A 64,845-nucleotide genomic window follows, 5' to 3' on the forward strand; every position below is an offset into this window, starting at 1 on the left:
ACGTCAGGGTCATGTGTGTGTGGAGTTTGCATGTTCACCCTGTGTCTGCGTGGGTTTCCTCCAGGTGATCTGGTTTTCTCCAACAGTACAAAGACGTGCAGTCAGGATAACTGGAGATACTAGAAATTGTCCTGACTGTGCTGTGTGTGTGTGTGTGTGTGTGTGTGTGCCCCCTGAGATGTACTGGTGGCTTGTCAGGGTGTTTCCTGCCTTTCGCTCAATAAATTAGACCCACCACGACCCTGACCAGGATAAAGCAAACAATGAATGAATGAATGAATGAATGACACAGAATTAAAAGGTATGACAAACATTAATTTAATGTTAATATATTTTAAATGTAAAATAAAGTCTATCATTAAAGCTGAAGTACATGCTGTTTGCAAAAGAACATTATGTAACATGGCAAGCTTTTTCCATCTAGTCTAGACAATGCGACAAAGCTCAACAAACCGATCAAGAAGGCTGGCTCAGTCTTGGGCTGCTCACTGGACGGTTTCAAGTTGGTGGTTGAAAGGAGGTCATCAACAAACTCATAACCATACTTAACAACTCATCACACCCCCCCCATGATTAAGGAATAGTACAGGTGATGGTTTGTAGCAACGCTGTTAATATTTAATATTCACGTCAACAGACATTATCATAATACTTTATTATACTGTATTACATATTACATATATATTACTTCTTCTTCTTCTTTTTCCTCAGCCTTTGTTCCGTTATTCGATTACGGTGTCGGCATTTCCGGCTTCTTCCCGTTAGGAGTCGCCGGCGGGATTTGGCACAGTTTTTTTTACGCCGGGTGCCCTTCCTGACACGACCCTCCCTATTAATCCGGGCTTGGGACCGGCACTATGATGCACTGGTTTGTGCATCTAGGAGCTAGGTATCTATAGGACAATTCAGTGTTTCCAATTAGCCTGGTGGCATGTCTTTGGACTGTGGGAGGAAACTGGAGCACCCGGAGGAAACCCACGTGGACACGGGGAGAACATGCAAACTCCGCACAGAAAGGACCCAGACCGCCCCACCTGGGGATCGAACCCAGGACCTTCTTGCTGTGAGGCGAGTGCTACCCACTTAGCCACTGTGCCGCCCATATTACATATATATTACATATTATATATCTTTATTCTATTTATGCACATACAGACACAGTATTGTACAGTACATTGCCTACCTGTTAATTTTGTAAATGACACTTTTATAATAGCTATATTACACATTCACATTACATTATATATCACTTATCTGTCTACCCCCCCCCCCCCCCCCCCCGCTTCTGCAGACTCCCACACTTTTTCGAGGAAAGCTGTAGAATACCCCCCTGACATGCCCGCTGCTGTGTGATCTCACAGAGAGCAGAGAGCATACCGTCGTACTGTCCGTGAATCAACAATCAACAATCTCTCCTGCAGGAGCCTCAACCCAGTTCCACTTTGCCCTCCTTCAGACATAGCCAATCGTGTCATGTGTGGGTGCCCGACCGATTCATAGTATGACTGAGACTCGAACTCATGAGAATGTTAGACCGCTGCACCACTCGAGAATCCCTGCTTTTATTTAAATACCTAGAGAAACTAGAATACTGACTTAGAAGCAGGTTTATCATAGCCAAAGTGAAGTTTTAAACTACATTTCAGTGACCAAAATTATTTCATATAAATCAGTGTTATTGCAAAAGTTTGAACTTATAGTATAGTTCTATTCTCTCATACATGATATGGCCAAAATTATAGTGATAACTGTCCTCGTTGTTGACCTTGGAAACACCTAGGGGCAATTTAGTATCTCCAGTTAGCCTGACTGCATGTCTTTGGACTGTGGAAGGGAAACCCAGTGTGTAAATTGTAAAATTGCACATAACATTTTGAGTGTGTCTATGGGAATTTGATGTCATTCAGTCAAAAAAAAAAAGCATTTATGAGATCAGGCACTGATGCTGGATTATAGCACCCAGTTTGCCATGCATGTTCCAGTTCATTGTAAATGTGTTTTGTGGGGGTTGAGGTCGGGGGGTTTGGAGTGTGAGTTTCTCTACATCAAATTTGTTAAACCATGTCTCGCTTTGTGCTCGGGGTATGTTTACGCTGGAAAAGGAATGAGGCTTTCCAAAACTGTTTCCAAAATTAAAAGCATATCATTTATGTGTGATTTGATACACCAAGCAGAACACATAAACTCAGTAACAGGGTGGGGTGTCTACATACTTTTGGCCGGAGAGTGGAGTGTGCGTTAAAACACGGAAACTGTCTCTTGTAACACACCTCCCTCTTCTGGTCCATTTTAAACATTGCATTAGTGTTTAGGAAGCATCTCATGACCATCCGCCATTTCCCACAGAGGACTCATGTCCACGAGGTACTTTGGTTTCCTCATACTTTCCAAAACATGCAGTGGGTGGATTGACTGCTGCAAATTACACCTGAGTTGAAATAAATGAATGGGCCACAGTGTGTTTGGTCCTGCAATAGAACAGCCCTGTACAGTGTGTTTATTTAAAAGTTTTCTGCAGTGTTTATACAAGATGAATGGATGAATTGTACACACTGTAACTGACTACCATAGTGCCAACCATTGTGCCAAGTTTGGAGGAGGATAAATAATGATGTTGGGATGTTTGTAATTAAGATTTCTCAACCAGGGGGCATTGTAGGTTGTTCATAGATTGACAGAACAAGCAGTGTCTCATGAAACTGATTATTACATTTACATTTATAACATTTAGCAGACGCTTTTATCAAAGCAACTTACAGTATATTGTCTGAGCAATTGAGGATTAAGGGCCTTGCTCAAGGGCCCAACTGCCACAACCTGTTGGGCCCTTGAGCATGGGGTTTGAACCAGCGACCTTTCGAGTCCAGTACCATAACCGCCAAGCTACAACTGTCCACTTTATTTTGTAAGTGTATGACATTTCTTAACACAGGGAATTACATAATCATGCTAAGAGTACCCATTCCACCTTTTGCATTATTTTAAGTTGTAAGGGAATGGAAATACCCAGTGAGCACCTCCTGCAACGATACAGCAAAAATAAAAAATAAACTCCTCACAGACAGTGGACGATCAAACCTAGGTACTCAGAAGAAACCTGTGTTGCTGTGCGGTACCCGTTCTACCAGCTTTGTCATCGTGCTGCCTAAAAAGAATCATGTAACGTGGTAACTGATGTCAGCATGTGGCTGACTTCTATAAAGCTATTGTGGCTGAATGAAAGTGAATCCTGGATGTCATGTTCCAAAATCTAGTAGAAAGCTTTCCAGAACAGTGGAACATGTTACTTGGTTTCAGATGTGGTATTTTACAAGCATGTATGAATGTGATGCACACATGTCTAAATGTTTTGCTTAAGTATTTGAGCATTTTTCATGTGGTAATCAATCGAGAACCTTTACCAAACTTAGCTTGGCATTTTCTTTGCTTAGATTTCCCCTAGAACAATTTATTATAACCCGACCAGACTGAAGTTGGTGCTGGATTCCTTACCTATTTGAAGGTACTGAAAATGAAACATACACCCCATCCCTGTCCTCTCTTCCCAAACCAGGCAAACTACTTATTCTGATATACTACATATACGATCTGCACGCATATAATGTGTAAGGTTTACAGATTCATTTAACCAGAGCACTTCAGTGTGCTTGTGTAAACAAAAGATTCTTTGTACAATGCTCTTAACTAATCAACTTCTTTGTTTACAATACTTCCCACTTACAAATGTAAAATTGGTCTGGTTGATTTAGAGCAGTGGAAAATTCTGCACTATTCCTTTGACAAAATGGGCACAAATTACCACAGACATACTTCAAAGTAATGTGAGAAGCCTTCTCAGTAGAGTGGCTGTTGTTATTGCCGAAAATATCACAGAGGTCACAATATTTTAGTACAATTTGTTCTTGAAATGGAATGTCTAACAAGCTCATGGTCAGGTGTCCAAATACTTTTGGTCATATAGTGTATTTTACATATACTGTAGTGTAGCATCCACCAGGTTTTTGCTACTGTTAAAGTCAATTGGGGACTAACTGATAGAAGGTTTAAGAACCAATAATGTTGAATATAATGCATGAAAGTCCAAATAATCCTGTTTAGGTCGTGTATTTGACATTTGTGACGTTTATTAACTATTTCTTAATACCTCAGACATCTTTCGAAAACACGTGTTATTAGCTAACTAAATGTAGTAGCTTCGACTAGTAACATTAAGCAAACACTGGCTGAACGTCCCAAACCACATTATATCCACTACTTAGTGCACTAGTTAGAAATTCTAAAACGTTGACGATATCGTTAGAGAGCTTTTGATATTATATTTAGGATAATCCTGAAATTTAGTATTAATTTAGTGTCTGACATTTTAACCAAGGTGCTAAAAAGTTTATTTAGTGCACTTTAAAGTGATTAGGAAGTAGGGAGTACGGTGCTATATGGAACACATCTCAAATCGAACATCAGGTTAGCAATGATTGGATGGTTTACCCTGACGGACAGACTAACAAACCAATGAGAATGCTTAAACTTCTGTATGGGCGTGACAACATGGACGCTGCTTGCGTCTCAATCCGCATACATTAGCACTACAAAGCATACTAAAAGCGTACACTACGAATGCAAAGTGTATACACTATGAAGTAAAATGGAATGTGATTTGAAATGCAGCCGCAGATTTATCGCTGCCTTTGAAAGCATGAGGACGGATTAGAGTTAGAGCTAAAAGTAGATAAAAACAGACCAGACTGGTATTTCGATAAAGCTTAGAGTTTGAAGTTTGGATAGAATGCATGTTTAATGATTATAATTTGTGGTAAATAATTAAACATTTAGTGCAGTTCTGTTTGTTGGAGATTGGGTAGTGTTAGCTAGCTAGGTTGCTAATGTCAAACTGTCTGCACTTGCCGTGTGTGTGTGTGTGTGTGTGTGTGTGTGTGTGTGTGTTTACCTTTCCTCCATATTAATGTGATTATAAATAATCTGTTATTGCCAAGTAGTTGATTTGACTTTGTGGCATTACATGCATGGAAAAACATCTGATTTAGGGAAATTCCGCATCAAAGAGTAAAGAAGTGAAATTCCTTGGTGGTCCATCTCCACAAGGTAGGACCAGCCATGTTCAAATCCGTCCAGCGTGCTCCCATGTGCACCATCGGTGCCAGTGCTGCCCGCCTGCAGGGCATGAGTGCTTACAGACAGGCCAGCGGTGCAGGACGTGTCCAGTCTGGGACTGCTGCATGGCTGGAGTCGCTCTTCACACGCCTCCACAAATCGATCCGAAGCTCCAGCGAGAAGAAGCCTGGAGGTCTGCTGTCCATCCTGGCTGACCACTGCGGTTTTGTGACCGGACAGAGGCTGAGACGGGCGTTTCAGATCGCAGAGCTGTACTCGAACCTGTACTCGGAGAGGAGCCGCTGGACCCTGGTGGGGAACATCTGGCGCAGGCTGCAGAGCAAACACGCCCCGGCTGGAAAACTCCTGGCCGCCCTGGTTGGGGTTTTCATGTGGGATGATGAGAGGATCAGAGATGATGAAATGAGGAGGTCAGCAGCTTAATTTTTTATTTTTTTATTTATTAGGATTTTAACATCATGTTTTACACTTTGGTCACATTCATGACAGGGTCAGTAGTTACTGCATATACAAGATTCATCAGTTCACAAGTGCAATGTCAAACAAAGTCATGAGTTTTTTGTATCATCAATTTTGTATCCCCAATTCACCTCACTTGTACGTTTTTGGACTGTGGGAGAAAACCGGAGCTCCCAGAGGAAACCCACACAGACTTGGGGAGAACATGCAAACTCCACACAGGGAATCGAACCCAGGACCTTCTTACTGTGAGGCCACCGTGCTACCCACCGAGCTACAGTGCCGCCTGCTCATCAGCTTAAGTGTTAGACTGGTTTTGTTTGTTTTGCTTTATCAAGATGCTTTAATTTAATTTATTTCCTTCATGTCTCTTCATTTTCATATTTTGCTCGGCTTTGGTTTTTATTCTTTCAGTCTGGCAATCCTTTTTTTGATCTAGTACTACTTTTTCTGTGTATGTTTTCCATTCTCTCCCGTTACCCTTCCTTTCCTTCCACCTTTCTTATTTCCTTTTCCTCTTCTTTTTCATTTTCTTGCTATTTTTTACCCTCTATTTCTTTTAACCCCGTTTATTATCCATATTTTCCCACTCTGTTGTTCATTATTTTCTCTTTTTATTCAGTCTTGTGCTATTCCACCTATCTCATGTGTTTCTCTTCTAGTTTTTTCTCTCTCTCTTATTTTTCCTACCTTGTTTTCTTTGTTTTCCTTCCTTCCTTTATTTTATTTCATTTCATTCCTTCTGGTACATTTTCTTTTTCTTTCTGTTTTTGCTCTATATTCAGCATTTCTTCCGCCCTTCTTTTTAACTTCCCATTTTCTCATTTTCTTTACTTCCCTTTTGTTTGCACTCGGGTGGAGCATCTGTAAAGTAGCCAGCTACTGCTGAGATTTGTGGATCCAGGGTTCGATTCTCAGCGGTGCTATCAGCCGGTCGGGGTCTGCATGGACATGATTGGCTGATGTTTGTGAGTAGGGGGAGATGGCTGAAACAGCCTAACTATTGGGAAGTGCACTTGTCCGTGCGCTATCGGTGCAGGTCCCAAGCCAAAATAGGAATAGGAAGGTTGCGCCAGGAAGGGCATCCGACATGAATACTGTACCAAGTGACCTGTAGTATCTGTTGTTAGTAGCTCTGTGTTACTGCATCTTTACCTTTTCCATCAGAGCAAGTCTTATATATGATGTGTGTGTGTGTTTGTGTGTGTGTAGGTGTGCATGGGAGTTACAGGCTCTGGAGGCGGTGAAGCCTCCACACAAAGGAAAGACCACCACACAGGCCGAGACCGGCTGGCAAGTGGTGATGGAGAAGAAGACGTTCAAAGTTTGGAGGAGACCTATCGAGGGGAGTCATCTCTTCGAGTACAGAGGTCAGTGTCCGCAGGGTGCATGTGTGATCAGTGTCCCGTACAGAGACACACTGTCTGTTGTCCTAAAACAATGTCAGTTTTTGGTTTGTGGTCATTTATGCAAGGTATTTAAGGTTTGCAGTCACTCATGACGTACGTATAATTAGTTTTATGGCTTGTATGATTCTCTGGTGCTATTTGATGGTTGTGCATGGAATTGGGGGGTGTAAACAAGGCATGTTTGAGTACTGCTGGCATTTATGCGAGTTAAACAGTAATTTAAGATACATAACACAATAATAATGAATGCTACTTGATTTTATTCTTCTGTAAAGGTGATTTCTGACTTTGTTATATTTTTTTTAATAAGAAGTTTTAAGGATTAAGGAAGCGAAAGACGTGTACATGTGTGTCGGAGTGGCTGAAATACAGAACGTTTAAGCAGTTTATCTCTTTCCCTTCCTCAGTGTTCGGTTCCTACACTGACGTCTCTCCCAGACAGTTCTTCAACGTGCAGGTGAGTTGCTCCCGACGTTCACATGTCGTGTAGATAACAGTAACCGTGTGTCAGTAGGTAAATCGTCTAATTTGCATACCATTATGTTGGTCCTGGTCACGGTAACCCTGTGTGTTATCCTCTGCTCCAGCTCGACACCGAGTACAGGAAGAAATGGGACGCCCTGGTCATTAAACTGGAGGTGGTGGACCGGGACCAGAGCACAGGGTCCGAGGTCATTCACTGGGCCACACATTTCCCAGTAAGTCCAGAATGCTGAACTCCTGCTGTAGGTTGTGACTTGTGAAGCGTATATACAGTAACTTTGACCTCAACATTTATGACAAAAACCCTGTAAAGTCATAAATGACATAAGTGGTGGTGTGTCTGTGCTGAGTTCTTTCTAGTATGATCTACTGTGGCGACCTCTAAATAAGGGAGTATACATATACACCGGTCAGCCATAACATACAGAAGCACTTGGTAGTTCTACAATTACTGACTGTAGTCCATCTGTTTCTCTGCATGCTTTGTTACCCCCTTTCACCCTGTTCTTCAATGGTCAGGACCCCCACAGGACCACCACAGAGCAGGTATTATTTAGGTGGTGGATCATTCTCAGCACTGCAGTGACACTGACATGGTGGTGGTGTGTTAGTGTGTGTTGTGCTGGTATGAGTGGATCAGACACAGCAGCGCTGCTGTAGTTTTTAAACACCGTGTCCACTCACTGTCCACTCTATTAGACACTCCTACCTAGTCGGTCCACCTTGTAGATGTAAAGTCAGAGACGATCGCTCATCTATTGCTGCTGTTTGAGTCGGTCATCTTCTAGACCTTCATCAGTGGTCACAGGACGCTGCCCACGGGGCGCTGTCGGCTGGATATTTTTGGTTGGTGGACTATTCACAGTCCAGCAGTGACAGTGAGGTGTTTAAAAACTCCAGCAGCGCTGCTGTGTCTGATCCACTCATACCAGCACAACACACACTAACACACCACCACCATGTCAGTGTCACTGCAGTGCTGAGAATCATCCACCAGAGGGCTAACAAAGCATGCAAAGAAACAGATGGACTACAGTCAGTAATTGTAGAACTACAAAGTGCTTCTATATGGTAAGTGGAGCTGATAACATGGACAGTGAGTGTAGAATCAAGGAGGTGGTTTTAATGTTATAGCTGATCAGTGGACACACACACACACACATTTAGATGTTTCGAACACACCCGTTCCTGTCAGATGTATACAGTCAGTTCTGAAAATATATGCCATAAAATATGTGCTAACAGTTTGGGGAAGGCCATTTCCCTTTCCTCCAGTTTTCTGCTGAAAACCACTGGGATGAATTAGAACGATAATGGCATGGTGAGCGAGGCCTTCTTGTTTAACACAGGTGTGGGCATAAATTCTCACATATACACTCCAAAATGCCACCATATATATGCTGTGTGTTTGGAACAGGGTGTTCAACAAGCTCATTGTAAAGTGTCCAGATACTTTTGGCTATATAATATAGTTTAATGGCTCTGTAAGTGTCTTGGTTAGCAGTAAATCATCGACTCTAAATAAATAGACGCTCCTAAACCTTCTTCTTCTGTGCTGTACAGTATCCGATGTACTCCAGAGATTACGTGTACGTGCGGCGCTACGACGTGGATGTGGAGAGCAACCTGATGGTCCTGGTGTCCAGGTGAAGCTCCTACACGCTGCACCGTGTACACCGTGTGTTTTTTACACCGTGTGTTTGTAATATAGTGACTGTCATAACAATCATTCTTCTTTTATTGTTGTTTACGGCAGAGCTGTGCAGCATCCCGGAGTTCCAACCTCACAGGAGTTTGTTAGAGTTCACTCGTATTGCTCCAGGATGGTCATACGTCCACACAAGTCCTTCGATGAGGTACGATGTGTGCTTCATCTGCTTCATCTGTCTGGTCATGGAAAATTCTCCAAATTCTCGTTTCTGATTGGCTGCCAGGTTTTTAAGCGATCTTTTATTATAGAACAGCTGACTGACAGCACTGACGCATAGCATATCATGTAGAAAAATTGCTCAATACATTTAAAGCCCTTTTAAGTCTCTCTTGATAACATTTATTTACAATCAGTATCTTATTCTTCTGTCATAAAGCTTTTCAATTTTTTGCTTTTATACTTTTTTTCTTTTATTCTCTTTCTGTGGGTTATTATTATTATTATTGTTTTTTTATCTGCTGTACTTCTACTGTAAAGTCACCTTGATATTGTAAAAGGTGCTCTATAAATAAAACTAATAATATAAAATAATTAAATAACATTAAAAATAAATATTTATATAATAAAAAATAATATAAAATATTAAATAATGTTAAAAATATTATTATATTATGATTACTATTTATATTATGCTTACTGTTATTATTATTAATCATTTATATCAACATTACTATTGTTATTATTACTTATTAAAAATATTATGATTATTATTATTTTTATTTATTATTAACATTATTAATTATTAACATTATTATTACTATAATATAATAAAAAAGATCTAAAAATATTATTATTAAATAATGTTAAAATATGATATTATATTATGATTACTATTTATATATTATATTATGTTTACCATTATTGTTATTATTATTATTCATAACGATTTATTATCAACATTACTATTATTATTCTTATTATTAACATTATTAATTATTAGTCATTTTTAATTATTAACAATATTATTACTATAATATAAGGTGGCTAGGTGGGTAGCACTGTCGCCTCACAGCAAGAAGGTCCTGGGTTCGATCCCCAGGTGGGGCGGTCCGGGTCCTTTCTGTTTGGAGTTTGCATGTTCTCCCCGCGTCTGCGTGGGTTTCCTCCGGGTGCTTCGGTTTCCTCCCACAGTCCAAAGTCATGCAAGTGAGATGAATTGGAGACACTAAATTGACTAAATGACTGTGTACGATATAAACTTGTGAGCTGATGAATCTTGTGTAACGAATAACTACCGTTCCTGTCATGAATGTAACCAAAGTGTAAAACATGACGTTAAAATCCTAATAAACAAACAAACAAAATATAATATTATAATCGAAAAATATTAAATATTGTTAAAAATATTATTATATTATGTTCTTTATCAAGATATTTTATGTTTACTATTATTAATAGTTATAACTATTTATTATCAACATTACTATATTATTATTTATTAAAACAATATTATTATGATTACTGTTATTCCTATCAATTATTAACATTATTATTAGTCATTTGTAATTATTAACAATATTATTACTATTATTCTTACTTTTTATTTATTAATTTTTATTATAATTCTTAATTATTGTTATTATTATTAGTAGTAGTATTAATTATATGCAACAATATTATGTTGTAGATTAATATGTTTATTTTTGTACTGTTTTTATATTAATTTCATGTTCTGATCTGATTGTTGTGTTTTTCCAGAACGGGTTTGATTACCTGCTGACGTACAGCGACGATCCTCAGACGGTTTTTCCTCGTTATTGTGTGAGCTGGATGGTTTCCAGTGGTGAGATCTCGTCTTCCTTCTGTTCCAGACCTTCATTATTACACATTAAAGTTCTAATTACTACTCGGAAGTATCGGGACGCCCTGTTTATTTCATTTCCTTTCCCGTCTTCGTTCTCAGGGATGCCTGATTTCCTGGAGAAGCTGCACACCGCCGCTCTCAGAGCAAAGAACCACGAGGTGGGCATCCACGACTACGTCGGCATGACCAAGCCCAAGCAGCAGGCCTCTCCGGAGCGGCTGGAGGAGGGCGCGCGCGCCCCCGGATCGTCCCATATTTATGCCTGAATAAAAACCAGCTGGCCAGATTCTGTTAACCGTGAGCTCCACACATGAGGTCACGATGACGGCTCGGACTAAACCTGAAAAGACCTGAACCCGTTCAGACAGTGAAAGGGCGTGGCAGGAGCTGCTTCTGCTGCCCGAGTGATGCCAGTGTGCGCTCACTGTATGATATTTCGGACTGATGTTTATCAGACGTTAAGATCTGGGACTTGTACTTGGTACTGATGGCATTATTTGTGTTGTATGAACTCTGCCCGTGTTTGTTGGCGTGTGGGACTTGAACCCATGCCAGGCTTTTCTCAGAGCGTAGAAGATTATAACTGGTTATGTGCAGCGGTCAGTAGAATGGAAATGAGGTGGGAACTGAAACGCTCTGGGTGGGAGTCTGTAAACGCCGTTGTTTAGTCTCATTACAGGTCGAGACGTTTTGCTAAAGCAGTTATGAGTTTATTTACTTGATTTGGTTGTTTTGGTACATTTTCCCTCCATTTCCCCAGTTTATCTCCCAGTTTAGTCATATCCAATTCCTGTGCATTGTCAATTGTGACTTTGATCTGACCCAGAAGAGGCGGATCACCACATGCCCCCTTCCGACACGTGTCCGATCTGCGGCCGCTTCTTATCACCTGTCAGTGTTGGGTTCCCACGGAGAGACGTATAGCGTACAGAGAGCTGTGCTAATCATGTGACCCCAGTCCCAGTCTTCCCATATCGCAGCGGCATTGGTAAGAGACCCTACACGACCGTCCCTCCTTCATACTGCGGCCAGCTCGGCGGCTCTGCTGAGATTCCAACTCATCCTGGCGCCCCGAACGTTTATTAATCTTAGCTTGAGGTTCCTCTACCAGAGTAAAACTCGACATCAGCTTCTCCTGAGCCGAGCTGCCCTGCTGCCACTGCGCTTCCTCTCTTGTGGTCGAGCTGTGAAGCGTCTGTTGGTGGTTTTTCTCACTTCTCTGTTATAAGCTGCGTAAACTCCATACGCAAAGTGGCCAAAAAGTATTTGGACACCCGACCATGAGCTTCACAGCATCGTGTATCAGAACCACGGGCATTAATATGAACGCGGTTGTCCTTTCAGGAAAGGCTCGGCACAATATTTTGTACTGTGTCTTCAGAATTTTGAGCTGGCTGTAAATCGGTGTTCCAATTCAACCCGAAGATCTTCTGCTTTGTCATGTTTGGCATATTTGCTATGTAATGGACTTCATAAGGAATCTGTAAGCAGTGGGTGTGGCTGAAACAACTGAACTCCATAATAATGAAGGGTGTCCACATACTTTTTGCCCATTAAGTGTATTTGTTGCATGGTGTATTGATACGAAGGTCTGTATGAATGGAGTATTCCTCAGAGATGAGAACATGAATGGGCGTGGCTTTATTGAACCCGTTACCGCAGGGTGCCTTTATAGTGAGAAACCTCCCATATTTAGGGGTCGCTGCAGCCAAATCTGGTCCTCGTATCCTATATTCCTATCTCTATCCGGGCCTGGGACCTGCACTGAGAGCACACTGACGAGCGCACCACCCGATGTCCTGGCTGTTCCGCCAACCCCTCAAATTCCTGAACCCTGGACCGCTGTACCACATGAGCGTCTGCTAAATACCCAACATAGCTGTGACTAATTGTGACATTTGAAAGAGATTTGTTGGACATGAGATCAGTGTGACATTTCAGAGAAACAATTGTAGAATTTAAGTGGTTTTAATTCTACAGTATATTAGAATTAATATTTTGGAGATAGGGGGTGGCACAAACAGCCTAGTTATTGTGAGGTGCACTTGTCAGTGCGCTCTTAGTGCAGGTCCTAGGCCCGGAAAGAAATAAGAGGGTTGTGCTGGGATGTAAAAACATTCAGACTTGAAGCACCCAAAAATAAATAAATAAATAAACAGGTGGTCTGTCAGTAAACAAAGGGAGTTTTAAGGACTTTAAGGAGCCTTAATTAAATAAAACCAGAAATACATGCAAAAAAACTTAAGGTGGCACCCGGGGTGGCCGATAGCACCCAGACCAGACTTCTATCTTTGCTTCAGCCCAATTAGAACTGGATAGAAGTGCAGTTATTTCATTTTATGGTTTCATTCTACCAAATTAATCATTAAACACAATTTAATTCAGTTTGTTCATGATCCTTTTAAAAGATATTTGTAGGATGTGATCGTAAAGTGTGACATTTCAGGAAAAAAACCAATTATATTTTGGAAATAGGGGGTGGCAGGAACAGCCTAGTTATTGGGAGGTGCACTTGTCAGTGCACTCTAAATGCAGGTCCCAGGCCTGAATAGAAATAAGAGGGTTGCGCCAGGATGTAAGAACAATGCCAAGTCTGAAGCGGTCATAAATAAATAAATACGCAGGTAGAGTTTTAAGGCCGCTTTAAAGAGCCTTAAGTAAATAAAACCAGAAATACATGCAAAAAATTTTTTAAGGTGGCACCCGGGGTGGCCGATAGCTCCCAGACCAGACTTTTATCTCTGCCTCAACTGGATAGTGCAGTTATTTCATTTAATGGTTTCATTCTACCACATTAATTATTAAACACAATTATTATTTAATTCAGTTTGTTAGAATTTAGTGAAGCAGAATGTGTGTGTGAATGTTTGCATGTAAAAAAAAAAATCTACATTTTGTTCCTTTTGTTTTTTCTTAGTGTCATAAGAGTGAAAAAACTTTTAAATAAGTGAATGTTTAAAGATTAAATTGTTTGAAGATGAATAAAATAATATGGATTTATGTAGATAGTTTGAGGAAATGTCCGGCCGTCTGAGCACGCTTCTGACTTCAGCATGACTGACTCTAAATGCTCGACTTTTGAATGCAACACTTGAATTATCTGGTGGTTTTTATTATTCCTGATGTGAATCTGATGGATGTGAGAAATATTTGCATTTTTTAATGATGATGTGAGAGGAAACGTTAAAACAAATCACCCGAATGTTGTTTTTATTCTTTCATTAAACAAATAACTGCAATCATTTCTGTTACTGTTTTTTTTATTAGTGGGATGCATTGGTACCCTGTTCTGCATGTACAGTCATGTGAAAAAATTAGGACACCCCATAAAAAAACCTTTGTTCAAAATCTTCTTGTACATATTTGACAAAGTTAGGACACCCTACACCCTAATACAGTAGCTGCTCTCCCCCCCCCCCCCCCCCCCCCCCTTTGGTTGAAATAATCTCAGTTAGGCATTTCCAATAACCATCTACCAGTCTCTGACATTGTGTGAGAGTTTTTCCCACTTCTCAATGCAGAATTTCTTCAGCTGTGTGAGGTTTGAGGGGTTTCTTGCATGCACAGCCCGTTTCAAATCATCCCACAGCATCTCGATCCGGACTTTGACTTGGCCATTTCAGAACTCTCCATTTCTTACTTCAACAATCAAGAGCAAACCAAACTAATGTCTGAGGTTTAAATAAAACTCCAACGACGTCTTCTAACGATGGTCTAATTACTGCAGCTGATGTGGTGCACCTGATTCTTATTCAAGACATTTTAAGTAATAATAAATGTGGGGGTGTCCTAACTTTTTCCTCACAATGAATTCCATTTTTGTCCCCAGGCGGGGCGGTCCGGGTTCTTTCTGTGTGGAGTTTGCATGTTCTTCCCGTGTCTGTGTTGGTTTCCTCCGGGAGCTCCGATTTCCTCCCACAGTCCAAAAACATGGCCAGGTTAATTGGAAACACTGACTGTTGCCCTACAGCAAGAAGGTTTGATTCCCAGCTGGAGCGGTCTGGGTCCTTTCTGTGTGAAGTTTGCATGTTCTCCCCGTGTCTGTGGGGGTTTCCTCCGAGAGCTCCAGTTTCCTTCCACAATCTAAGCAATTGGGGGTTAAGGGACTTGCTCAAGGGCTCAACCTGGCAGTGGTGGGGCTTGAACCAGCGACCTTTTGATTGCCAGTCCAGTGCCTTAACCTACAATTGCAAGTCCAAAGTCCAGTCTGAGGGTTTGAGAATTAAGGTCGGGCTGCTTGGCTCGAAAGGGCCTTGCTCACGGATGGGTAGCACTGTTGCCTCACAGCAAGAAGGTCCTGGGTTCGATTGCCAGGTGGTGCTCAAGGGCCTAACAGAGGCAACCTGGCAGTCCTGGCAGTGGTGAGGCTTGAACCAGCAACCTTTTGATTTCAGTGCCTTAACCACTAGGCTGCAAGTGCAAAGTCCAGTCTGAGGGTTTGAGGGTTTAATGGTTAAGGCCTTAAGGGCCCAAAAGAGGCAACCTGGCATTGGTGAGGCTTGAACCAGCGACCTTTTGATTGCTAGTCCAGTGCCTAAACCACTAGGCTACAAATGCAAGTCCAAAGACATGCAGTCAGGACAACCGGAGCTACTAAAAATTTCCCTTAGATGTGTGTGTGGGCATGTGGTAAGGTGTGAATGTGTTCATGTGTACATGTGTATATTGTTTGTGAGATGGACTGAGATGGACTGGCGTCCTGTCCAGGCTGCCTTGCGCCCATTGAGAGCTGGGAAAGGCTCCAGCACCCATGTGACCCTGAGCTTAAGCAGTTTAGAAAGTGTGTGTGTGTGTCCTATGATGGACTGGCGACCTGTCCAGGGTATTTCCTAGTTTCCACCCAATGAATCGGACCCGGTGCACCTCGATCAGGATAAAGCGGTGCTAAAACAGACAGTGAATTAATAAATGAGTGTACAAGGGACAGCAGGACCTGTAGGGTAACGAGGAAGGAAAGAAGACGCCTCTGTTCTCTCTGTTCTCCTGCAGACTGAGGCCTGGGGTAAAACCTACAATATAATTTTTTCCGTGTTCATTGTTATCTGAACCGGTAGGCTGTGCCAGGCAGAACGATGACGTGGTGTTTTCCGTTTACAGACCTGGGTGTGGCTCTCGATATGTGACGAAGTTGCCACTTGAGAGAGGCGCTTGAGCCGAGTTTATGAGCTACTGTATGACCTCTGCTGGCTGACGGATGAAGTGAAATACGTCCAATTGCGGTAATATCACGATCGGGATGTGGTCTGACTACCTGACCCTGTTCTACCCTCCAAAACGTCAGAGTAAATCCTTCGCTGGAAATGACGGCTTAATTTTATTTGTCAGTTCATCAGCAAATAAACCTGGTGGTTGTGCCAGGCATGACAATATTGGCACTTTGTTTGGCTTGTCGGTGATGTGCATTCACATTTCGAGCCAAGCAGCCTGACCTGTCATGTTTAAAGGAGGAGGAGAGGTACATCAACTGCATACAGATACAGATACATCTAACCCTAAATACTGATCCGTATTAAACAGGGTGGCTGAGTACGCAGGTCAGGACCCATCCTGGCCGATTCTGCTGATTTTTATCCACTATAAAATCCTGTCACATCTTCTGTTGGGATCTTTATTTTGTCTTATTAAGACGAATCATTTACACAAACCCGGGTTATAAATACAGCGTTTAATTTTGTAGGGCTGTCCGACGCCGCTGCCTACCTTCGTTTATTGAAAACGTGGCATCATATTTGGTCAGCAGGTTGAATCAGCGAACTGATTTACGTCTTTTTGCCGTTTCGGGAGTGGATCCTAGTGTGTATTTTATTTATAAATACATTTTTATTTAGTCAGTATTTAAATCTAGTATAATAAACTAGCCGCGGCTTCACCGCCTCTTCTTTATTTGTGGATGGACTTTGCCAAGGTTTGTCAAGGTTCCCACCCTGAAAGTGAGGTTTATAACACACTAACCTCTACTGAGACCCACTGAAGCTAAATATTTTATGTATTTATTCTTCTTTATTGTGTATTTATTCTTCTTTCTTGATATAAAACAACCACAATAGGATAGATTCAACCACAATAGGATTTTATTCTTTATTTCTTTATTTCTAAAGATACGCTTTGTTATTTTGGTCGTTGAAGAAATGATGCAGTCAGGACGCAGAACGTTCTCATCTCTCGTTCATTATTTCTACTTGGTAAGGGAACAGAACCTCCGTAACACACAGGACTCGACAAGAGTGTAATTTATTCTACACGAAATGAACCCAGACGTCCAAATTGTATGTATATCTATTTTACACCTCTAACCGTACTGCAATCCTGTTTTTAAAACCACATAATGATCAAGAACTTGCTGTTTGTGGAGATGTTGTGCCATTTAAACAGTATAAATACAGAAAAATTAGTTTTCCTGTCCAATTTACACATAAAAAATAAAGAACAAGCTCAGCTTCATGTCATTCTTTATTTCTGAAGATGTTTTAAAGGACCAAATCCTGGCTGAAGTCTCCAGGAATACAGAAAGACCAAAAACGCTCTCATCTTCACAATGCGGTACGAGATGTTTCACTTTTACCTCTCGTTCATTTAAAACCTGTACAATTCTCATTCTTGTCATTCTTTATTTCTGAGAATGATAACAGACGTGGTTTGCGTGCAGACGAGTTGACCCGAGAATTTGGCGTCATACACGATGGATGATGGATGAAGAAGAGTGCGCTTGCAGGTCTCCAAAGTGCTTGGCACAACCATGGACCTGGAGGAACTGCATGGTTAGATCAAGCACAATGGTGACCTGAGCAGAGATCCGGAGGAAGGCTGGCGGAGGAGTCGTCTTCATCCTGTGGATCAATCCAAAAAATTCAAAAAATAAAATGTAATCAAATGTAGTTAATGCCGTATGTACGGCCATGAGGATGAGGATGGATAAATGAATCCAGACGATGAAGATGTTGGATATCCACATGATATTTAAGAGATGGATGAAAGGCTAAAAAAGTGAAAACTAAATAAAATGCTTCGTTTTTCTTTCGCTCAAGCTTTGACCAAATGGAGAAAATTTGGACAAAAAACGCGCGGCAGCTTAGCATCTTGAGGTCTTGAGATGATCGCCGAGATCCGCGGTGGTCTTGGCTGGCGATGGACCGGTGGAGCTCCGTCTCAGTTGGTGGGGGACGACGAAAATGTCCAAGACGCCGCGCGACTCTGGACTCATCTGCAAAGAAAAAGATTAGTCATAGGTCATGGTCTGACTGCGACGAGGCGTGGGCGCCGCCCTTTCTGCGCCAAAACTGCGCCAAACCCCGCCCACTTCTAAAACCTGGCACCTCCATCATCCTTAAGACGGTTGTGAATCAGCTAATTTTTTTAATACGGTAAAAATATTTAAGCGAAACACTGCAGGAAAAGGTGATTTGTACTGTTTAGCCGATTTATTTGTGTCAGATTAACGAGCGCTCGCTGTATCTTCTAGAGAAGTCGATGGAAATGAAGTTTGCCAGAGTAATTGTGGTTTCGTTAAGCAACCTCGCCTCGCTGCACTTCCACTAAAACGACTCTCCTGAGCTCTGATTTACTTACAGACTAAAGACGGAGGGGAACGACCAAATGAAAACAAGTCAATTACCGTCGAATAAAACTTGATTTTTCAATCTGATCTCTGGTGCCATCCCAAAGAGACGGTCACTCTGAAAGGGTGGCGCATCTGTACGCCGCCTAGCCCGTCTCCAGTCTGGCCATCCGTCTGGCGCTAATCTCGTTACCCTGATACTTGTCACGTCCCTGGAGACTTTTTAGTCTGAATGAGAAGGATGGGAGCGCTAATCTAGACCACTTAGCGTGATGAAAAAGAAACAAGACAAACATACTGACTGGAATGATGGATTGAGAAATGGACGGGACAGAAGGTCTCATCTCAATGAGAAAGTACAGATTTCGCTGCCATTGATGGAACGGCAGAATCGGCCAAGACTTATTATAAACCTTTCGGAAAACCAGATTTAAGATTGACGCCCAGATGGTACTTTGATTTGTACCCTCCAATAATGCCTCGCCAACTATAACCCATTTCACAAGTGTCTAAGAACCTTTGTTAACCTTGTAAAGATTTTAGGAAGATCCTTCAGAAACCCTTGTATATATGAAAACCACTCTGGAGATGGAGAGCATCTTTACATCTTTTAGAAGGACATTAAATACCAGAACACCCAACACACTGATACATCATATCGGCTGGAAGTTGGAAGTTAGAGGTGTGTGAGTACAAGTGGTGCTACCACAGATTTAGAACATTTTAGACCTCTTATAGATGGGTTTGGTCCATCTGTAGCTGTCTAGATGTTCTAGACGTTCTACGCTGCACCTCAAAATCGCTTTCCAAGGTGATTCCACAAGACACCTTGGAGAACCAAACTAAATAACCTTCCTACCCACTTGATATCTGACTAGACTTTTCTCCTGTAGGGTTCTTTACTGTTCTGCAGGGATTATTAGGGGACAAATCAAAGAACCATCTAGACGTCAACCTAAACCCTACCTAAACCCTTGAGGGATCCAGCTCTCTGTTCTCCACCTTGTCTCACTCACCTTTCCCGCTGTCTTATAAACCGTCTTCTTGGTCCCTCGAAATGTTCCTCCACTTGATGCCGTGCTGTGAAAATAGAATCAAAACCAATAAGCCTTCGTGACTTTTATGTATTCATACCTTTGACGGTGTCCACCAAGTCGGACAACTTGAAGACGGTTTTCAGCTGGGTTCTTCACGGTAAAGACGAGGCCGCTCAGAGTCGGGTGTCTTGACCGGACTGCCAAGCCCGACTGAAGACCAAGTGCCCGGGGTGTCTCTGTTCCAAGATCCCTCCATTACCCGCCCCTCCTACCGGCACGAGGCGGGGTCTTTCGTACTCCTCTAGGATAGGTGGACCGCCAAAAAGATCCTGAACAGGGCGGGGCAAAAAAAAAAAAAAAAAGCAGGCCACCCACAAAGGGGGTAAAAACGAGGTAAAGGGGTCCATTCCGCAATTCATAAATATTAATACAGAGTCGTTCCTCTTTGAAGGAGGGGGGCTGGATCCTTAATTTTGTTAGAGGGGGAAATGCTTTATTCACTTAATGGATTTTATTAGTGCCTGGACTTCGACTCTTTTCATTAGCTAAAGTGCCGCTATAATTTACAGAAGAAAGTGCAGCGGGGGGAGGATGGGTGGGGATGGACGAGTGCTGCATTCTGTAGACTGTGGTGTGGTGCGTCTTTCGTGGACACGCCACGCTGCCACACGCGCCAGCGCCCATACATATATGTTCTGCGTCCGTTTGGTCCCGGACGAACCCGATAACCCCGTCTGATAAATGGGACACTGATGGTATTGTTAGCTTTTTATTTGCTGATCAGATGCATCAGATTTGTGTCAGTGCAGCACATCTCAGCAACCCGGGTCGACTCTGAATCTGATCAGTGCATTAAAGTACAGTAACAGATCCAGGACGTTATGCGTTTGACTGACACCATTAAAGAACGGACGCTTTTACACTTTTTGATTGAACGAAGCAGCAAATGAAGCATTTTAACCGAGTGACCTCAGGGTTTGAGTCCTGCGGATGGTGGGAGTGGTGTTTGACAAATCCACCAGCATGCAGAGATCATTACGAGCCCGATTTGCTGGGGAAACTCCAGCATATCCAGTTCAACACCAGAACATAAAAAGTTCAGGACAATTAGACAGACTAACAAGGACGGGTGACGAATTAAACCTCGAACCACCAGAATGTTAGGTGGCTCTTTAGTCATAGATTTGAGTCCTGAAGGGTGAGTCAAGATGCGCCAAAAGTATTTGGACACCTGACCATGAGCTTGTCGGACGTCCCATTCCAAAAAACATTTGCTCACAAACATTTGAGTCACCGCTGTTGTGGAGTGATTTTTTTCAGCTAGAACAACAGTCGCTTTTCTGAGAAGGTCTGTTGGAATTTTTGCCCATTCAGTAGATCAAAAGAGCATTTGTATGGGTGGGTGCTAATATTGGCTGATCAGGAAAGCCTCAGTTGATGTTCTGATTCATTCCAGAGCTGTTAATTGGTGCTGAAGTCAGGGCTCTGTACAGGACACTGGGGTTTCAATGATTTATTACACCTGTTAGTAACTGTTGTGGCTGAAACACGTAAACTCAGTAATTAGAAGGGGTGTCCCAATACTTTCGTACATATAGTCTATATCTAAGGGGGGGTTGGTAGATACATAGATAGATAAATAAACAGATAGATAAACAAGCTGATAAATAGACAGACAGATAGATTTACAGACAAACAGATACATTGATTGACAGGCAGAGAGACAGATAGATAGATAGATAGATAGATAGATAGATAGATAGATAGATAGATAGATAGATAGATAGATAGATAGATAGATAGATAGATAGATAGATAGACAGACAGACAGACGGACGTAGCAAGTGAGGTTGAATAAATGAATGACTATGTAAATCAGGGGTCCTCAAACTTTTTAACCGAAGGGCCAGATTACTGTTCTTCAGTGTTTCGGGGGGCCGGACCGCGGGTGAAATAGTAAACACACCCAAAAAAGCTATTTACTATGTATACTGGATGTATTGTCTGGGCTTTGTATAATTGTAGTTCATAATGATAATGCAGAAATTTTATTTATTTTAATAATTTCCATTATCCTTCCTCATACAGTGTTTCCTTAAAAAATCAGTGTGAACTGTGAGCCTGCTTTTGCCTGACGACAGTAAGCGTCAGGTTCCATATTTGTTACTGCCAGTCATAATAGCTAATAAATGTTGATCAGTGAGTCTGGATCTGGTTGGAGATTTAAGGTGTTTCAACTTCGAAAAAGTCTGCACACAGATGTAGATGCTGCCGAAAACGGTAGTTACTTTGAGTGCATGTTTTATTGAGATGGTGGAGCAATGGAAAGAGAAGCATAAAAATTAAACAATGTGCTTGAGTTTTGATTTTGGATGCATAAATGCGTTGATCTCCGGGAGCAGGTCGTTAAAACATTTCAAAACTCGCCCCGACTCAGCCAGCGGATCTCAGTAAAGCACATCTTCAGCTCAGACAAGAATTCCTGAAACTGCCTGTAGTTAAGAGCATTAGCTTTAATGAAATTAACACAGGACACGAGGATTTTCATAACGAAATCCCACTTAACTGCTTTGCAACACAGTTCAGTGGCTGCGGTCACTCTCTCTCTTGTCTCCAATCACTCCCCTCATGCTTGGAGCGCCACCCGTTGGATCGCTGCCATATAATCTATTGAGACTCCGGGTGGCCAATTTTTGTTTCCTCTGTTATTTTTCCCCCCGTTATAATACTGTGAGTTCGAAGATGAACAGCGGCCAGACAACATGTATTGCTGCTGTGGTTAAAGGGGCCGGTCAAATTAAAGCATCGGGCCGTATACGGCCCGCGGGCCGTAGTTTGATGACCCCTGATGTAAATGAATGAATGAGATTCAGGTGTGGACTGTACGCAGCTACAGCGCAGTGCAGGAATATAAAAGCAAATGTCGTGACGTGGACGATCTCAGCTTCCTACATTAAAAAGTACAATGGTAGGAACGACGAAGCATTCCTCTGACAGAACGCCAGCCATTAAAGCTTTTAGCTGATGAACTCTGGAGGTGACTAGCTGAGGAACGTCGAATATCATTCATCTCTGTACGGAGCGGATAATAAAGCCCATCTGTGCCTTTGTGCTGGTGTCGATCGTTTACTCCACGTTTCATTCACTAAGTGATCTGGTTATCCAGAATGACTTACTGCAGGACCAGGGGGAGGGTCGGGGAGGAGCTGGGGAGGGGCGGCGGTCTCTTAGCCGAACGTTCCCTGCACCACTGAGAAGAACATTTAAAAGCAGCTGCTGATGCTGCTGCTCATTGAATTGGGTTTGTAGATTAATTAAATTAAAATGTACATTTTGTGTTGTACTTATTATGAACGCTGTAGCCTGTTCTGGGCCATGGGTACGGCGCCACTCAAACAGCTGGCATGAGGCAGGAACACTGTGAGCTCCGGACTGAACGAATTTCCAGTCCAGTCATTGCCAGTAAAGAAGGCATGGAATCGGTACTGGTCAGTTTCATTGAGGGTGGCGTTACACGTGTACATGTGGGTCCCAGTGATGGAGGGCATCCTCTGTACCCATCAGCCTCAATCAGAGAGGTGTTAGCTTAGTGAATGAGATGTAGCCCCTGTACCAGTCAGTTCCAGTAAAGAATGTGCATTTCAAGTATCTCCCAGTCCAAATGATGGAGGCATATGCTCGGTCCTTGTCCATCCCAGTAAAGCAGGCATGTCATCCAGCCTGCCAGTATATAGGACGTGCACCGTTGATACAAGTCCCAGAATGCATTGCAACAGTGAGCATGCCAAGACATGCACACCCAGCTAAACCTTCCCCCAATCTACTGCACATTTATCCAAGGATTGAAGTCAACAACACTCATGCAACCTACCTAAATACACCGACCAGGCATAACATTATGAGCACTGACAGGTGAAGTGAATAACACTGATTATCTTTTCATCACGGCACCTGTTAGTGGGGGGGGGATATATTAGGCAGCGAGTGAATATTTTATCCTCAAAGTTGATGTTAGAAGCAGGAAAAATGGGCGAGCGTGAGGATCTGAGGGCCAAATTGTGACGGCTAGACAACCGGGTCAGAGCATCTCCAAAACTGCAGCTCTTGTGGGGTGTGTCCCGGTCTGCAGTGGTCAGTATCTATCAAGAGTGGTCCAAGGAAGGAACAGTGGTAAACAGTGGCCAAGGCTCATTGATGCGCATGTGGTCCGATCCAACAGACGAGCTGCTGTAGCTCAAACTGCTGAAGAGATTAATGCTGGTTCTGATTGAAAGGTGTCAGAATACACAGAGCAGCACAGTTTGTTGTGTACTGGGCAGCAAAAGGGGGACCAACACAATATTAGGTAGGTTGGTCATAATGTTATGCCTGATCGGTGTGTATTTTCCTTTTGCACTTTACCCAATATCCTGTTTAATAAATGTTGACCCTGTTTGGCCTTCGACACAGTCCGGTTTTTAATTTTTTTGGGTTTGTTTCCACTGCACCGACCGGTCAGTCCCAGTAAATGAGATGTGGCCTCTGAAATGGTTTATCGTCTTTATAGACGAGTTCAAAAGTACCTGTCATTCCAAGTGAAGGTGGTGTTTTCTTCGTACCAGTCCATCCCAGTTAAGGTGTTGACTCTATACCTGTCAGTCCTAGTGAATGAGGTGTGGCCTCTGTACCTGTTCACCCCAGTAAAGGAGTCCACAAATCAGAAGCTTTTTTTCTATATAAAGCTCTAATCGCCTGCACAATTTACTGGTCTGTATTCATTAATACGCCATCAAAACTACCCTGCCACGCCCAGCATAGATATCACAAGACATCTAAAAGAGTCCTGTGGTATCTGGAACCAGGAAATCCAAAACAGATCATTCTACATCGCATGCACACGTGCCCGAGCGTCCGTGTAATCCTGGAGAAGACTGGACTTGGACCAGTTGAGTATATACCATTATAGCTAAGCCTAGTTGTGATACCTGCATACCTATTGTAAGTGCTTTAGATGGTGGACAGGTGTTAATGTGGGCATTTTCACTGGCATGTGACTACGCAGTCCCGTACGTAGAAGGGTTTGATGCCACAACCTTGCCGCTCAACAGCCTGTTTGTGGTTTGTTCCTCCTTGGACCACTGACGATGTGTACTCACCCGCTGCTGTTTCAGATATACTTCAATACAGTTGTATGGCCACAATGATCTGTTCCTTATTATTTTGTTTATTAGGATTTTAACGTCATGTTTTACACTTTTGGTTACATCCACGACGACAAAAACGGTAGTTACTCATTACACAAGTTTAATATCAAACACAGTCCTGGACAATTTAGTGTCTCCAATTCACCACACTTGCACGTCTTTGGACTGTGGGAGGAAACCGGAGCTCCCGGAGGAAACCCACACAGACACGGGGAGAACATGCAAACTCCACACAGGAAGGACCCGGACCGCCCCACCTAGGGATCGAACCCAGGATCTTCTTGCTGTGAGGTGACGGTGCTACCCACTTAGCCACCGTGCCGCCCTGTGGTATTTGGTACCAGGAAGTCCAAAGTGGATCCTCTTACTTCCTCTTATCCTGGTGCCATTTGTTTCGAGGGTAAATGATGTACACGTGTCCGGCCGTCCACATAATCCTGGAGAAGACAGGACTCGTTGGACCAGTTGACCCTATACTGTTATACTCGACTCCAGTTTCGATGCCTGTTGGTTTGTTTGATTCATAATGCCATGTCAGCTGCTATAGCTATTATCATGGCTAAATAACAGGTCCCATCTTTAACCCTTTGATGCACAAGCTAAGCAAACCCCTTCTAATGCACAACATGGGTGGAAAATGACCCATATTCATCCATTCAAGAATATTTTCATATGCACATTAGTCAGTTATTCATGTACAGTATTTGCTGTCTTAGCTAATAAAAGCTATCTATACTAGAATATGTAAACAGCTAGCAAGCAAATAGTATTGGACATATTCAAGATTCAAGAGCCTAATCTTTGGTCGTCTTTCAAAAGATCAGTAAATATGTTTTTGACTACAAACACTTACAAATGTCAGTAGTTCCTGTCAAATTCCATAGTAAGGGTCATTTCTGACTCCTGTTGTGCATTAGGAAATTAAAAAAGTAAAAAATATAAAACTGAAATAAGGATTTGTGATGATCAAAAACAAGTTAATTGAGGAATTCATGGAAGCTTGAATGACGAAATTAATTTATTGCAAAGATATAGAAAATAAAAACTCAGTCGGGTCACTTTTGACCCAGGTTGTGCATCAAAGGGTTAAAAAGTCAAAGTGGGGGTCAATATGTTTCTCAATAGGAATATTCATAAAACGATTAGATGGATCAGTGTGTTGTGTAACTGAGGGTTTGGAGTTTAATTGATTTTTTAAATATCTTATATGACGTTTTTAAGTCCTAAAGCTTCAAAAAAATTAAGAGGTGGAGATTTCTTAGTAGTCTGATGCCTGTTGAAAATGCTTTCAATGATGGACAGGCGTCAATGATGACGTTTTCACTAGCCTGTGACTACACAGACACGAACGTAGAAGGGTTCGATGCACTGTGCTGTGGTAGATTCGCCTCATTACCAGGATTTACATGATCTGCAGTTTGAGCCACAGTAGATCCTCTGTTGGTCCGTACCAGACACCATAACCTTGCTGCCTAACAGCCTGTCTGTGGTTTATGGTTTGTTCCTCCTTGGATCACTGACTGCATACTCCCCCCTCTGCTACTTCAGAGATGCTTCAATTCACTCGTGTGGCTATAATAATCTGGTCCTTATAACATTAAAGTCAGGTCTTTATGCTGATCAGATCTTCCTCATTCAACACGTGAACAACGAGGAACCTTTATCAACCAAACTTGTACTATTTATTTATTAGGATTTTAACGTCATGTTCTACACACTTTGGTTACTGTGGGAGAAAACCGGTGCATGAACATGCAAACTCCACACAGAAAGGACCCGGAGCGCTCCACCAGGGAATCAAACCCAGGACCTTCTTGCTGTGAGGTCCTGCCCAATATGTAATAGATCCCTCACCCTTACATGCATTTCAGAAGTTTGGGGTGGTTCTAATGTTTTGGCTCATCCGTGTATATGCCTTCACACACATATAAACCTGAGTGACTCCCATTCTTAATCCATAGGGTTTAATATGCTGTCAGCCACCCTCTGCAGCTATAACAGCTTTAACTCTTCTGGTAAGGTTTCCACAAGGTTTAGGAGTGTGTTTATGGGTATTTTTGACCGTTCTTCCAGAAGCGCATTTGTGAGGTCGGACACTGATGTTGGACGAGAAGGCCCGGCTCACAGTCTCCGCTCTAATTCATCCCAAAGGTGTTCTATCGGGTTGAGGTCGGTCAAGTTCTTCCACACCAAACTGGCTCAAACACGTCTTCATGGACTTTGTGCACTGGTGCGCAGTCATGTTGGAACAGGAAGGGGCCATCCCCAAACTGTTTCCACAAAGTTGGGAGCATGAAATTGTCCAAAATCTCTTGGTATGCTGAAGCATTAAGAGTTCCTGAGAAACAACCCCACACCATAATCCCCCCCTCCACCACACTTTACACTTGGAACACCTGAATTCGATTACTTGAATGAGTGAGTGAATACTATAGACCAGTGAAGTCGTGTGGTCATTTTGTAGGCCACGCCGTGTTGTTATGCCCATATTTGGTAACCCGGGTCTAAGAGAAAATTTTGAATGGGAAATATGAATGGAGATTTCGCAAATTGCCTCTCTCGCATCCTGTAGTCATAAAATTTTTTTCAAAGCTGTTAGGTTTTGTCTTATGGAGATTCTTCTGTCTATTATCACTGGATCCTCTGAATTATGAAGTCGTAAAAATATGAATATTGCTACATATAAGCTAATGCGCACTTAATTGACATCACTAAACTGGAAGCCTGTTAATGTTTTCTTTTTTTTTTTCTTGTATAAGACTCTTAAATAACCACACGAAGCAGCGCGATTCACCGGCGTAACTGTGCCGTGATATTCACAAGTTTTGGTTGATATTTTTAGTAGCTAGCTACATTAAAGTAGAAAGCGAGGACGGTCGGGTGTTACGCCTTTGGTTGTACTCAACAAAAGCGGGCCGCTCGTTCCGGCAATTCGATTGGTGTAGTTTAGTGACGTCTAATTAATGCGCAGTAGCGTTAGCTTTCGTTTAGCATTATTAGTATTACGACCCTTTAACAACCTCGTAATTCAGAGGATCCAGTGATGTACAGGAGAAAAATGTACACAGGACGAAACGTACAGGGTTCTGAACATGTTTATTTAGCACAGGATGCGTTAGAGCCGATTTTTTTAAATCTGACTTAGACCCGGGTCTCCAAATATGGGCATAACGAGGACTACAGAATGACGCACGACTTCAGTGGTCTATTGGCGATATAGTGTATCTTTTATACACTTTACTTTACACACAATGTAAAACACTTCAACCAGCAGCACCATTAAAATCAGTAAGCATCAGACATGACATGCATCATTTCAGGTTTTATTCAGACTTTATTTAAACCTATAGATACAGTTGGGTCCTTTTATTTAACAACATTCAACCAATTTGGCTGCAGCGTATTCACGTCATAAAGGAGAAACGCAACATTAACACTTCTTATATATTCTGTTCGTGTCCAAAGCAAGTAAAGAACAGAGTGAGAGACGACCGATGACGCTGCCTCGCTCCCCGGACGAGGTTGAAGTCGTGATTATCGTCTTTTGGGTTTTTTCGTAGACGTCTCGGGACTCGCCGTATCATGCAAACGATCACAGAGTCTTTTTACTTCTTGACCAGCTGAATGACGTCCTCGTCCTCCATCACGTGATCCTTGCCCACCTTCTGTGGGTTGTGTTTGACCGAGGAGCCCCACACCAGCGCACTGCAGAGAAGGATTGAGAGGTCAGGGTCAACATTACTGAACCTGTGATTAATGAGCGGTGTGTCCTGAGCCAGTCCCGAAGATCTACACGCTGGCCGTGAGGTTCACGGAGGTTAATTATAAAGCTCAGTTCAGAACAGGACTGCATGATGAGGATGAGGATGGAACTGGAACCCTGAATCATTCAGCTTAATACTAAAACCTCGGTTACAGTGGAAGACCCCTTATTATAAATATTTTCAAGTCTTGTCCATTGATTTGTATGTATTTCCGATCAATTTCCCTCCCAGTCGAGTCGTATCCAATTACCAGATCGTATTTCTCTTCCTCTGCTGCTGCAGACCTCCACTAAAAGCCGAAAAGTGCCGCGACAAACACACGCCCTCTCCGAGACGGGTGCAGTAGCCGACCCGCACCAAGTGGGTTCGTATGGAGATCCGTATCGCGCACAGAGAGTTATGCACCAATCTCCATTATACTTTGAGGACTTCATTGGGACCTCACTTAGACCAGGCCAATCATTATCCGGTTAGAAGTCTGGCCTGCCGATAGCGTGTTTTACCGCTGTGCCAACCAAGCGCCACAAACTGACATTTTTCAATTAATTTTCAGTAAAACAATTGAATATTAAAATGTATACAGCAGTTAGTTCTGACCTTACGATCTGATTGGCTGAGAAACGCTCTAATCGTGCTATCTGTAACAGCATGGCCTTTTCACACCAAGACTGTATCACTCCACCAACACCAAATAATATGCCAAATAGCGACACCATTTATGCACACAAACGTAGTTGTTTTAAAGTTTGAGCTTAAACAAAATGAGAAATCGATAATATTTGACTTTATCAATCTATAATGATAAATAATAAAGGACTATCAATCCATAATGACTCTCTGGTGCAAGAGGAGGACACAGAGCCTATAGTACCCACGAAAGACAATAAACCTTGCAAAAGGTACTATTTAATTTATTTAATTTGCAAGTTTGAACATGGTTCTGTTTATTTGAATAGCACACAATGTTTGTCATAGTTTTTGTTCTGTGTTAGATGTCTTACTACTTCTTATTTCTTATATTCTTATATTTTCATATATTGTTTGAGATTCTTCTATATTATTTTTGCATTACATTACTTTTAATCTTTTATTCTTTCCTGTACTACATCGTCATGTCGCCGTATGACTCTTGTGATTGTAAATTGTTGCTGTAACACTGCAATTTCCCTTTGGGGATCAAATTAATCAATTAATCAATCATTTAATTTAAGATCTTCTGCCTGATCGGCTAGTGTCCGAGTAAAAGTGACCTAAGACACGTATAATTTTGAATCAGCCATCATCATGAAAACTGTTCTGTGAATGGCAGAACTGGTTAGAAACAACCGAATACAAACAGATTAACATCCACTAATAATGCTGGAATAATAATAATGCTACTCACTACTTGAACTCCTTGATGAGGTTTTTATGGATCTTTAGGCAGAAGTCTTCGACTGCTGTTCGGTCGTCGGGAAGAACCACGGGGGACGTGTAGTCGGGAAGTTGCCCCTTCGGCTTAGTGTAGCTGGGAAAGAAGCAAAAAGATTGTTTAACTTCTGAACAGACATGTAGGGGTAAGTGATAGGTTATTAACAATTTAAGGATGTACAGGAGAGCCCGGCCATTAGTTCGTATATACCCTTACATTTCTATTTTTTAATATATGTGTGTAAACACACATCTTTATATTCCTGAAAGCTGCTGTAACGTTGCAAATTTCCCCCTGTGGGATAATAAAAGGTTCTCTTATTTGTCAAAAGGGTTTGCACATTAAATCACTGATGGAAGTACTGAGATGTAACGCATCATTCCTTGAAGAGATTTGAACCTTTCCCATTAGGTATAACTCTAAACCAGGGGCCTGGTCTTATCTGATCGGGAGATTTTTGAACAACTTACATGCGGACGAGCTGCAGGTAGTCCCAGATCTTCTCCAGAAGGTCGTCAAAGTTCCAGCGGTGGTGAGCGGAGATGGGCACACAGTGAGGGACCTTGTAGATGATGTCCAGCTCTTCAATGGAGATCTGGTCGATTTTGTTCAGGACGTAAATGCAGGGGATGTAAACTCTGCAGGACAGAAAGAGAGATAGAAAGAGAGACGTCAGGGCCCTCTAGTGGTAGGGAAAGTGCTAAGCACTGCAGCTGAAGGAACTGTTTTCTCTATCTTCACCGGATCATCTCTCATCTATGTATTTATTTATTATATTTTATTAGGATTTAACGTCATGTTTTACACTTTGGTCACATTCATGACAGGACAGGTAGTTACTGCTTACACAAGATTCATCAGTTCAAGTTTAATATCAAACACAGTCATGGACAATTTTGTATCTCCAATTCACCTCACTGCACGTGTTTGGACTGTGATAAGAAACCCACACAGACACGAGGAGAACATGCAAACTCCACACAGAAAGGACACAGGACCTTCTTGCTGTGAGGCGACAGTGCTACCCACCGAGCCAACCTTACGTCTCATAAAAACTAATTATTCCAGCAGATGTTATTTCTGGATCTTGAACTGATTCCGTTTAAGCTTTTTAGAACCTTGGTGCTACTCTGAGCACCGGGCAGCTTTTGCACCAGATTTATTGGAACCAATGATGCGTCCATCATCAATAGAGGGCGCTGCAACAATGCACAACAGAGGTGTGTAGATTAGCAGTAAGCATTTGTGCTGCTGTTACAGATGTTTCTAAACCAAAAACAAGCACAAATCAACTACCGGTGATTATAAAATGTCCTTTTATTTTCTAAAGCTTGACACACTCATAAATGTTGTCATGATTTGTGCTGAAAAACCTTCTACTCTTTGGTTCCAGGTGGGAACTGGTTCGGAACTTATTTATTTTTCGTAAAATGGTTCAAAATTAGGGCCACAAACTGGAACGTTCCACAGTGGTTCCATTGTTAACGCTGCACGCAATTCAAACCACATCATGTAAGAAGGTCGACGGGAACATTAAAATAACAGATTTAAAAACAGGGCAGTTGGGCAGGTGAGTTTACCTGTTCCCCTCCACCACGTCTATAAGGTCGTCCGCTGTGCTGTCACTCCTCAGGGTGATATCAGCGTTGTGGATCTTATATTCGGCCAGGATGCTCTTCACTGTTTCACCATCCAGTTCGCTCTGTGCGCACTGAGACAAAAGGAAATCAATTTTAAGTTCCTCCGAGGTCTAAATGTTAAGTGAACACCAGCTTTAACATATCCGGGACCGTGACGTTCACAAGGGGCCACATTTAACAAACTAACCACTAGTCATGACACGAAGCAAAACTGCTTTTGCGCTGACTGTACCACTGTTTCCTATGTATTGAGGCTACGCTGCTTTGACACCCTGTTTTCACCTCTTGCCACTGCGCTTAAAGTTGAATCTGACTGAGCTTTGATCAGTTTGCCACTGACCTCTTCAAAGCACCACTGATAAGACAAACAGCAAAAGAAAAACTGATTTTACAAAAACCCTGAATTTGATGTGGTGTTTTATTCCACTTTAAATCAGAACCACGGCACTGTGAGGAAATACGGCACGGCGACCAGTGAGCTGTGAAACGCTGACAGCCGATTTGCATTTATATAGCAATCCTACATTCCCTAATCCTGGATTCGCTTGTCGAGGCGTCGTAGCTCTTAAATACGATTTAATTCACCCTTAAATTTACGGAACAACAGTTTAATGTAGCTGCTTTATTCTTTTGCTGGTTTTTATCTTCTCATGTTTCCAAATGACGACGTTCCTGTTTTACACTGAAATACATTTAATACGAAAGTGCATCTGTATAAACCGTCAGTACTGTCAGTTATGATTAATACTGTCAGTCAATATCAATAGTCAGTCATGATCAAATATAAAGTCAGTCATTATTAATACTGTCAGTCAAAATCAAAACAGTCAGTCATGATTAATACAATATAAATACTGCCAATCAATATCAATACTGTCAATGTTAAGTCAGCCAGTCTTCATAAATACTGTCAGTCATGATCAATACAGTCAGCCAATATAAATACTGCCATTCAATATAAATACTGCCAATCAATATCAATAGTCAGTCATGATCAATACAGTCAGTCCTTATTAATACTGTCAGTCATGATCAATACAGTCAGCCAATATAAATACTGCCAATCAATATCAATAGTCAGTCATGATCAATACTGTCAGTCAATATCAATACTGTCAGTCATGATCAATACAGTCAGCCAATATAAATACTGCCATTCAATATAAATACTGCCAATCAATATCAATAGTCAGTCATGATCAATACAGTCAGTCCTTATTAATACTGTCAGTCATGATCAATACAGTCAGCCAATATAAATACTGCCAATCAATATAAATACTGCCAATCAATATCAATAGTCAGTCATGATCAATACAGTCAGCCAATATAAATACTGCCATTCAATATAAATACTGCCAATCAATATAAATACTGCCAATCAATATCAATAGTCAGTCATGATCAATACTGTCAGTCAATATAAATACTGCCAATCAATATAAATACAGTCAGTCATGATCAATACTGTCGGTCCTTATTAATACCGTCAGTCAAAATCAATAGTCAGTCAATATCAATACTGTCAGTCAATATAAATACTGCCAATCCATATCAATAGTCAGTCATGATCAATACAGTCAGCCAGTATAAATACTGCCAATCCATATCAATAGTCAGTCATGATCAATACAGTCAGCCAGTATAAATACTGCCAATCAATATCAATAGTCAGTCATGATCAATACAGTCAGCTAGTATAAATACTGCCAATCAATATCAATAGTCAGTCATGATCAATACAGTCAGCCAGTATAAATACTGCCAATCAATATCAATAGTCAGTCATGATCAATACAGTCAGCTAGTATAAATACTGCCAATCAATATCAATAGTCAGTCATGATCAATACAGTCAGCCAATATAAATACTGCCAATCAATATCAATAGTCAGTCATGATCAATACAGTCAGCCAATATAAATACTGCCAATCAATATCAATAGTCAGTCATGATCAATACTGTCGGTCCTTATTAATACCGTCAGTCAAAATCAATAGTCAGCCAATATCAATACTGTCAGTTGGTCATAATAAATACTGTCAGTCAGTCAATGTAAATACTGCCAATCCATATCAATACAGTCAGTCATGATCAATACAGTCAGCCAATATAAATACTGCCAATCCATATCAATACAGTCAGTCATGATCAATACAGTCAGCCAATATAAATACTGCCAATCCATATCAATACAGTCAGTCATGATCAATACAGTCAGCCAATATAAATACTGCCAATCAATATAAATACTGCCAATCCATATCAATACAGTCAGTCATGATCAATACAGTCAGTCAATATAAATACTGCCAATCCATATCAATACAGTCAGTCATGATCAATACAGTCAGCCAATATAAATACTGCCAATCAATATAAATACTGCCAATCCATATCAATACAGTCAGTCATGATCAATACAGTCAGCCAATATAAATACTGCCAATCCATATCAATACAGTCAGTCATGATCAATACAGTCAGCCAATATAAATACTGCCAATCAATATAAATACTGCCAATCCATATCAATACAGTCAGTCATGATCAATACAGTCAGCCAATATAAATACTGCCAATCCATATCAATACAGTCAGTCATGATCAATACAGTCAGCCAATATAAATACTGCCAATCAATATAAATACTGCCAATCCATATCAATACAGTCAGTCATGATCAATACAGTCAGCCAATATAAATACTGCCAATCAATATAAATACTGCCAATCCATATCAATACAGTCAGTCATGATCAATACAGTCAGTCAATATAAATACTGCCAATCCATATCAATACAGTCAGTCATGATCAATACAGTCAGTCAATATAAATACTGCCAATCCATATCAATACAGTCAGTCATGATCAATACAGTCAGCCAATATAAATACTGCCAATCAATATAAATACTGCCAATCCATATCAATACAGTCAGTCATGATCAATACAGTCAGTCAATATAAATACTGTCAGTCATGATCAATACAGTCAGTCATGATCAATACAGTCAGTCAATATAAATACTGCCAATCCATATCAATACAGTCAGTCATGATCAATACAGTCAGCCAATATAAATACTGCCAATCAATATCAATACTGTCAGTCATGATCAATACAGTCAGTCAATATAAATACTGCCAATCAATATAAATACTGCCAATCCATATCAATACAGTCAGTCATGATCAATACAGTCAGTCAATATAAATACTGCCAATCCATATCAATACAGTCAGTCATGATCAATACAGTCAGTCAATATAAATACTGTCAGTCATGATCAATACAGTCAGTCATGATCAATACAGTCAGTCATGATCAATACAGTCAGTCAATATAAATACTGTCAGTCAATATCAATACAGTCAGTCATGATCAATACAGTCAGCCAATATAAATACTGCCAATCAATATCAATACTGTCAGTCATGATCAATACAGTCAGTCAATATAAATACTGCCAATCAATATAAATACTGCCAATCCATATCAATACAGTCAGTCATGATCAATACAGTCAGTCAATATAAATACTGCCAATCAATATCAATAGTCAGTCATGATCAATACAGTCAGTCATGATCAATACAGTCAGTCATGATCAATACAGTCAGTCATGATCAATACAGTCAGTCAATATAAATACTGCCAATCAATATCAATAGTCAGTCATGATCAATACAGTCAGTCATGATCAATACAGTCAGTCATGATCAATACAGTCAGTCATGATCAATACAGTCAGTCAATATAAATACTGCCAATCAATATCAATACAGTCAGTCATGATCAATACAGTCAGTCAATATAAATACTGCCAATCAATATCAATACAGTCAGTCATGATCAATACAGTCAGTCAATATAAATACTGCCAATCAATATCAATAGTCAGTCATGATCAATACAGTCAGTCATGATCAATACAGTCAGTCATGATCAATACAGTCAGTCAATATAAATACTGCCAATCCATATCAATAGTCAGTCATGATCAATAGTCAGTCAATATAAATACTGCCAATCAATATCAATACAGTCAGTCATGATCAATACAGTCAGTCAATATAAATACTGCCAATCAATATCAATAGTCAGTCATGATCAATACAGTCAGTCATGATCAATACAGTCAGTCAATATAAATACTGCCAATCAATATCAATACAGTCAGTCATGATCAATACAGTCAGTCAATATAAATACTGCCAATCAATATCAATACAGTCAGTCATGATCAATACAGTCAGTCAATATAAATACTGCCAATCAATATCAATAGTCAGTCATGATCAATACAGTCAGTCATGATCAATACAGTCAGTCATGATCAATACAGTCAGTCAATATAAATACTGCCAATCAATATCAATACAGTCAGTCATGATCAATACAGTCAGTCAATATAAATACTGCCAATCAATATCAATAGTCAGTCATGATCAATACAGTCAGTCATGATCAATACAGTCAGTCATGATCAATACAGTCAGTCAATATAAATACTGCCAATCAATATCAATAGTCAGTCATGATCAATACAGTCAGTCATGATCAATACAGTCAGTCATGATCAATACAGTCACTAGTGTTTATTTTTCAAGCTTGGTTCTCAGTGGCACAGCCACATAAATCATGTGAAAGGCTTGAATGCTGCAGTGAGTGACAATAAGCACCTAGCATGGTGGTGTATAAAGCTAAACAAGGGTAAACTGGGGTAACACCCTGTGGGGGGGGGGGGGGGGGGGGGCACCTACTGTAGTTGTAAAGTTGATGCCTCCCTTGTCCTTCTTCTTGAACCCGATGTTGGGCGGCTTTTTGTTAAGCCGGATGCCGAAGCCCTCCAGCTCGTGCTCGATCAGCTTCTTGTGGCCCAAAGGTTTCAGCACGTCCAGTACGATCAGGATCAGGTTGCAGGTACGAGCCACTAACACACACAGCAAAAGCCACGAGGTGCACGTAAACACAAAGGCCTTGGTGTGTGTGTGTGTGTGTGTGTGTGTGTGTGTGTGTGTGTGTGTGTGTGTGTGTGTCAAGTAAAATCGGCTCTCTTTACCTGCTATAACCTGTCGCCCTCGACCTTTACCGTCCTTAGCGCCCTCAATGATACCTGGAAGATCCAGGAGCTGAAACACACACAGCATCAGAGTCAATGTCAAGATATTATGATTGTTATCCAAAGGCATAGTTTACATTTATTTGTATAGAAAATGCATGTTATGATTTACTACAGCTTTACTATAAGCTGGGCTAAAAACTATTAAAAAGTACATGGAACAGTTGTCTCAAGATCGGGGGGAAATCCCAAAGTAATCTCAATGGTCAAATATGGTCTTCTCATCCATTCTTGGGTGCCCATTTGAGTTTTGGGTTGTTATCCTGCTGGAAGACTCCAAAATGACCTGATCATTGCATTTTCATCAACCGCTTTATCCTGGTTAGCGTCACTGCGAGCCTGGTATACCCCGTTGCTGGGCTTCGGCCACCCCTCCCCTTCTTCTCAGTCTTAGCCGATCATGTCTGTGTAGACACCCGGCTGGCTGATAGCACCACTGGGATTCAAAACCGGATCTCAGCGATGGTGGTCGAGCTCCAAAACATTATTGAGCGTCATCCATGTTTCACAATAAGTATGGTGGAAAAATGCGACAACAACGACCCCGTACTGTTGCACATCTTAAGACGTGTTTGCATGAAGAACAGGACAAAATAAAAGCTGAAACACTAAATCACTTGAAAAAGTCAAAGTAAATATAAGGAACTCTGTGTTTTTTTTATCATTTGCATTTTCCATGCTGTCCCAACTTTTTCTAATTTGGGGTTGTATTTTGACATGCCTTTGGTCTCTTAGGTATTTCGCCAGACTTCCATGCCAACATAAGTAGCAAACATGTGCCGACAATAGAGTTTCATAACAATAATTATCAGTTGTCCCTTTATCTTTCAGTTTCTCTGTAGAATTCAGATAAAATACCTTCTAAAGGTAAATAAATAAAGTTTTACTACAAAAAGAGAAAAGTTTGAACCTGGATTTTGGCTCCTTTGTAACGGATGACCCCCGGCACTGTAGTCAGCGTGGTAAACTCGTAGGCAGCCACTTCGGAGTACACTCCAGCCAGGTTACTCAGCAGAGTCGACTTGCCCACAGATGGGAAACCCACGAAGCCAATACGTGCGTCTCCTGTCTTCGCGACATCAAAGCCTAAAACAGAGGGTATGTTTTGGTTTTAGTTCTGTTGGACTGTTTTAATCACTTCATCAGAAGACAAGCACTGCCTTTCTTGTCTCACCTTCTCCAGGGCCTCCACCGCCACCTCCTTTAGGAGTGATGAGCTCTCTCCGGAGTTTTGCAAGTCGAGCCTTCAGCAGCCCCAAATGATGCGCTGTGGCCTTGTTCCTCTGAGTACGAGCCATCTGAAGTACAGAACAAATTCACAACCTTAATGTTATTGTTATAACATTTTATTATATTGACACATCTGCCCTCCATCCAATCTATCAATTAAAAGCAACAACCATATTATCATTAATAGGAAGTTATTAGTTAGTTACTTTGGTAGATCATTCTCAAATCAGTAATGATACTAAAGACTATTGTACGAGTGTGGTCCTGGTACAAATGGCACAAGTGAACGTTATTCGTCTCATGGATTTTGCTGCTGGTTGGAGATATCTGGTTGCTGGATGATTCTCAAGACAGCTGTGAGACTACCTACGAACACAGCTGTACCTAATACAATCATACCAGTACCACCAGCACCACCATAATACACCTTATATTATATACCTATTATATTATATACCTATAGCTGTGCTATAAATGGTCAACCATCCAATCCATCCACATTATAGCAGAAACATACATAGCAGAAGTATTACAGTCAGTAATGGAACCAATTCAGTTGATGAAGCAAATAAAATAGCAAATGAGTGCATAAAATACAATACACTACACACAACAACTAATTATTGTTGTGCACTTGTATATAAGATCTGAAATGTATTATGTAGTGCCAACTAAGCAAGTTTGAAGTAGGCCATATTGCAAGAAAATGTATTACATACGTAAATAAACCATAGTGCATCTTGTTCTACTGTCATGCCAATGAATTTATATTGGTTATTGAGTCAAATAAGGGAATACATAAATAAAATAAACGTCGTAACTTCGATTAAGGTACTTTTTAAAATCCTGACTATCTAGGGCCGACATCCAAATAGCTTCAGTACAGTAATGAAGTACACTACACTAGACACAGCAGTCATTATTATGTACACTACGTAGGAAGCCTATGTAGGACTACTGGAGCAATTTTAAACACACGCACAGTCCAACCGCTAGCTAAGATACCATGCGAAATTCACAAACCTCGTTCTCAATTTCGGCGATTTTAGCCAGTAAACTCATTGTCCCGGTGTTGTCTGTTGGGCAGATGTGTTTCAAAAAATTAAACGATTTAAAAATACAGAACTGCCGTTTCTGTTTTTAGATTTGTATAGCTGTTAGCTCAGAGCTAAAGTGGCGCACACAACGCTGTCATGCCACTGCGCGAGCGACTCATCGCGAGAACGTGGGCGCGCGCTTGAATCGCGAGCCGCTTGTCGCCGCCTGCTGCTGAGGAGAAACCGTTACAACTCGGGTATGTTTCTTTTAAAGCTACAAATGTGGTTAAAAATGACACAAATTCGACAAAAACTGTCATTAAAGAACGATTAGTCATTAATAAACTTTTATTACGTTTATTTAGTCAGTTTTTATTCGAATTTATGCGATTAAAAATTCTCCTCAGAACATAACGGTCGAGAAGAAGGCGAAGAACACCTTTTTATAATGGTATCACTCCGCCAATTTTATTTTCCTAATGTTAGGACATTTACGCGGGCATAATATTAATTAGTTTATTCATTCATTGTCACTAAGCGGTTCTTCCTGCTCAGGGTGGCGGTGGGTCCGGTGCTGCCAGTACCACTGGCCACAAGGCCACAAGGTAGAACAGGACACCAGTTTATCACAGGGCACCTCACACCCAACATAAAAATTGGGACTATTTTACATGTGTACTGTTTTGGGGACACTTTTGGGTACCTTCCATGGGGTTTAAATGATTTTAAAAATTAAATAATTACTAATCTATAATACTAATAATTAATCTATACTAATAATTACTCCCGCTGTTTTATTTTTTTGTATATTCCATATTTATTAATCTAACAATGTATATTTATATATGTATTTTCTTTTATTGTTGTATTCTGCTGTACAGCACTTTTAAAGCACCTTTAAATGTGCTTTATAAATAAATTGAATTAAATTGAATTAATCTGTATTATTTAGAGAGTGAATAACAATGTAAAAACATTGCAATAAAACAATAAGTACCAAATTGTACAGAGATACTGCAATGATCATGGTTATCGTACATTGTTATCATCATTAACAGCTTTTAAAAATGCTCTTATTGGGTTTTTCACACAAAAAATCATTACCAGCCCACATTTAGCTTTGAAGAACATGGGATTCAGCTTGCAGGCACATTATAGACAGTATTCGGCGAATCCTTTTAAATTTGAGGCGTCTTTCGACAGGTTTTATCTGCTCTGTGTCCCTTTTTGGCATCGTTTAAGGTAAAACAAAAAAAAATCTTACAACAAATGCTCATTAAAAATCAGAAATGGATAGAAAGTCGCCACTGAGGTATCGATATGGCCGGATAATTGATAGCATTGATATAGCTGATAGGATGGACTGGCTAATTAAACAAATACCATACTGATTTACTATTCAGGGGTCAGCAGATAGTGTTAGTGCTGAACAGCTCCAGGGTCCCAGGTTTAATCCTGGAATACTGCATTTGAAAGCCAGTAGATAGACTTTCTTCTCTATATTGCTCCTGAGTGATTGAGTTGTCCAGGGTGTCTTCCAGTGTTGCATTCTATGCTCACAAGAGGCTTAATTAAGATGAATGAGTTCATTATATTATCATTAACTCTACATACCACAGCAATGCAGTAACACCACTGACACTTTGTATTTGTTAAATATTTTCTTTTTATTGTTCATAATCATTTTGCATACAGTATCGGTATAACCACTCAAATGTTGGTGAATTGCTGGATCTCCTATGTTGGCTATGTTTTCACTCTGTCAGGCTAGGCGACACGCTGGTCCGTCCAGCTTCAGGCCATCTGATGAGTTGAGGCAACCAAAAAATATCACAGTCCGTGACATGCGAGCGACCGGCACCAGACCACCGTGGTATTAGATACAGGAGTCTCCAAACGAATCAAAACACACAGAGCTCGTAGGTCGTTGCGCTGCACTGACTCGGTCTTTGGATGACACTTCTAACTGGTTTGTGCAGATTACACCTAGTCTTAGACTAAAATGGTACACGGTGAATTAGTCTAGGATTAGAGATTATCTGTACGATAAATGCCCCTTTATCCATCTGTCCATCTGGCCACAGTAGCTATGTCTACATGCAGTTTACTAATCAGTTAAAGTTGCCCAATTTTTTAAAATATCCGTAATGTGTGTTTGTTCTGAAACCAATAGCTAATTGATTAACATGGTGATTCACATAAAAACTGTTTACCAACAGAAGAATGTGAGAGGCGCAGATTCTTTTAACCATCAAGAAACTTTGGTCTAACATCTCCCCCTGGTAAACCTTGACTTTACTGAGTGGAAAATGATTGGCTTTTAGATTTTATGAGACAAATCATCCAGGTTTTTGTTTTCCAGGCCACTAAACCACTCAGACAGATTCTAGAAAGAATTGAATCATAAACCTTATAACAAATCTTGATGAACTGATGATTTTATTAAAAATAAGAAGTCACTTAGTGGTTAGGGTAAATGGTTCAAGCCCTGCCACTGCTAAGTTACCACTTTTGTGCCCTTACCCCCAACTGCTTGGATTGTATTCAGTCACAGCTGTAAGTCGCTTTGGATCAAAGCATGTGCCGAATGCTGTAGATGTAAATTAAAGCCAAACTGACTCTTATAGGACTAGAACATTGTTTCAGTTTCAGACTTATGAACTAATTCTGACCTACTCAGCTTTGTAAATCCACTTCAAATGTTGGTCCTACTTGTAGACAAAGGTTGCAAGGAAGCTACGTAACTTCTTCTCCTTCTTCCGGCTGCTCCCCTTAAGGGTGGCCACAGCGGATTGTTCATCTATCTTGCCCTGTCCTGAACATTCTCCTCTGTCACCCCAAACAACCTACATCTATAAACCTCCTCACTGGATTTTCTTTCCTCCTCCCGCTCCGTCTTCAGCACCATTCTCCTCATAGAACTCTCATCCGTCTTCTGCACATGCCTAAACCACCTCAATCTGGCCTCTTGACTGTGTATCTAAAACAGAGTATCTGTGCCGTCCTTCTAATAAGCTCATCACTCCTAACGAGACTCGCAGCATCTTCATCTCCTCCCTTCGTCCTTCGTGCCCCCCCTACTGTCTTTTTAGTGCCACTAATAAACCTTAAACAGTAAATATCACATTAGTTTCATTTCATTTTTATCATCCGGTTTATCCTGGTCACGGTCGCAGTGGGTCTGCTGTGCACAATGGCAGGAATACCCTGGGCAATGGCAATTCATCACATTGCTAATCTTGTTGGTATTACATAGCACCGCTGTGATTAGAAACGGATATCAGAGGTGGATTTACTGCGTTCACTTAAATGGTTATTGTCTAATAGTCTCATGACTAACTGTGAATTATATTTCCATGTTTAAAAGAACTGGTCCTTAAAAAAGTCTTTACAAACATGGTAACAGACAGATTTCAGTATGAAATCTTGACCAGCTGCACGATTTAGTTCACATGCACACATAGCTACTGAGCCACCGCTGTTGGCGACAGTCATGTGCTGCTTTATTCTCAGTTTAACACCTATGATTAGCTCACAGTTGTCACGATGCTGCTACGTTGGAACGGAAGCCTGTAAACAGTTACAGGATCCTCACAGGTAACCGTCGAGGTCTGAACAATCTTTCAGTAGTTTCACAGCTTTGGTTCCAATCATCACATTCGCTTTCAGACACAGTTTTCCGTCTTACGTCCTCTAACAAACATATTCGGAGACATATTTTCGGTGGTGTGCTTGTGTCCTCGTGAGTATAAAAATAGGCATTTCCAAACAAAGTTATTTGCTGCTCTTAGACAGATGTGTTACATCCAGTTATAGCATCCAGTGGATCTGTGTTCAGTAAGAGTTGTAGATTAACAGACACAGCAGTTTGGTTTGTTCTTAGCTGCTGGATTGAGATATGCATTCGCATTAACGGAACTGTTCAGCAAAAATCACATTCACACAGTTTCGCCCTCACATCAAATGAAACTTGGTGTGTAGAAGTAGTTTTTTACACTTAGAGTTGGACCTACTGTGATAATGTAGCTAACCTAAAATCTAGGGTGACCATTATGCAAGTCTGTTACTGAACTCAGAATCAGGGAAATACTCATTAGCACTGATCTGATCTGTAGCTGTTGTGATGCTTCGCGGTGCGAAATGCAAAAACTCCCTCTGCAGCAGTAACAACATCTTCTGTTTTACTCGATATTTACCTGACAAACTCTCTCTCCTTCAGCTTCAGTTTTGTGTTTTGCTGAACTGGCACCATTATTTGACACTGACACACACGTGTCAGCTTTGCAGGTCGTGCATTCTTCTCCCCAGGGTTCCGAGACAAAAACACCGTAAATATTTGTTTGCACTTGGGCGTTTTTTAAAAAAGTGTGAGAAAATGCGAGGGTGAGGGTGTAATCTGTCCAAAAACATGCAAAGGATAACGCACACAGACTACAAAAGCCGAATCCAGGACGTATCGAGGATGTATGGTCACTAAATGTGTCTTACCCAATGTTTTATCTGTACATACTTGCTTAGAACAACATTTCAAGCCCTGTAGTCTTCCAGACATTGTGTGATTTCAAAAAGAATCATGTTTTAGGGCAGATGTTTTTCTTTGTATCTGTGCAAATGCATAGAGCTGCAAAATATTATCTCTACAGCTTACCAATCTGCAGAGCTGTCAATCAATACAGTCAAAACCGGTCGACTGGGCGCCATCTAGCGGGCGTAATTGTTAGTGCCTGCAGGGAGGGGAGGGATGACCGGAATATGTGGGCAGGGTCTTCAAACGCTGTGTAAGTACTCTGATTGGCGGATAGAGGCGCCCGTGCAAAGTGCAAGAGGAGGCGTGAGCAGCAACATACCCACCTCGACTGCAAAAAATCAGGGATCCCCCAGCAGCGGAAGACAAATTGACTACGATAAAAAAACGCATAAAATACAGTAAAAACTGATTGGTTGAAGTTGTGAAGTGTGTTTTGTATTGTCAAGGTCAAAACAATACAGCAGTTTGAGGACCAAGTGCACTAAGGAGCAGTTTCTTTGCACATGCAGTTAGAATGTTAATTGTATTATTAAAACCATACAACTTTTCGCGCCCCTGGCAGGTGAAAAGAAGCGATCAAGTGGGCATGTGAGAACCACAGCCCTCCTAGACCAGGGGTGGGGGTGGTGGCAGCGATGAGAGAGAGAAAGGTGCAATTGGACATGACTTTTGGGTATTGGGTGAAAAATGGGGAATGTAGTGGAGGATACACCAGCACTGTGTGGAGTTTAAATGTATTTTCTTTATCCTCAGAAATGCGTGTTATTAATGTTTGTCATTCTCTCGTTGAGTATATGGGAAAGTCGGTTGCTCACAAGTATCACTCGTGCAACCCAGAACTGCACACTTCTGTACAGAACAGATTATTTAAGACACTATCTGTGAGCATTTTTTAGGAACATGTGCAGTATCCTAAATTAATGCGGCAAAAACACTGCAGTGACAAAAACCAGTGCTGTTTTTTACACAATAATAAACAATAATAATAATTTCCATTATTCTTCATTAGCACTGGTGACATACTAGGTCTGTACGACAGATTTAAGAACTACATGTGCATTTGTGTGTGGGCTCCTATTTAAGAAAACATAATGCGGGTGGCACCAGAATAACGTGTAAATGTGGTTTGTTTTGCTGAACAGTTCCTTTAATTTAAACAGGAGAGTTTGAAAATGATGCAGCAGCAATAGCAGCAGTCTAATATCTAATAGGAAGTAAGCACAGTTTTAGATCGAGGTTCCGTTCAGATATAAGGAGGGGCGTTTAGTTGCTATTCTGCTTTTAAACTACGCAGTCATTATCATACATTCGGGCATTATATTATACGTCGACTAAATGTGTTAACATTTTTGTTCTAAAGAGCAACGTAAGTTCTTATATTAGTCAGTCAGCATTGAAGTGCATAAAAGTGCAAGTATAGCTTCCGATGCATTCATTTAAAATAAAAAACAAAGAGAAAGAAAATTGCTTGCGATATTATTTGGCCCCATAAATCTGTTTAAAGGGGCTTTAGAAGAAGACCAGCTGACGCTGTTTCTAACCTAAAATATATGTTATATACTTGTCATCCAGTGTGTAATCTATATGTACGTGGAATAGACGCGCCCGCTATTGAGCGCTAGATGAAAAACATGTTGCGCCTGCTGGTTATTTGAGGAATAACTCAGTAGTCTCATTCGAGGGAGCAAACGTTCATTGGGAAGCACTAATCTGGCACAGTATTATTTTGCGCCATGAAGGTTGCGACACTGCTCTCCTGATGAGTTGTTTCTGGATAGCCCCGTCTGTTTATTATTATACTGAGGAAGAAGAATTTCTGCCAGCAGAGACAAGAAAACTTAGTTTTTGAGGTACAAATAAAAACTCCACGCCTTTTCAGCCGCGCTATCCCGTCATCGGAACGGCGCCTTATTGAGAGCGTGAGGTTTTACAGTAAGTTGCACATTGGCCATATCATGGCTAGAGTCTCAGCGACAGCTCTAGCTGCTCTCCGAGGACGTAGGGGGCGCCGTGGAGGACGAGCGCCGGCGCGACACAGACTGCGAGCGCTCGTACGGCTGCAGCTGCACCTCTATAAAGTCACGCTGCTGCTGACTGATCAGCTGACTGATGAGGCCAGGCAGAGCCTGCAGGTTGCCCAAAAGCGTCTCCAGCTTGGTCTCCAGCACGGCGATACGTTTCTCCGTGTCCTCGCCGCGCTCGTTCAGGTCTGAGATCAGGTCGTACATGATGTTCTGAGTCTACGACCGTCAGGGAAAGCAAGAAGGAGGAGAGAAGAAGAGTCAGTTAGCGCGTTATAGTGACGAGACATCGTTCTAATCACACCGGCAGGATCTAATGGTCAGAATTTATAATCAGATACTCTGCAAGACCCACCGCTAATCTTAAATTCACCATCATTAACACATCAGTGATAATGGAACATGCACGGAACACCAAGCATGAATGTTCATGTCGAAATAAAAGATCATAAAATCGTATCCACATAAAATCAGTCCACTGCTAGCTAAATATAGTCTTAAAAACCCTTCTGTTCACAAAAGACGTGTCACTCAGAAGCCGCTTTAAAAAGAAATGTAGTTATAATTACTCATATAAGATCATTCCAGCAAACACTAAACCTTCAGGCATCTTTATATTGAAGCTGTGAATGTGTTATTGCCAACGCTGCATAACATCCATCGCAAATATACGTTACACCCTTGTGTTCATCCTGTAATTTTTTTGTTTATATGGCGGTGTAGTGGAAAGATTAGATTTTATTATTAGTATTATGCTGCTTGTGCATTAAATCCTCATAGTCGTATTGTTTCTTGAGCAAGCGCGGCTGGAGTGGAAAGTACAGAGATAAGCAACAGGTCCGTCTTAAGCCATTGCAGTATGTTGTAAGCAGATAAGGAACAACAGTCACCACAGAACGGCTTACGGCCAAGCTGAAACTGTAACGTGACTAGAGCAGTATAAAGGGAGGCCCACAGTTCTGTTCTTTGTTCTTCAGCTAATACACTGCTGTAAGAACCCACGATCTGGTCTGGGTTTGATCCCCTGACCTTATTTTTCCACAACAGCGGTTTCATTTTTCACCTAACGTTCTTGTTTTGAATGAAATTCCATCAGGTGTCTTTTACACGATGAGTGTTTTGTGCTTTGTTCATCGTGAGGCCTCGTGCATATTACTGCTTACAGGAGCGTTTAATCCTTTTACTTAATACGTGGCGAAACTACTTTCTGCTGGCGGCGCCACTGAGCACAGAGCTCAAAATAATAACCACCATTAACAGTACTGACTGACAGTATTGATAGTGACTGACTGTACTGATCATGACTGACTGTATTGGCGGTTCATTCACATGCAGTTTTGTATGAAATGTATTTCAGTGTAGAACGGGAACGCTCTGCAGCGTCGTCACTGGGAAACACCAGCAGAAGATAAAACAGTTTCATGAAACTTTATTGTTCCTTTAATCTGAGGGTGAATTAAATCACATTAAAAAGCTGCAAAGCCACGACAGACGACTCCAGGATTAGGAAACCTTGGCGTAAATGTCTCATGTTTCACAGCTCACTAGTCTCTATGCCGTAGTTTCCTCACAATGTCGTGGTTCTGATTTAAAGTGGAATGAAACAGTTCAGTGTTTTTGTGAAACAGCGAGAATCTGTAGTCGTGTTTGCTGGGATGCTCCTATATGTATAACTTTATTCCAAATGTTATTACTGTAACAAATTAACATTTAATTACAGTTGAAATTCAAAATTTAGACACAAATTGTGTAAAAATTTAATAAATATGTAAAAAGTATAAAAACAAACAAACATTAAATTAATTAAGAGCTCAGGTGGCGCAGTGGTGTATTACGCTACCCCACCAACATTGAGATCTGGTTCAAGTCTCAGCGGAGCTATCAGCCAGTACACACACAGGCCTGGATATGACTGAGGAAGGGCAACTAAAACTCTGCAATGGACTGGTGCCTTGCAACCAGTTTTTCGTAGTGAAACTGGGCCATTTGTGACCCTGACCAGGATAAAGCAGCAGATAAAAATGAAATAAAAAATCATTTATTTACATTTTCAGTAATTACACAGTAAAAACCTCCCTGTTGTGTAATTTGGTGCACAACTGGGTACATAACAATGGCTTTTATATTCAAGGCTGTGCATTGTAGTGCAAATATAAAGGTCTTTAGCTGCAGAACTAACTAACAATAAAAGCTAAAATAAAAGATTACATTTTTTTTATTGATGTTTAGGAACTTCTGTAATTGAACCACCACATTACATGTTACGCTATCACATTTACATCTTAACCACTAACCCATGTCTAATTACCCATCTCTAATTACTTATCTCTAATTAAAAATCATTTTGTTGATTTTTCCTGTTTGTGCTAAAGACTTTTTGCTTTTTGCTATAGAGGTTTTGCTATTATTATTATTATCATTTTTAAATTTTAAATACCCTTTAGTTTGCAGATAGTTAAGTGGCATCATCTCACCTTTTAAACTAATGAGCTTTTACATGCACATTTGTATTTTTCAATACGTTTGCTCAATCCAACTTGTTGACACCTTGTTTTTGCTGCTCTAAATTCTCCCTTGTGTGAATATAAGTGAATCTAGTAGTGGTGTTTTTCTAAATTAGTGTGCATTCGTAAATAACTCATTTGAAGTATTCGATGAGTGGCTGTTAGTGTTAGTGTCTGGAAAAATTTGGGCCAAAATGGACTATCACGCACCCCCTCAGACAAGTGCACCAGCCGCTTGTTTTCACCTGCCAGAGGGGGACTGTTGTTTGCTAATCATCCATCCCTCATGCAGGCACCTGAACCAGCCAGCAGAGGCCGCAATTGTAACAGAGATTCCAAAGCTTGCTCAATTACATTGGACTGCTGGGCCAGATTTGTGCTATAGTGATAATCTTAGTTCTTTTGCATGAAATTAGCTTTAAGTACCCATTCTCAGTAGGTGTTTTTACAAGTCTTGTAAGGTTAACAGTCAGTGGGTGTCCATGTTTTCTCAAGTAGAAAAACCCACTCGGAAATATCTGACTCATCAACAGCATTGATAAGTTCTTTATTCTTTACTGACAGCCGGGTGCAAAAGAAACACAAACTAAAAGGACATTTTAACACCTTTCCTGAGATGGAATTGCTAAATAATGCAAATTAGCAGCTGTTTGGGCAAAGCACCATGCTGCCAATCGGGCCGGATCGAGGCAAATCTGCTGCACGACTACACAAGCGTGGGTTTCCAGGCTGCTCGACTTCCTCAGCACAGCAGTCGAGTTTTAAGTGTTTTTCTTCCAGCCAAGTAGAAGATGGCTACATCAGATCTATTTCTTTCCTCTAGAGGCTTAAAAATTCTAATTATGCTGAATCTAGACATCAATGCAGCTTATTCAGCAGCTGCAATTTGCCAGGCTGGGTTGCAACCAATGAGATTAAGAAACTATGGCGAGGCCTGTTGAGCGTCCCTGAGCGCTTTAGCTAATCAGACATAATCCCAGTCAAGGAGCTCGGATTCGTCTTTGTGTCTAAAATCCACCAATCGGCGACATTTTCTTGGCATGACTTTTATTTGTGCACCAGCTATTTGCATTCATAGAGGACTTTTTTTTACTTTAAGAACTTCATAATCAAATCTCGCATGGTGCAGATTAGAAAAGCGGGCCCACGGGGGAGGCTTTATTATTGCAGAAAGCTGACTATAGGAGTCTGAAGTTATTTTAAGCTTCGTCATTATACAGCGGCCTGCCGGCGGCAGCATCCGCTGTCCGGATTAATCCCGCATCGCCCTCTGATGGAGAGAGAGCGGACTGCGGCAGCCAGAAAAGATGGCAGGAAGACCAGTCGTTCTGCCTGGCTGCCCGGCTCCCTCAATGTCACCCTCTGACATTTCTCCAGGACGCACGGCACGAGAACGGAGATGACAGGGTAACATTAGCTAATGACTCACCCAGCGTGGAGACCTGACACGGCTAACTGGGACGTGACCGACGATGTTGACTGAATGTCAGAGAGAGAAAGTGGGAGCAACAGAGCTGGAGAAAGGGGTGGGGGTGGGGGGGCGGTTGGTTGGCATTTGAGCTGATTCATCAGCTTTTAGGGCTTCTGTTGTCCTAAGGTGCTGAGCCATTTGTGCCGAGTCAGACCAGCCGGCGGCGTGCTCGGTGCTTCGTGAGTCGTGTCAGATGTTTCAAAAGAATTTCCATGCGTCAGTCGCAAATAATGAGCTCAGAAGACGTCGAACTGTGGTAACGTCATCACAAAGGACACGCTGATGTCCCTTTTATACAGTGCAAGGGTTGAGGGCCTTTCCAAAGGGCCCAACAGTGGCAACCTGGCATCGGCAGGGCTTGAGCCAGCAGCCTCACGATTACATTTACATATTTAGCATTTAGCAGAAGCCTTTTTTATCCAGAGCGACTTACAGTACTGTGACAGTATACTGTCTGAGGAATTGAGGGTTAAGGGCCTTGCTCAAGGGCCCAACAGTGGCAACCTGGCAGTGGGGCTTGAACCAGCGAAGTATTTTTCCCAATTTTCCTCCCAATCTAGTCGTATCCAATTACCAGATTGCATTACGCTTCCTCTCTACTGATGCTGATCTCCACTGCTGATTGAGGAGAGCGAGACTGAGTTCATATGTGGATCAGCTTTGTGTACGGAGAGCCACACCCTGATCAGCATTATTCCTTTACTCTGTGCTAGCATGTTTTACTGCTGCGCCACCTCAGCGGCCAACCAGCGACCTTTTGATTACTAGTCCAGTACCTTGACCACTAGGTTACAGCTGCCCAGTTACTAGACCAATATCTTTTTGTATTTTTCTGTTTATGCATATTTCTCCCAATTTAGTCGTATCTAATTCCCGACGCTCTTTCCGACACGTGTGCAGTACCAATCGCTTCTTTCCATCCACATTATCCCCCGTCTCTGCACAGCGCAGCACCATCGATCAGCCAGCAGGGGTCGTAACTGCAGCAGTTAGGAGGAAACTCGTACAGCCATCGTTTCACAACTTACAGACACACAGCCACCCGGTCGACTCGAACCCGAGAGCTTGAGACCTCGGCACTGGTGGGCTAGCGTGTTTCACTGCTGTGCCACCCGAGTGCACTAGACCAGTATCTTAAACGCTGAGATACCACTGCCCTGCCGTGGTATTCAATGATACGGTATGTTTTTTAATCCATGATTCCACATTTAGTGGTTGTTTCCACTGCCACAGGAAGCGCACTGTACCCAGTTACCTGTGCTAAATTTACCTTTTTTGGTCGGGACCAGGTGTACAGGAGGCAGGTCGTATGAGCAACAGTGCAGACCATTAAATCAGGGTTTTTCAAGACCCTTGGGTGGGTCGCGAGCCAAAAAAATGGGACAACAAATTGTAACAGGCACATAAACACAAAATGAATTCGTACTTGTGGAGGCTTTACGTTACCATTGTAGACCACTGTGGGACCAGATTGCCACCACTTTCATTAATGAATTATATTTTATTTTGTGTTTTGTTTTGATGCATTGTTCGTGTTGCCTGGGTTGTGTTAAATATCAGGGACAAAAATGTGGGAGGCTTTGAAAAACTCGTGCAGTGGTAAAATATGCATTCCGAACTTGTTGGTTCGAGACTCAGCTCTGCCGTCCGGTCCAGCCAACGATTGGCTTGTTGTTCACACAGGGTGGGGAGCCTGAGCTCCTGACTAGTGATCGACCGATTAATCGGCCCGATTTTTGGCATTTTAGGCAGACATCAGTGAATGCACAAGAACAAGGATTTTTAGTGAGATTGGGACCATTTATGAGAAGAAAAGGAACAGGCTCACTGGAGAAAATGCAGAGAAACTTTGTTTCCTGCATTACAACTTGCTGCTTTTAGACTGGGACTACTAAAAAAGAGAGGCTGAGAAAACATTCAGTGAGGATATTGCCATTTTATTTCAAGACTGGAAACTGTTTCCTACAATTTGCTGCTCTTGACTTGGACAGGGTTTACAACCTTTTTTTTTCTCCAAATATTTCACTTTAACTTCATTATTTTTTATTCACAAATATTTTTGTTAATATTTTATTTATATTTTGATTACTTATCTAAATGCTCAAACACAATGCACACACAGTTTGGTGCTTAAATAATGGCTCCTTAAAAGAAGTTCTTCTATGTGCAACTGTCTTCACTAAGCATGTTTGTTCATTCTTAAAAACAAAAAGATACTGCTATCTGCTTGTGTATGTTAAGTGCACTGAAACCTTTGAAATAATTTGTATTTTATTTAAAGTTTTTATTTTTTTTATTTAATTTTTTGAACGGCCAAAAGAGCAAACAAGAATATACAGTGATAAATAAATGTTTATTTAAGATCATTAATTCTGTTTTGTTGTATTATTATTATTATTATTATTATTATTGTATTTTTTAGTTATTTGGTATTATCGGCTTTATATATCGGCCATCGGCCACTTCTTTCGTCTAAATATCGGTATCGGCATCGGCCATTAAAAAACCCATATCGGTCGATCACTACTCCTGACCTCATAACTGATGCAATTACGACCTCTGCTGGCTGATTGATGGCGCTGCACAGAGTCGAGGAATAATGCTGATCAGGGTGTGGCTCTCCGTACACAAGGCTGATCCGCATGTGAACTCGCCTCGTGCCGGTGAAAAGATGCAGTCGGGTACTGCTCACGTGCCGGAGGGGGGCGTGTGTCAGTCTCGTTCTCTTCAATCATCGGTAGAGAGGAAGCATAATGCAGTCGGGTAGTTGGATACGACTAAATTGGGAGGGAAATTGGGAGGGAAATTGGGAAAAATGGGAAAAAAAAACCTCCACATTCATTAAAACAGGGTTACACTAAATGAAACACCACAACAACTGCCCTGTTGTTGCTGCAGCCATTGTTAACAGTTACTGGGGCGTATTTGTTCTCGACAAATAATGGAGAATGTCGCCACAAGTTCACCTTCAGCAAAGTCCTCCTACCTTCACAGGTACTTGTGTTAAACTAAAAACAGACACTAGCGCAGTATGTGAGGTACAGATAGTTCTGGACTTGGATGTGTGCGATTTTGCACTGTAGAGTATCGAGCCATAGATAAGAGGGCGGCAAATGAAACCCAAAATGTCCTGTTAAGGATGAGTTAAGATTTCAGTTAGGAATTTTAGTGTTTAGGAGCAACTACTTATAAAAAACTCAAAGTTAAAGCTGCATTTTACCATCACCCACTTTATCTCAATCACTGGTCAGGGTCGAGGTCCCAGGTTCCACTGGGAAACACTGGATGCAAGGCAGGAATACTCTGGACAGGGCGCCAATCCATCACAAGGCTTCGGCCATTCAACCCTTCACCAGATATAACCTATCATGTCTGTGTAGACGCTCACTGTCCATGTTATCAGCTCCACTTACCATATAGAAGCACTTTGTAGTTCTACAATTACTGACTGTAGTCCATCTGTTTCTCTACATGCTTTGTTACCCCCTTTCATGCTGTTCTTCAGTGGTCAGGACCCCCACAGGACCACCACAGAGCAGGTATTATTTAGGTGGTGGATGATTCTCAGCACTGCAGTGACACAGACATGGTGGTGGTGTGTTAGTGTGTGTCGTGCTGGTATGAGTGGATCAGACACAGCAGCGCTGCTGGAGTTTTTAAACACCGTGTCCACTCACTGTCCACTCTATTAGACAATCCTACCTACTTGGTCCACCTTGTAGATGTAAAGTCAGAGACGATCGCTCATCTATTGCTGCTGTTGAGTCGCTCATCTTCTAGACCTTCATCAGTGGTCACAGGACGCCGCCCACGGGGCGCTGTCGGCTGGATACTTTGGGTTGGTGGACGATTCTCGGTCCAGCAGTGACAGTGAGGTGTTTAACTCATACCAGCACAACACACACTAACACACCACCACCATGTCAGTGTCACTGCAGTGCTGAGAATCATCCAGCACCTAAATAATACCTGCTCCGTGGAGCATGAAAGGGGGTAACAAAGCATGCAGAGAAACAGATGGACTACAGTCAGTAATTGTATGGTATGGTAAGTGGAGCTGATAAAACGGACAGTGAGTGTGGTTTTAATGTTATGGCTGATCGGTGTATATTTACTGTGATTTTAATGAAGTATTTATACAAATAAGATTTTACATGAATATATTTGTTTATTTATTATTAATGAAACTTCTCATTTATCTGTGTACATTTTTCTAAGAGTGATTCATTATATTTACGACCAATATAATTCACTGCCAAAAGCACAATCATTTATTGGTGCAGCAGTAAAATAGACAGTTTGGCAACAATTCCTACATTACAGGTGGCATCTGTGTGGTAAAACTACGGTACCAGGTGCCACCAGTGGAGATTAAAAAAAAAAGATGATTAAATAATGCCTTGAATATCTAAATGAGTCATTTTGCTCATCACTCGCACCTACAGCAAACACGATGAGCAAACCCTGACACCGGAGACGCCCTGTTGTAATCCACGTCCGCGCACCAGCGGCTCGATACACAGAAGCAACGATACAGACACGTGTACCTTCACAAAGAGCTTTTCAAGCCTGTTCATTTGACACCTGTAGACTCACACGTCTTTATCGTTCGGATCATCCGGGCAGAAACAGAAAGAGTCCGACATGGTGTAAAACATGCAACAGTGGAAGACCGAGTCGGGGGTGGGAGGTCTCTCTTACCTTGGCGAGGTCCACTAGAGAGTTTGCTTGGTCATTCAGCTTCCGTTGCTCCATTTTAACACTTCTTAATCTGAGCCCAATACAGGCAAGTGGTCAGTAACAACAAACATCACACGTCGTCTCAAAGGCATGTACATTATCGGAAGGCAGAAGCAGTCCAGGGAGGGACATGCACAGGAAAGGGGGGGGAGATGCAAGGCTTGCGGGGCAGAAGGGGCAGAGTATTGTGACCTGATAGCATGCATGTGTCCATTATGGAAGGAAGAGAATCTGAAGAGCACTGGATCTTACACTTACGGACTCAAATCTATAAGGCAGCTTGGCATTTTGGCTCCTGTTCATTTCCCTCATACACACCTTAAATATAACAATATGAAGTGATGCACTTGCTTTACACACATACACGTGTACAGTACCATCATTTTTTTCCTTGTATATCGCAGCTTATTTGAAAGCTGGGGTCATAGTGCAGGGTCAGTTTTGCTCAAGGGCCCAACAGTGGCTGCATAGCAGAGCCTGGATTTGAACCGACAGTCCTCTGATTGATAGCCCACAGCTTAGGTTAATACATTTACTGTATTTCCAAAAGTATTTTAGCACGACAATCTTTCTCTGTATGGTGCTGATTTATAGCATTAGCCACAGAAAATTATTCAAAAGATCTTTATGTAAATTATTATATAGATTTTTTCCTCCCAAACTAGTCCTATCCACTTCCCCTACTTTAACTGTAACTGACCCTGACCTGCTCCCTTGCATGCGTCTCACAGAGAGCAGCATCACTACGGACGTTCAATCACCACTATCCATGATTTATCCATTTCTCATGCAGGCACCTCGAGCAGCCAGCAGAGGCCGCAGTTGCAGCAGCAATGAGAAACCTGTTTGCCCCTCTCGCTACTTCAAACACAGCCAATCCTGTCTGTGTGGGCACCGGGCTGGTAGCACAGCTGAGATCTGAACTCGAGAGCTCAAGATCTCAGAGGTAGTGGGTTAGCGCAGTGGTCCCCGACCGGTCCGTGGGTCATTTATTACCAGGACGCACAGAAAGATCGCTTCTGTTTGGGGTGTTATTGTCTTATTGTCACCCCTAGGTGGAAGCAGCGTCTTGTTGCAGCAAAAAAAGCTCATTTTACATCATTTGTGAGCATTATTATTAAATCCTCCTGCCCCTGTCGCTCCGTGAAATGATATCTTACATGAAACTGGTCTGTGGTGCAAAAAAAAGGTTGGGTTAGCGCATAAGTCAGCCGCACCACTCAAGCGCCTCTTGTGCGTGATGATTTAGGCTCAAGTGGAAGCTACACCAATCCTGTAGCTCTTGTGAAAATATCACACGCAGGGAGAGCCCGTTTTTGGCTGATCTGCTACCGCTGACCGCTAACAGAGGAGGAGCTGGACTGAGTTGAAACGGTGAAGGACTTCATTTGTGGTTTAAGTACACGCTTGTATTGATCAGGCAGTTTGCTCAGCAATCTGTGACTGTACGTTCAGGATCTGTAAGCACACGTCTGTTTAGTCACTACAAGCCGTCGTAACCCCTCACCGCGTGCGCTGGATATCGATCGCATTCGAAAGTAAATATCGGTTCTGGACTGCATTTTAAATGCTGATTCTGGATGTAAAGCTACGACGGATTTTTATTCACATGATGCCGTTCATTAGAACACGGGGAGAAAACCGCAGACGGGTTGGTCTGATCAATACAGCCCCTGGACCATGGAACTCAGCGCAGTGCATTTTGCAGCGTTTTCTATGAAACCTTTTAGACGTATTGTTTTTTTCTCCTTTGCTGTATGGTAAAGGTAATGTAAAAGCGCGCTCACCCATTAAACAAACCCACTTACCCTGATCTATACCGCGTCCATTAATTATTCAAACTCCTCATTCAATTAGGTTCCCTCTGAGCTTTTTATCTAAACTAAAACAAGCACCGTTCCCTTTCATTCCCAAGGGCGCAGTGGATGGAAAACCGAACACGAGCACGGGGGCCAGAATGCACTTTGAGTTATGAGGGAGCGTCTGCCAGCCACTTGGCCCTACACCGCTCAGATGAAGAGCTAAAGGACTTCTGATAATTCCGGCACCCGATTCAAGTGGATATTTGAACTGATACCCTGTAATTAAAGCTTGTAATTATTTGATGACACAGATTAGAGAGAAGATGGTGCAGGGAGACCCCAGAGAAGCGATGGGTTAACCGGCCCAGATGGAGCCGTTTCAAACAGCTAAATTAGAAAACCAGGGCTGTGATGATGAGAAGTACCAGCAGCGGGAGCCAAAAACACCACATTGGAAAAAAAAAAAAGACTGCATAGATGATTTTATTAGTATTTAACATCCTGTTTTACACACTTTGGTTACATTCATGACAGGACAGGTAGTTACTGGCTCAAATTTTAATCTCAAACACAGTCATGGACAATTTAGTGTCTCCAATTCACCTCACTTGAACGTCTTTGTACTGTGGGAGGAAACCCACACAGACACGGGGAGAACATGCAAACTCCACACAGGACCTTCTTGCTGTGAGTGGACAGTGCTACCCACCGTGCCTCCAAATAGAGCTGAACACTCAGGACATGTAGTGCATAATGTTTGCTTCTTTATTTTTGCACCAAGCCATAAAGAGTCTATTTTACCCCCCCCCCCCCCCCCCATGTGTAAATTGTTTTATGTACTTTATTTATTATTTATATATTATTTATTATAATATTACTTATTCTACAAATGTAATATTTTTTGAAAACCGTCAGTTTTTTCAGTTTATGTTCAGTTTACCCAAGGTTATTAATTATTATTATTATTATTATTATTTGTATTATTATTATTATGCATAAGGTTTTTATTTTTATTATTATTATTTGTATTATTATTATTATTATGCATAAGGTTTTTATTTTTATTATTATTGTTTGTATTATTGTTATTATTATTATTATGCATAAGGTTTTTATTTTTATTATTATTGTTTGTATTATTATTATTATTATGCATAAGGTTTTATTTTTATTATTATTGTTTGTATTATTATTATGCATAAGGTTTTTATTTTTATTATTATTGTGTGTATTATTATTATTATTATTATGCATAAGGTTTTTATTTTTATTATTATTGTTTGTATTATTATTATTATTATGCATAAGGTTTTTATTTTTATTATTATTGTTTGTATTATTATTATTATGCATAAGGTTTTTATTTTTATTATTATTATTTGTATTATTATTATTATTATTATGCATAAGGTTTTTATTTTTATTATTATTGTTTGCATTTTTATTATGTATATTATTAAATTATATTTAAAGTATTTTATCATATTTTTATTATTATTGTTATTATTTATTTATTTATTTATAATAATTTTTTAAATATTTTTTCCTTTTCTGTATTGTCCCAATTTAAAATAAACCCAGTTACCGTGTGCATCCTCTGATGGTTGCACTACACCCTCCCTCCTCCAGTGTGTGCAGCCAGTGGCTGTTTTTACACTGTCATTACAAAGAGCTTTACTGCTAGCACGATAGAGCGCTGCACCACTCGAGCGCCCCGATTAAATGGTGTTAAATATAAAGTTGATACGTAAAGTAAAGTTTTATATGCAGAACATACAGAGTCACACCATGTCCCCAGATCTTTATTTAACTTTAGTTTTGTTTAACTTTATTTAAATAACTAGATATAGTTATGTACAGAGAACACACTTGCTTGTTTGCATGCTTGTTGTTTATAGACAAATTCCAAAAAGTTGGTACAGTTTGAAAAATGTAGTTTAGATGTCGCTGTAGTTGTAAAAGTGTGTTCCCCCCCATACTTGCTTAATATAACTCTTCAGTTGCTCAACATTCCGGGGTCTCTGTTGTCATAAATTGAGCTTCTTATTGTTCCACATGTTTTCAATGTGAGACAGGTCTGCAGGCAGGCCAGTCTAACACCACGCCATTGTAACATGTGCAGAACGTGGTCTGACAGACTTGCTAAATGAGACGTCTTCTTGATGGAAGGATATGGTGCTTAATTGTTGGAATAATCCCTCATGCATTTTCATCATTACGACATCATTACATGTTTTGGACGTTCTTTAATTCTGGTTGTAATTTGCACCGTCATAGTAAAACATTAAATCTCTTTGCTCAGTTAATAGTCTATTAAATAGATGAAATTGTTTTGTGCTCTTGCGTTATGACCGTACTGATCAACTACCATTGGCTGCTGGCATTGATGTTTTTTTTAATCAAACTATTTTACCGTCCTTTAACCCCGGTGTGTCGATGTCATATTAAATGCGGCGTGTCAGGGAGAAGAACGGCTCCCAGGAATGTTCATTTCACACTCGGATGGTTCCTGTCAGAGAGACGGGGTCTTAGATCACAGATCACTGGGTGTAAGCGCACCTACACGCCCCGTGTCCAGCTTTAATAGGTGTTAGAGGTAAGAACAACAGGGCGACACTTGTATAGGATTATTAATCACACGCTCCTATAGCATAGCACCTAATTACATGATGCTACACGTAACACGGAGTTTGTTCGGCCGCTATTATATGGAGCCGGTAGAGCTTGTTTGTCCCTGCTGGTCTGTTTCATATTCGAGTATAAATGCTAGACCGTCTGAGCTTGTGAAGGAATGAGGACATGCAGATTTATCTCCTGGGTTGTTTCTGACCTTCAAACAGTTTCAACAGACTTTATACGCCACAAAAATGTGCAGTACAGGATATATCACAAGGGTCTCTTTCATTATTCACAACTCATAGCAGCACCACTGACAACCCAGGTAGAGAAATGTTAGGAAAGGCAAAGGCAGATGGAGTTCCAGGTTCCACAAGCCCAAAGATGAACTACCATAGTCATTAATGAAGGTTCAGGTTTATAGAAGTGAGTAATTGAGCGGAGAAGCTGCAGAGCTCGAGCTTTAGCAGTCATCCTTTGGTTCATGGAAGCAAAGTCAGGTTTAATCAGTGGCTTTAATCTGATTAAAGGCTTCAGATCATCACACTCATGCAGCAATGGTAGGAAAAAAAACACCCTCCATCATTAATAATTGAAATTCATTCATGTTAAGAAGCATCGGATTGGAATTTTTGTGCTCTGTGGGGTGCAGTAGAGGTTTCTGGGGCTCAAGCGTACCCTACTCGAATATGCAGACGTGATCGGCGATGCCTGGCTGACACATTGGGTCTGTCAATGGGTCTGTCCGAAAACCTAGCGATCTCTTTACATTTTACACTCCCGAGAAGAGGGCGTGTCTAAATCCCTAGATCCCTTAAATGCTCCTACTGAGACGCCTTAATTCTGAGTGATAATCTGACTGAATAACGAGGGAGCGTCCGACGCCTCCTCGGCACGACTTTTCTCACCAAAAAATGACAAACGTGGCGGACGAATATAATGCGGAGCAACCAACGGAGTTCTTTTCATTTACATTACATTTCAGCATTAAGCGACTTACAGTACTGTGACAGTATACAGTCTAAGCAATTGAGGGTTAATGGCCTTGCTCAAGGGCCCAACAGCAGCAACCTGGCAGTGGTGAGGTTTGAACCGGCGACCTTCTGATTACTAGACCAGCACCTTAACCACTAGGCTACAGCTGCCCTCAAATGTAAATAAATTCTCATTAATGTTTAATCTGTATAAAGGTGTGATTATACGAGTGTCGTTTATTTGTAAATTGGGGCGTCAGGGACGGTTTAAACGTTTTCGGTACACGGAGGGAGACGTTAGCTGGCGTGTTAGCGGATTGAACGGTCCAAGGCTAACCGTGTTAGCTTAGTAAGCTAAAACTGTGGTGACGTAATCGCTGTCTAAATAATCTGCCTCATGAGCTCCATGTCTTATTAGAATCCTCTCTACTGAGGCAGCTGATCAGGTAGGCAGTAGTCACTAGGTTTTCAGACAGACCCGTAGTGATGTTTGAAGTGCTCAAAAAGGTGAGGCTACAGACGACAGGTATTGTGATGAAGAAAACCTGCTGTTGTGCCGCACACTACGACAGCTTACTCGTATGTCAGGAATCGTCCTACAGTGTGTGAAATCCGTCTTGTTTAGGGTTCGTTTGAGCCCTTTAGAAGCACCTCTGAATTTGTTCAGCGACGGGCATTCCTGGTCAGCAACAGTGAAACTTGTTTAGTCAATCACAAATAAATATGCGTCCTCACACTATAATTATTTAGCTTGTCAGTAAAATGAATCCCTACTTTACTGAGTGAAGTAATAGTTAGAATAGTGTTAGTTAGCTACATTTGGATACCAGGACGCTCCTTCTAATTATTATAATAATATAATTCATGTGTTTCAGCCACAACAGTTACTAACAGGTGTAATAAATCAGTTTTCACATTTACATTTTCTGCATTTAGCGACTAACAGTATACAGTCTAAGCAATTGAGAGTTAAGGGCCTTGCTCAAGGGCCCAACAGTGGCAGCCTGGCAGTAGTGGGGTTTGAACCAGCAACCTTCTGCTTACTAGTCCAGTTCCTTAAACACTTTAATCAGGTCCTTTTTCCTCTTATAACGAGACAGATCAGGGATGAGAGTTTACATGGGCAGTTGTAGCCTAGTGGTTAAGGTACTGGACTAGTAATCAGATGGTTGCCGGTTCAAGCCTCACCACTGCCAGGTTGCCACTGTTGGACCCTTGAGCAAGGCCCTTAACCCTCAATTGCTTAGACTGTATACTGTCACAGTGCTGTAAGTCGCTTTGGATAAAGGCGCCGAAAATGTAAATGAAAATGTAAAATGTAAATACATAGAGGACCTAGGGATCGAAGTGCTTCCCACCGAACCACCGCCACAGCCACCCAAATGAAGGTACACATTTCACTACAGCGGGTGTCTGTGCCGGCTAAGTGTTTAGTACTTATGCTACATTAACTTTAGCTAAAATAGCGACAGATCTGGCTAATAACAGAATAATATTTTGGGTTCTGTTGTGTATCTAGTTTTCCTCAAGCAGCTAAACATCATCATCATCATCATCATGCATCATCAATCAAAACTGGTATTTTATTCTGAAAACAAAACCCAGTGCTGCTGTCATACAGTCATAAAGACTGACTAAAGATTGACTAATCAAATTAAATCTTCGCTCCGCCCTGGCTGAGCCCGTCATACACCCAAATCAGGATGTTTTTAGTAAGAAGAGTTTTTATTGTGGCATTTAATGTGTTTTCCAGGCAGCGACCGGCTGTAATATTGATTTTATTTGGTCTTCAATAGCAAGATTTGTAAGTGAATTTGAAGCTACCGCTGCAAACGGTTTATCATTCTAAAGAAACGCAGAGGGTCGATCACACGACTGTTAAATCAGAATAAAAGACTTGATGAATTTCACTTATCAAATGGGGGAGTGCCATTGTGGTGGGGTCAGATTTTTGGGGGTAGAAAGGCAAGCTTTCAGACGCATGCACACGGCAGGTGTGTAACCGGATGCGCTGGGCACTTACTTTCGCGCTCTATCGGGTCGGATCGACACCAACAGGACAGAGAGGGACACAAAACAGACAGATAAATGATCACAGCCTTCGTTCATTTCACACACACACACACACACACACATTATCATCTTACACTACATTAATACCACTACTACAAAAACTATAAACAGGATTGTCTTTGGCATTAAATCCCCTCATCTTGGCTGCCAGCTTGGCACCGTCTCCACCGCTCCAGCAACAGCCAATATCATTAAATCCGGGTCTCCATTAGACAGGGGCGTACAGGGGAACACCATTCCCTCATTCATGGACTACTAGATTAATGTCTCTATGTGATGTGATGTCACCTAAACACCTGAACTGTCACCCCCTCCACACACACATATTTCCTCAGTAAACACCACACAGCAGCCAATTACTGTATTATAATCTTAAAGCCTATTAAGGTTATAATCTCATTACACCAAGACCTGTCACTGAAAAAGTCCATCCTGCTCTTTGTGTTTTCTACCTCACCCTTATACAAACCCGATACACAATTTCACATGCTCTACCGTCACACTAGGGGTCAAAAAGTAAATGGAAGCATTGATAAAGGTACCGTGTCAAGCCCTGTAACAGAAATGTGAAGTTGTAAAAACCCTTTAAGGCAGCAAAGAATCTTTCTGTCTTTTGAAAAGTTCCTGAAATAAATAAATACATAAATATATATATTTGTATTTTTCTCCTTGATCCTCCCAGTCTTGTCGTATCTAATTCCCTGATCAAATTTCACCTCTACTGCTGCAGACCTCCACCTCCGACCAAGATGGATCGTAACTAACACACGCCCCCTCCGACACATGTGCAATAGCCAGCCGCTTCTTTTTACCTGCACCAATTGGGCTCATATGGAGATCAGTGTTACGCACAGAGAGTCGCGCACCGCTCTCTATTATCCCCCGTCTCTGTGCAGCGCCACCGATTAGCCAGCAGAGGTCGTAACTGCAGCAGTTATGAGGAATCCCTACAGCTCTCCAGCTTCAGAGCAGATACAGTGTGTGTGTGTGTGTGTGTGTTCAGTAAAAGAAACAAGCTCATCCTGAAGCTTTCGCTGATGTCTTTCTAAGGGTTGGGAGACGCGGCAGGTGGTGCAGGTCTCTGTGTCACTGTGCAATATTAATGGCCCAGTGGAATTTCAGGTATTGAGAGTGATACCTGACGGTTCTCCACCCCCCCCACGTCTTCATTCACTCTCTTTCTCATTCTCTTAATTCTCTCTCTCTCACTCACACACACACACACACACACACAATTCTCTCACCTTTCTACCCTCCCCACTCGCTCTTGGCATCATACACACATTATGACAGGTAACCTTCATTTCTGGAACATCATCATCCTCTCCCCTGCTCTCCCTCCATCGTCATCCGCCTCCTCCGCCCGGTCTGCCCTTATAAAATCCGTCCGAACAGAACAAGCTGATCTGAGATCGCCGTTAAACGCTGCAGCTGAAGATTCACTGATCTGAGGTCAGCTTATGTAGACTTACTGCACAATTATGAATGATCTCACATGAGCTGCTGTTTACATGTAATGACCTGAGTTCAGCTGCTTTTACACTTAGTGATATTAGTAAGTGTAAGTATTAAGATCAGCTACTGTACTAAGATCAGCTAAAGTGCTGTGATCAGCCACAGATACTGTATGTGTAGCACCTATTGTACTAAAATCAGCTACTATCTAAGTATCAGCTATTGTACTAAGATCAGCTACTGTACTATGATTAGCTACTGTACTACGATCAGCTATTGTTCTAAGATCAGCTATTGTATTAAGATCAGGCATTGTACTTTGATAAGGTACTGTACTATGATAAGGTACTGTATGTGTAGCACCTATTATACTATGATCAGCTATTGTACTAAGATCAGCTAAAGTACTATGACCAGGTACTGCATTATGATCAGGTACTGCATTACAATCAGGTACTGTATGTGTAGCACCTACTTACTAAGATCAGCTACTATCCAAATATCAGTTACTGCACTAAGATCAGCTACTGTACTATGATTAGGTACTGCATTATGATCAGGTACTGTATGTGTAGCACATACTGTACTAAGATCAGTTAAAATCCAAGTGTCAGATATTGTACTAAGATCATCTTCTGTACTAAAACCAGCTACTGTTGTATGTGTAGCACATACTATACTAAGATAAGGTACTGTACTTTGATAAGGTACTGTATGTGTAGCACCTATTGTACTATGATCATCTATTGTACTAAGATCAGCTATTGTACTAAGATCAGTACTGGGATCACCACTGGCTATTTGGGGACTGATCTGAGATCAGCTACTGTAATGACATCAGCAAGGGTCTTTTTGAAGACTCTCATCAGAGAACAGCTACAGTACTAAGATCAGATATAGTCTATTTGACCCTGAAATGAGAACAGCTACAGTACTGAGATCAACAACTGGCTGTTTGAGGACTGATCTGAGAACATCTACTGAACTAAGGTCACCTAATGCCTACCTGAGTACTCTCATCTGAGTACAGCTACAGTACTAAAATCTATTTTACGACTCTGATCTGAGATCAGCTACTATACTGAGATCAGCAAGGGTCTTTTGAGGTAATATAATGAACCATACTATGAACAGATACTGTCTGCTGAAGGACTCTGATCAGAGATCTGTACTGATCTGAGGACTATTTGATTAGAAAAGCAGGACCATTTAAAGTCCATGATGAGTACAGCTGTGTTCCCTATAAGGATCCAATTTTCTAAGGTCGTGGCTTTACTCTCCTCCCTCTATAGGCTCTCGATCTACAGAACGTCACCACAATGTACTTTGTATTTGTACTATTTCACCTCAGAACGAGTGGATTCAGCTGAGATAGATGGAAATCAGCCAGAATCAATCAATCAAGCATTAACGCTATGTGAGGAAATGGCGATAAGGAGCCGGCTAAACGAGCGATCATGGGCAGAATCGTTTAGAGCTGCAGACGACTGCACTCACAGCCCACACTCGATCAGGAGTCGTTACGGCTCTGAAAGCTCGCCAAAGAAACTCCTCAGATCAGGGGTACTGAGTTAACGGAAAGAGAACCTGCCACCTCAAACACCTCATATTCTACAGTATATAACCCTCCACACTGAGCGCTTTTCCACCAAAAGTTCCACCCTGGTTCTGGTTCTTGAA

At 41.4% G+C, this 64,845-nt stretch overlaps 3 protein-coding genes across 3 annotated transcripts in view; 1 reads left to right on the plus strand and 2 right to left on the minus strand.

Moving 5' to 3' along the window:
- Nucleotides 1-4,765: 4,765 nt before the first annotated feature.
- Nucleotides 4,766-14,235, plus strand: stard7 (StAR related lipid transfer domain containing 7). Its single transcript, XM_063014436.1, has 8 exons — nt 4,766-5,540; nt 6,802-6,959; nt 7,406-7,455; nt 7,586-7,696; nt 9,045-9,127; nt 9,238-9,337; nt 10,891-10,975; nt 11,096-14,235. Exons 1-8 carry the CDS (start codon nt 5,113-5,115, stop codon nt 11,260-11,262), a joined length of 1,182 nt encoding a protein of 393 aa, XP_062870506.1. The 5' UTR covers nt 4,766-5,112; the 3' UTR covers nt 11,263-14,235.
- A 13,850-nt stretch (nt 14,236-28,085) lies between these two features.
- Nucleotides 28,086-39,134, minus strand: drg1 (developmentally regulated GTP binding protein 1). Its single transcript, XM_063013770.1, has 9 exons — nt 38,968-39,134; nt 37,889-38,012; nt 37,625-37,800; nt 36,655-36,724; nt 36,356-36,525; nt 31,527-31,657; nt 30,417-30,584; nt 29,920-30,042; nt 28,086-28,476 (listed from the first exon to the last, which is right to left on the minus strand). Exons 1-9 carry the CDS (start codon nt 39,004-39,006, stop codon nt 28,377-28,379), a joined length of 1,101 nt encoding a protein of 366 aa, XP_062869840.1. The 5' UTR covers nt 39,007-39,134; the 3' UTR covers nt 28,086-28,376.
- A 22,472-nt stretch (nt 39,135-61,606) lies between these two features.
- kcnn2 (potassium calcium-activated channel subfamily N member 2) overlaps nt 61,607-64,845 on the minus strand; it is a 63,857-nt gene continuing 60,618 nt past the window's right edge. The window contains exon 7 of the mRNA XM_063014695.1: nt 61,607-61,669. Within this exon, the coding sequence (XP_062870765.1) occupies nt 61,657-61,669 (13 nt within the window). The 3' untranslated portion in view covers nt 61,607-61,656. The remainder of the gene's footprint in view (nt 61,670-64,845) is intronic.

Source organism: Trichomycterus rosablanca, chromosome 18 (genome assembly GCF_030014385.1).
Source record: "Trichomycterus rosablanca isolate fTriRos1 chromosome 18, fTriRos1.hap1, whole genome shotgun sequence".
Lineage (NCBI taxonomy): Eukaryota > Metazoa > Chordata > Actinopteri > Siluriformes > Trichomycteridae > Trichomycterus > Trichomycterus rosablanca.

Coding starts and splice junctions, on each gene's coding strand:
- stard7 (XM_063014436.1), top strand. CDS start 5,113: ATGTTCAAATCCGTCCAGCGTGCTCCCATGTGCACCATCGGTGCCAGT. Junction 5,541..6,801: donor AGAGATGATGAAATGAGGAG/GTCAGCAGCTTA, acceptor GTGTGTGTGTAG/GTGTGCATGGGAGTTACAGG. Junction 9,338..10,890: donor CACACAAGTCCTTCGATGAG/GTACGATGTGTG, acceptor GTGTTTTTCCAG/AACGGGTTTGATTACCTGCT.
- drg1 (XM_063013770.1), bottom strand. CDS start 39,006: ATGAGTTTACTGGCTAAAATCGCCGAAATTGAGAACGAG. Junction 38,013..38,967: donor TCGCCGAAATTGAGAACGAG/GTTTGTGAATTT, acceptor TCTGTACTTCAG/ATGGCTCGTACTCAGAGGAA. Junction 30,585..31,526: donor GACGTGGTGGAGGGGAACAG/GTAAACTCACCT, acceptor TCTGTCCTGCAG/AGTTTACATCCCCTGCATTT.